Consider the following 63,445-nt stretch of genomic DNA (forward strand, 5'->3'; position numbering starts at 1 on the left):
AAAACTGGACACTTCTTCATGAGCAAGAGAGTGGCACTGAAAGTTCTTGGGCGATACACCCTCCTCCATGATAAAGGTATCTACTGAGCTTGATCCTGAAGTATGAATCTCGGAAAGGGTAACCCTACAAAGCCAGCGTTAAGTGGGACAATAAAAGGCTATGTTGGCAATATAGGGGGAGCAATAGACTGCCTTGATCAAATGTGTTTGAAAGTGGTTAGTCTTTTGGAGAAATGGTCTTTCGTTGAACACAGACTCTTGACTTGGAAGCGCACACACTAGATCAACAGTCATGAGATCAGAATTCTGAACAAATAGAAATAAGAGCAATCTTGAGCATATCTGTTGGTAACTCAAGTCAAAATGTCAAAAATGATGACATGATCTAAGTAAACTGGGTCTCAAAGAAATCCTCAATCAACTCCTTTAAATTTTCTTCGGGTATGACTTCTCGTCTTTCGGGTATGAAAGAGTCAAGAACGATAAACACCCTTGATCTAAATAGGTTTTGATCTCAGCATTAATCATGCACTGATGGGATAGATGGGCAAGACATAACCAATCCATTAATGATCACGGTATGATACAAGAGTACAAAGTGAAGGACGGGAAAACATAGATCAAATGGATAATCAATGGGTCATATGATAGACCATGGCCATAAGAATGACAAAAGTAGGGTCAAGGACCAAATCTAAAATCTGAATGAAAGATGAACACGCAAATAATTTTTATGTACAAAGAATCTCTATAAAAAGGTAAATCCTAACCAATGAATATACAGGTGGAATGTAACCAATGGATTTACAAGTGGAATGTAACCAATGGATCAAAAGATAAACCACGGCAACGAAAGTGACAAAGAAAGAGCCACAGGCTAGGTCCAAATCTGAAAATTGGATTGATATAATTGATTTGAATTAGATAAGGAACCATCATTTAATACGAAAGCCCTAAACTAATAATCAATATAAATAGGTACATATATATATATATACCCTAACCAGGGGCACCAACCCTAGTCTAATTTAGCAGAGTCAAAGAAATCTTGACTCCTGACAGACTGATGAGTGTACTAGGACAGCGTCTGTAGCCACATAAAGTGAGCTACCCTAATCTATAAATAGGATAAGGCCCCTAACTCTAAGCTCCACAAGTGTAAGTAACACATGTTCGTCACTATATGCAAACAAGAGGACAATGCAATATATAGAAGGGGTACCGCTGCGAGGTCCACCTGGCCGGGTGCATAGTTACTTGTACACTGTGACATAGAGTCCAGTGTACGAACTATGTCCGTTTTACACACGAAGTGTCCAGGTGCTGAGTATACTACTGGTGCGGTGGCACTAGAAGGCGGGTATAGCCCTCATGGCTCCTACTCATAGTATCTCGAATAGGTCATCTGATAGTATATCCACAGCAAACCATAGCAGAAAGTAACCACAAAACAGATAATATATGCATGGATGAAAGTGGTGTGTGAACCCTTGTTTTATTTACGCATTTATTTGGCGCCCCTGGATTCTAACCGATTAAATTCCCCTTTATAATGATTTTAGCCCAAAATTCTTCAAAGTTAGTAACAAATGGCATTTTTATAGAGTTAGGCAATGTTCCAAGAAATCCCCAGCAGAGTCGCCAGCCTGTGGACCCCGATCCGGGAGAGAGGTGGGGGACGAGCCCCCAGCGGCCTCTAGGATCATCCACGTGTGAAGGAGAGCTCTACCAATGAACTCTCGAAACGGTTGCCACCCTCATAGCATAGCACGAGTGGCGATATAAAAGAGATACATCTCGATTCAGGAACAAGTCCGGATTCGAAACGTATCTAAACAAACTCAGAGTCGCCATCCACGGTATACGGCCATGGATCCTTTAAACAAAAATATGCTCTGTATACCATGGATAACCAGAAATATATATGGGTTCGTGCCTGATTACGAATGGAGAAGGTCTGAGAGCACCCCCAATTCGTCCGAGTGCAAGCACTTGGTCTCTTATGCCATTTATTATTAACCTCGAAGAGTTTTGGGCAAAAATCATGTGAAATGGGAACAATCCTCAGGAATCGTCTACCTAAGCATGCATTTCCTGAGGATAAAGAAATCAGCATACAAAATGAAATGAAAAATGTGTCACCTAAGCAAAGCTAGGTTGTGAGTGACATGTCTAATGGGTGTCTAAATTCTGATGTGCAAACACATGCAAGCTATAGCTAAAGGTATAGGATCAGTACTAAAAAGTAAGAAAACATATCAAATCATACAATAATTACACAACAAATCCTAAAACTCTAAATTATTAGCCTGAGTCCTCGGATGGTCTGGTATTCATCCAAAGAAGCCTACGTATCCCCGCCTCCACGAGAATCAAGGCAACGTAGTTCTTCGCGCCTATTCTAAGCTAGGATGCCTAAGACACCTAGACCTCTATCCTAGACTCGATCTAAAAGACCGGACTAGTTATTAAAGTTTCTTGTACGATTATTTAACTTTCAGTGAATTGTGGATTTTAGGACACCCTATATGCCCTAACTAAATGCAGATTAGCCCTAGGCTAATGCAGGTGGTTCCTACAACCTATGTGTAACTAGGCTGTATTCCCTAAGGAAAACAAATGGTTGACTAACGCATCCTATTCTAGTCATCAGTCGGCGATGTGGATCGCCAACTGACCCGACGGAGGCGCTCCTATAACTCTAGGACAAACCCCTAACTCTAAAACAAACACAAACAAGCACACAACAAATCAAAGACAAACTCCCTAACTCTAAAACTCTCTATCTAGGACAAACTCTTAACTCTAGGGGAAGATTTTGTTGAAAACAAGGTTTTGAAGAAAAATGGTTAAAACATTTATTTACAAAGTTTGGCTGGACTTGGGATGTAAATCCCAAGCTGCACTACGTACCTCGTGGAAGAGGATCAAGCCAACGTAGTTCGAAAATCGAACTCTCCTAATATGCTATAAAACTAAACACTCCAAATGATTTAAAGGTTTTAATGTTTTTTAAATGTTTTTGATATTTTTAGAGTTTTTCAAATATTTTTGAGTTTCAAATTTATAATGTTTTTGGATTTTAAAGCTTTTCCAATGCTCTGAACCTTTAAATGTTTTCAATCTTAAAGGGAACACCCAAGTAGTACCACAAACTAGGGCAAAGCCCTAAATCAAAAGGGAAAACCCCGAACAAGCAACTAGCGTCTCAAAGAGACGAACCACAACACGTAAAGAACTGTCCCAAGAACAGAGAAAACGAATATAAGATCTCGAACAAGCAAAGCTTTGATAAGACTGAGTTAGTCTCTAATCAAAGGGGAATAATGACAACTCTAAAGAAGAAACTCCTAACTGAAAACACTAAAGAGGAGTGTAAATGAGTCAGGGACTCTTTAATAACACCATGAAAAGATGAATGAGTCAAAGACTCTCCGATAATACTGCTAAGCAAGATAACTGAATCAAAGACTCCTAACTAAGGACAAATGAGTCAAAGATTCTCTAATAATACTGCTAAGCAAGATAACTGAGTCAAAGACTCCCTACTAAGGACAAACGAGTCAGAGACTCTATAATAAAAACCACTAACGAAGACAAATGAGCCAAAGGCTCTCTAATACTACAACTTAAAGAAAGAATGAGTCAAAGACTCTCTAAAAGGAGCTGCTCTAATATAAGGCTGGGTAAGCCTTCTAAAAATGGAAACCCTCTAAATGAGACAAGGCTTGTCTCCAAATAGGGGCTCTATAAATGAGGCAAGGCATGCCCTCTATGGGTACATTATCTATCAAAATCAAGGCAACCTCTCTGAGGGTAGGCTCTAAATGAGGCTTGCCTCCAAAGGAGGATTTCCTAATGAGATAGAAAATGCCTCCTAGTACAGGTTATAGTGTCTAAAGAAATCTAATCAGAAACCCAAAAGACTGTGCTAGTCTATCCAAAGAGAGAGGAAAAAGGATACCAGATAATCTCAAATTTTCAATCAATTATTATAAAAACAAATCAAATATCAGCAAAATATGATCTACAACTAAAGAGTGCACAACCTGTAGCAATCATAAAATGATAAATAACATTAATTAGTCCAGACCAGCCGCTGGATAGCCCAATAAAGCAAAACAATATCAAACACTTCTATGCCCAAACACAAACACCACCCCAATATGGGGATGAAATCAGATGATGCTAAAGTAATCATCTGATATCATAATACACATGATAATATTTCTAATCCCGCCTTGAAATCAGACAGTACTCATGTCGATAATATCGAATAGAGTAGTCATCTGATCTCCTTCTTTCTTAAAACAATTTATTTAAATAAAAGAGAAATAAATATCATAAGCCTCAAGATAGTCTCACCTGAATAATCCATTTATTACCATCTTCTTCGAATCCTAACTCAAAGCTTAGTATGAAAGAGAAGTATTAAATTTCCAACAGATTATAGAAACACATTAAATGATATTTTCAATTTGTACAAATTTTAATACATAACAGGGCATCAACTTGTGCAGATTCAAATGTAAAAAACTGTGAGAGTGAAATATAAGCAGATTTGTGCCAACAGTGGGGCCGAAATGTGAACTTATTTGTACCAAGCAAATGGGTTAAAATATGGACTTATTTGTGCACAACAGAGGACAACATGGTGTGAAGGTTCTCATTATCAAATGTACAGCAAGGTGTGAGGGGCTGCAATTATCAAGGTGGTGAAAGGGCTGCAAAACAGTTGTTCATGGAGATGATCTATGACCATTGAAGACTCAACACTAAATGAAAGATGAGAATCAGTTTTCTCACAACCATTTAAACTAACCATTACACTTTGTGAAGCTTAACAAAGCCCTAGAAAATAACATGGAACATAGCCATAGACTAGTTTTATGAAATAGGTAAGGATGGAAATGAACAGCAAAATGACATGTTACCCAAACCCAACAAGTGCAATATAAGTCAAGGCATTTCGAAAAAGGGCAAGGCTATCATTTCATTTTAAAATATAATTACAATACTCAAAATTCCTTGGTAAGTGAAATGAAGAGAAAGGATAGGTTCAAAGTTAGATCATTTCTGAAATACAATAGGGCTAATACCAGTTCTAAGAAAACATATGATAACAACACTGTCCTGCTTAAAATGATCTAACTTCATCCATTAGCATCATCAAACGAATTATTTCAATTTCCAAAATAAGAAAAAACTCCCCCCCCCCACAATTCAGTTACAGTTTCATAATGACTATAATATCTGGGTGTAACAGAACTTAAAAAAAATCATTAACCAGCCAACAAGAAAAATACTGAATATCTATGAACCAGATGCCATTATCAGTTCATGGATTAGATCACAAAATTTCATTTTCACGATAAGCAATATTTCTATTTAATCAAGACTAAAATCACACTCAATTGCAGATTCTTCACTACAAGCTCTAACAAAATTAATAAAATAAAATAAAAATAAAAAATCTGTAAATCTTAATTATCAGCTTATTGATATACTTTATAAATCATTAAGCACAATCAAACATGAACCAAACACCGTATTTACAAAGGTATAACTGATAAATCACATACCTTAGCTTCTGCAAAATTTAATTGAACAGATCAAATGAGAATTGAATCGAAATATACAGATCGAAATGCAAAAGGCTTGATCTAGCTTGCTTTTGGCAGATCTTCTTTTCTTTTTTTTATAAATTTCTTCCCTTGCCGGAGCTTTAGCGATCCTGCCGGAAAATAGAGATCGGAGAAGAAGAAGAGGAGATTAGGGTTTTGAAAGGAACAAAAGAAAACCGAAAAAACAAAAATCTGTATGAGGAGTGAGCATTAGCACAAAGAAGAAGTATTCGCCGGAGATCAAGCTCGCCAAAAACATGGAATCGGGCCGGAGAAAAAATAAAATTGGATCGGAAGATTAGAGCTTAGAGTTTGGGGAAAATGAAAGAACAAAACTAAATGACGAGATCCGATCAAAATACTTGAAGATCAGCTAGAATTCAAATGATTTGTCTAATATTCCAACCGGATTCCGGTGAAATCTACCGGAGAAGATGATATTTGAAATTACAGAAATAGGGGAAGATGAAGATGAGAAAAATGAATTAAAGATTACAGGAAAGGATCTATACTTAGCTCATTGAAGCTCCGGCGGAGACTTCCCGGAGAAGATGATAAGATCCCGGAGACGATGATCGGAACACACTCTCCTTTTTCTCCTTTCTGGAAATTTTTTTCTGCCGATCCTCTCCTTCTTTTGCTTCAAAATCTTGTACAGATTACAAAATTCGAGCAAAGATTACCGAAATGTAAGATAGATCGAAGATCTTCAAGAGCTGATTTTGGAATCCAAAAGTTTAAGAGTTCAAGCTAGGGTTCCTAGCTTAAATCAAAGTTTCAAAGCTCAGAAGAGAAATCTAGGGTTTTGAAGAAACAATACGAAATTTCAATGGATGAAAGAATAAACTAGAACACTAGTAACTAACAAGAAAAGAAAGAGCAAGGTTTGGCCGAAAGGTCACCGGATTTTGACCGGAAAATGATCGGAGTAGGAAGAAAACTTAGGGTTTCAACTATGAGGATTTGGGGATTTTGCTCTGCTAGGTTTTTCTAAAAAAGAATGAGATCTGAAAAATGAGCTCTCTCTTTCTCTACTTTCCCTAGATCTTTTTTTTTCTTCTTTTAGCTTTCTCAAATTCTTCTTCTCTAAACCCTCTCAGATCTCTCTCTCCCTCTGCTTTTAGAAAATGAGATTCCCTAAAAGCAATTGCAAACTTAAGATTGATCGGAGACGATCAGAGCACGGCAATATCACCGGAGAAGATGATCGGAGGGTTTGGATTTGGCGAGATCTGTTTTCTCTCTCTATTTTCTCTCTCGATCTCAGATCTGTATAAATGAAGAGTGCAGTTGGACAAATTGTGGCTGCGAAATAGATGACCGGAGGAAAGATCGGAGCCGTGCCAGAATGGATGGAAGTTTCGATCGGAGTCGAGAAATGTAGAAGAAAAAGAAAATTCGAATGGCGGTGGGAATACGGCCTGAGCAACAAAGGTTTTGGTCAGAAATCCGAGGGCCCGGATCAAAAAATCCGATCGGAGAAGGGAAACCCAAGCTTTTCTTCTCTCTCTCTGTCTGCGAAATTTCCGGCTGTGAACAGTGTTTTTCTGATTTTTCGGTTTTTTTTCATATATATAGAAAAAAGGCTGTTGATAATGGCACCCCTCTTACGGATAAGGCGCGCGAATTTATAAGCGCACCTCCACCGCTTTGTCCTATTATCAAAGCACAAAAACCGACAATTTGATTTTTGAAAATACACCCCTTTTGCGGATTACTCACCCCCTTACAGGTTTACACTACGATACTTATTTCATCTCGTTCGCTGATCAAACGAGCTCGGATTCCAACGAAATTTTACAGGGACCTAAAGGGGACTCTAACCTAGCTTAGGATGCAATTTGGGATCCTAGCTCGGTAATTGGATGGGGCTTCGCACAAACACAGTGAACTTGGGTCTGGTCAAAATGGGGTGTCTACAATTGCCCATTAACTTTCCTTTTCTAACCAGCCACTCTTCTAATGCAGGAACATTCCCAGACCAACCAGCTCTAATCTTACCCCAAAGGCTTAGATCAGCATTGCAAATAGACTTCAAGGAGATAGAATCCATTTTCAAGGCTACACCCAAAGATATTTTTATCTCATTAGAGCTTCCTCTTAGATTAGATTCAAAATTAGATTCCATGCACTACAACAAAAATGATTTTTAGCAGCGGGCAAGACCGCTGCTTAAAGCAGTATATGTTATGGCAGCGTTTCTCACCGCTGCTATATGGACCGCTTGTGTATGAAACTATTTAGCAGCGGTTATCACCGCTACTGTTTTCAACTCTCAGGAGAATCGGTTCGCCAATATAGCGGCGGTCTAGACCGCTGCTAAATTTGTTACTTTTACTAGCGGTCTAATTAGTAGCGGTCCTAACCGCTGCTCAATATCTAACTATGGAGTTGGTTTAGCAGCATATAGCAGCGGTCTAGACCGCTGCTAACTTTGTTACTTTCACTAGCAGTGTAATGGGAAGCGGTGCGAACCGCTGCTAAATATCTAACCATGGAGTGGGTTTAGCAGCATATAGCAGCGGTTGTAACCGCTGCTAAAGTTGTTACATACAATAGCGGTAGGAGTAGCCGCGGTTCCAACCGTAAGGAGAGGAGTATAGCAGCGGTCATGACCGCCGCTAAAAGTTACAGTTTTTTTTTAAAAAAAAATTATTTTTGCAGCAGATCCCAAAACACGGGAATTACAAATTTGTTTGATACATAACCTGTTTTACAATTAGAACCTGTTATATACACATCACATTTATAAAAACCAAAAACTATATTATTTCAATCGATCAATGTTCACATCAACATTTAAAAAAAATGTGTTTACATCACTGGACTTTTCGCCTTCATTCATTCTTGTTGATTACTATAAAGTCAAATTAGGATACATAGAATCGACACCCAACCAAGACAACACTGTCAAATTTCATTTCCACATGTGATATAGTCTGATGCACTGTATTCAGCCTGAAATTCCTTTTCCCCCATCCTTGGGCAAAGAGTTATTCACAAACAGCATCCCTGCAAGAAACAAACACATTTGCCTAGGAGTACATTTGAATAAGTAGTGGGACACTCGTGCGATGCATGGGGGGACCAATAAAAGAATGCTTTATAACTTCTTCTTTTTAAAGAAAGAAAGCACATTCGTAAGGAGAGGAATTATAGACTGAAGGGAGCCCTTGAAAAAAAGAGGTGAAAGGGCTCCCCCATTGGTTGCACATCACCATCATGTTTGCAAGGGCTCCCTTCAGCTTAGACTTCCTCTCGTAAGGAAGATATAATTCTAAATGTAAAGATTAGAAATTATATTATTCAGAAGGAAAGTAAATTATTCATAAGGAAAAAAGGGGGTTGTAATACAGGAGTGAGAGAGATAATTCATGTCAAATAACACTAAAAAACAATTATTCAGTCGCTTTTGATAATGTACAGCAAAAACCAACAATATAAGCTCTGAGACAAACTTCCAATCATCAATCATTCAATAAAAAAATCAACAAATATTGTTTCTTCTCAAGCTTGGGAAAAAAAGACGATAGTAAGATGAGGGTGCCCATTGGAGGCAAACCGGGGTTATCACGCCCTAACTCTGATACCATTTGTTGGGAATTTAACCAGGTAGAACTCACCCCTAAAAGCTAGCTGTTAGAGGGAGGGTTACCATTCCCTTATAACCCATCCCCATCTATTTCAATTTACCGATGTGGGACTATTTGCTTTTGCGTGGAAACCCAACACATGGTTTATGCCGGACCATCCTATGACTAAATACTCATGTCCCATCTTGTTTTTACTACATAACAGTACTTATTATCCCATACATCCTCACATCTCATTGCTTGTGGCCATTGGCCCTCTCATTCCATCATGTTCACATGGCCATCATACTATAATCCAATAATAACTCACCCCATCCGAGCACTCAACTCTCTCCCTCTCTCTCTCATGGCCTTACACCCTCTCTCATAACTCGACACTATCTATCATAGCCCCTCTCTCTCTCTCTCTCTCTCTCTCTCTCTCTCTCTCTCTCTCTCTCTCTCTCTCTCTCTCTCTCTCTCTCTCTTACCCCAATCCACTCACAAGCCCAACCGCATTCGGTCCTCACACCTCACCTTGAACCCGAACCCCGAATCTAACTCGAAGCAAAACCCGCAACCCGGACCTAAACCGGTGCAAGCCGAGCCCACCCTGGTTCAACTTGGACCTAACCCGAGGCAACTCGCCCCAATCCGACTTAACCCGGTCCAACTCGGACCCCACCCTGTTCAACCCGGGCCCAACTTGGTCCAACCCAAGTCAACCCGTGCCAAACCCGAGTCAGACCAAATCCCGCAACCCGCACCCACACCTTGACCCTCAACCCAACAACACCTCATTTCTAAAAAGCTAGTTACCCAACCCCACTCAATCGAGTTGCACTCACCCCACCCCAACCCCACATCAGCCCCACAGCTCTAACCCGGTGCAACCCGTCCCAACTCGGTTCAACTTCTAACCCGAACCCCAACCCAGTCCAACTAGGACCGAGACTCAACCCCAACCCGATTCAACCCAAACTCGCGCCCAAAGCCACACCAGAAACCTGCACCCCAACCCAAAACCTGCGGCCTACTTGGTCTTGACCCAAGCTGCACCACAACCTGAGTTAATCCCCGAACCACTAATAAGATGAAAACCACAACCTTTAGTTATTCGGTCACACTACCTTCACTCCATGCATCCATACATCCTCACCATCAACACCATATACTAAAGCCATCTCCCACCCATACCCAATCATTCATTCGGCCATCCCAATTAGTCTCATCCTTCATCAAACCAACTACTTACCTAAAAGCTAGCTGTTAGAGGGAGGGTGCCCATTCCCTTATAACCCATCCCCATCTATTTCAATTTACCGCTGCTCCTCGACCTAGCTGCAGCAGCAGCCAGATGTCCCTCCCTCCCATACAACATGAGCATGAGGATGATTGATGTATTTTGTATCCAAAATTAAAATCCAAATACAAATACAAAAACAAGAGGTACCAAACGTGGCCTTATATAAGTTAGTCCTCTATCTGTGACTGATATAAACTTCTAAAAGGAAAATAATACTTCAAAAACTAAACAATAAAAATAGGGAAGTGATATATTCACCCCTTTTTTTTAACTTGGGACAGCCCCTACAGTGTAAAAGAGTAGTCATGAATACACTGAAATCAGATTTAGGACTGTCCCTTGGGTTTTTGTTTGCTCTCTGTATCCGATCACAAATATTTTCAACTCCTATGATATGGATCCTACTAATGTGTCTAAATCCTGTCCGTTTAAGTTCAGATTCGGATGGTCTTTAAGTTCAGATTCGGATGGTCCAGACCGTCTGGGTCCATTGACACTCCTAGGGCTAGCTGAAAATCTGAGTTTATCGGAACCAGTTTCGTGCGTTCTCATCGAAACAGAATCCAACACCACGTAATATTAGCCCACATATACACGCACAGCCAAACTTTGTTTTTGTAGGGAAGCTACAGAACATTGAGAAATTTGACGGCGCCATCCTTGTGATTGGAAAATCAGACTTAAAAGACTGGAATGTGGATGCATTTAATAGAAACATTCTAGTATGTGAAGAGAGAGACATTTTTCAGTAATGCTGACTGATAGAACAGGCCTTATCCAAGCACTGTAAGTTTATCAGCTCTAATGGACTTTCAAAACTGTTACTGGTTTTACAGGTCTAAGAAAAAGCATAGCAATAGGGGATGCATGTTCAAACAATAATAATGTCTCATGGTGAGATGATCCTTAAAGGCATCACTTACTGTGGAAGTTGAAGAATAGCTTGAGCGGATGAGTTACAAAGAGTTAGATGTTAGATTTCAGATAAAAAAATTTAAAAATTACAATGCCCATTGGGTATCAAGTACAGAGATCATAGTCAAACAATGCAGGTTGGTGTTCTGGTTTTAATATGTTGCAAGTTGAAGGATTTATAGAGAAATGCTTTCGGTAAATCGGCACCACATCATCAATCAATTCTTTTACAGGTGTCCTCCTAAATATCTATTATGTAGATCAGGAATGATATTTTCTCTTAACAAATAGTAAGGTACACAAAGTTGAGCACCATGAAAGAGAAATTAATCTTGAAGTCGAAACTTTCCCTTTACATTAGGTTACCTTGGTTAATTAGCCACTTGAAGATATTAAAGCTTTGATATTGAAGATTTAATCTCAATTCTCAACATCCTCAGTCAAATGAATTCAGAAATTGGCAACCAACAATTTCTTAATTCACAGTTTCAAACATCTGCTGCAAGAAACCTCTTGTAAAATTTAAAAGAGCATGACACATAAATTACTCAAAAATGGTAAACATACATTTAAATGAAGGAGACAGCATCAAAAGAACTTGACACGACGTTCACCTTGTACCCAGGCTTCCAATCTGTCATCAGTAACTGTTGGTATCACTTGGTCACTTGAAGTTAAAATATCTGCTCCAGGAAAAAGAGCAAAATAGGGAAGTGGATTCTGTACCAAGGACAAACCAGAACAGGAAATCATGACATGTGAAAGGAAAACCGAAAGGAAAAGGTAACGGTAGAAATAGATGACAATAATGAACCACAAGACCTGCTGTTGTCACAGATTATAGTGGAAATGTGTCCAGATGATATAGCTGTAACACTCAATAAGAAGTTTGAGAAAGAGATGCAAGGCATATTAGTCATTGTGATGCTTCCTGTTAATATGGGACTGTACATTCTATGCATAATCACGTTGTTTTCTTTCCAAATTCCAACCTATAGTGTACAATTACCACCTTCAACCCAGAATTTCCAAAAGGACTCTCCAAATAACGTGTGGACTTATGCAGAATTTAACAAGAAAACAGTAATAAGCAATAAATAGCTAAATACTTAATTTGAGTAAATATCATTGAGTAAAGAAGAACAGAAAAGGCCATTACTAATTGACCATAGGCCATTACTAATAATATCATTAGAAAAAATCATTAGAGCTGGTTGTTTTCCTCACATTTTTCTATGAAATAACTTTTAACTAGAAGAATGGGTTACTAAACCTCGGAAAGTTGGATGTTTTGGAAATTCTTTTTCCAACTGTGGCCAAACATGCTGTAAGAAAAGATCTTCAATGAGAAAGCTATGCAAGTGTACATTACATGTGCCACCTTATGTGACCCTACATGTAGTTCCATGGAAAGTATCTGTGTAATGTATCAAGCTTTTTATACCTTCTCTTTCTGTTTGTACATGGAATCGATCTTCTTCATAAACTCATCTGTCACTTTCTGCAAAAAGATGACAACAAAATTGTTAAAGTTTTAGTGTTGGAAGTACTCTCCTGTGCATAAGGCTGAGGATACAAAATACTTTGGCACATAGGGCTTTAATCAATGAAAGAAAAGGCTAAGCCTAAGAGTAGAAGTTAAAAAAAAAAACAGAAAATCTGCCATGAAAAGCACCCAATAGCTGAGCCACCCTCCACCCACAACCAGTCGCGGCCAAGAAAAATCAAATACAACCACTTTATTCAATAAATCAAATCACTCTTACAAATACAAAGAAGTAAACTTACAGCATATAAGGCTGCACCAGTAACATCTCACTCACCTGCAATGATTTTTAAAGAAAGATCAATAGTTTTGAATTTGATGGAAGAAATCATGCCCTAACTCTAAAATTTGAATTGCCAATCCTAGAAGAAAGCTTCTACATAAAATCTGAATTGTATCTCTTTTTGTATCTCTTTCTTCTACATAAAATCTGAATTGTATCTATGAGGAGAGGACATATCCTTGGAAAAACATTGAACTACTATGGATATGCAATACAAAAAAATGTTGATGGAGATGTGCCAAGAGATTATATACCCAGTTATAATATTTGTTCATGTCAGGCATTGCATCAAATAGTTGGCGGGCTTGATCCTTTGACATCACATAAACGGAAATGAGTGAAATGGGGATGAAGGGATTATGGATTCCATTCCTCAGTTCACAACAGATTAATGCATCTGATGACCTTGCTTCTCATCGCTGCCTACAATAAGGGCTGTAATCAAAACACAACCGCTCCTTGAGGAAAAAATATCCAAACAGAGAAAAAATAAAAAAAGAACAATAAAGAAGTGAGGGGGGAATAACCATCTAGACATTATCTCAATCTAAGGTAAAGTTGGAGACTATTTATAATTGATTTGATAAGTTCCTATAAGCCTCTTCTAAATCATTCAAAATACCCTTGATTTTGACAATATTTACTACCCTTGCCACCCTACTCTTTAAGTAAACAAAAACCCAAAAAGCCATCGAATTTACGAAGAATGCCATCGGGCCCTAAAATCGACAGTTCTCTCACTCCGAATATATTTTCGCCCATGTTTTGCCAAAAATACACCAAGTCTCTTTTTTTTCCTCCCAAATCTTGCCCAAAATCATGTAATCTCAATCATCCAACCTCAAATCTCTTAGATCATTCTAGTTTACTAAACTTCCAAACCCAAATTTGATTTCAAATCAAAGAAATCAACATTCTCTTGCCCTGAATAAACGAATCCCGCTCAAATCCTCATCAAAATCAGAAAAAATCCGAGCATTACCTTATTCTCATACCATTTTGGTTTAAAATCATACCCAAATCTATTTTTTCAATCCTTAATTGATTCTCTACAAACGGCTATTTTTTTCCCCTCTTCTCTATAAATACCCACTTGAGCCTCCCCCCTAACCACAAAAAAATACAAGGCACAAGCCTCACACTACAAGCTCTCAAGCCTTCTCCATTTTCTTGAAGCTTTCAACAATTTTTTCTTTCTCTCTTCTTTCTTTACATTTTCCGTAATTTTCTCTTTATTTCACTGTTTTTCGCCATTTATTACACCGGGGCAGCGACTTTGACGCCGTCTTAACGGCCTTCAAACATCCCAACAAAGAAGCCACCTCGATCTCATTCTCTACTTCAACCCACATACAAGGCATTGGTTCAAACATCATCTCAGCAGAATAGGGAAGGCCTGAACTCTTTACATATATTTGTTTTACTTAACAACATTGTTGCGAGTGGTCATAAAAATTTCTCTGTGCACCATTCGAACTACTCTGTTTGAACTTTCATCTTTGTTAAAACCCCTGTCTACAATTTATTACCTAGATCCAGATTGCATAACTCTTTTAGCACTTTCAAGTTTGTTTATTGACATAAATCTCTAATCTGTGTTATCTTGAAGTTGGATTGTGCAGCTCAAATTATTTGCTTGAAACTTTTATCACAGGCTCATATTGGCTCCATCGTTTGAATGAAGTTCTGACTGTACAAAGAATTTGGTCATTATCTTTCACAATATTAAGTGCTCTAGATTATACTCTGCACGACACTTCAACTTGGTTCAGTTCTAGCTTCACATAGCATTATAAAGCAATCTGTCACATTATTTCATTGTGAAATTGCAACAAAACCTCTCAAGACGGCAGGAAAGCCTTCGTCGCTGCTGCATAGGTAAAGCCATCATAATTTTCTTCTTAAAACTTACATCACGCAACCGAATTCTACGCCTACTAAGACGTCCAAAAGAGACCTCTTCATTGCTATACATTGACTTCTCAACTTGCCAGTCAGATCAAGCACCATAACAGGCTAGTAACTTAATCCGGGAACTTACTCACAATATAATCCAAGCTCTATTCACAAGCCACCCAATTTAAACACTAATCTTGATTAGCACCTTAATTTCTAAAACAAGGCTGATTTAATCCTACTTCCAAAATCAATCACCAGACCCCAATTCAAGCCTTAAGCCCTATTCATTTGCTATATCATACAGTCCTTGTTCAATTATTTCATCAACTATACAAACTATACACTTTCTTATTCGACTGGCTTATATTGTTATCTTCCATTAAATGTATTTCAAAAATCCATTAAAGCTAAAAGCCCAACTACAACCCATAAACTCAAATACTTCAACCAAATTCGAATTTTAACCTCACCTCCCGTTGTTAACCCTAAACTCAAAAAAAAAAAAAATTGCTTTTCTTAAATCTTAGTTGTTTTCAGTTCCAAAGGAACAAATCGTTGATGAGTAGGATTTGGGCATAGTAGCCGTATTTGACCATGTCTTATTGGATCCATATCCTAAGCTCCAAAATTAGTTCGAATCGTGACCCAAACAGAGCCACAAAATCTGAAGTGTCCTATATCAAAATAGTGGGTATCAACTTACTAAAATATCCTTCATAATTTCATTCATTTATGTCTATTCATGAGTGCATTTTAATAAAAATTAAAAACCGTACTCAAAACCACAAACAAAATTTATTTTCATGCTTTTAGTTTGATGATGATTCTCTTCTCTCTATTGAGTTTCTTCCCTCTTCCCTCTTTACAATAAAATGCACATAGAGAAAACCTAGTTGAAACTAATTAACTAACACAATAAAATGAATAGAGAAACTATATTAAGAGAAGCCATTTACCTTAGTCAAACCCAACAAAATACCTCTTTCTTCAAAGGAAATCCAATGGATGAGAAATCCTAATCTTTGTCTGCAAAACAGAAAAAACACAAATAAAAAACCTAGTAATAAAATCCAAATGGGTCTTTGCCCAAGTGGCCGTTTGGATACTCGGATTTTACAAACCCTAAGGGACGTTTTGGATTTATAAGCTAAATCCTCAATTTTATAAACCATGATTGTAAAATCCAAGTTTTAGCTTCTTCTCAAACCCTTGATTCTATAGAACAAACCCAATCTTTGAAAGCCTCTTTTACAAACCCAAATGTTTGAAATAAAAAGAAAGCAAACAGTGAGAGACAAAAAAAGAGAAATAGGGCGAGACGCCGAGACGTACCTATGAAGATCAACAAAAAAGGATGAAACCCTCAAGCTCCCATTCTTATCTTCTCCAAAGCTTCTTCCTCAAATCAGAGAGAGGGGTGTGTATGGGAAATGGGCAAAACCCTAACCCTAAAAAAATCAAAAACCCAAAACACCACTCTAAAAAATCAAAACCCCAAAACACCTTCAAAAAGGGTTAAACCCACTCCAACCCACATCTTCTTTGATCAATATCACAATCACCAAACTCGCCCTCTCCCAAGCCCTACAATTCAGAGAAGCTAACTTCAGCAACCAAAATCAAAGAACAAACCTTAGTTTCACCTCACAGCCCTTCCCAAAAATTCAAAAGATTATGAAAGAAAGAAACAACTCGGAAGCAAATTCAAAACCTCAAAATCTAACATCTCCAAGAAATAAAGCCCTAATATCAGAAAAAGATCATGAACCCACCAAAATCCCTCTCTTAACACACCCTAAAAGGCTCCAATAACACCAAATCTGGCCTCAAAACCCCTGACCGAGATAAGAAAAGAGGGGAAATTACCGACCTTGAATAGAAAACGAGACAAATTAGGGACCGAATGAGAAAAATGGCAATTTCTTGGACCCAAATGAGAAAATTAGGAAAATCACAAACCCAGAAGAGAAGAATAGGAACCCTAGGTGCTGAAATCGAAACCCACATCCAAAAAGAAGAGTAAAGTTCAAAGGAAACCCTAACAGATCTCCAAAGCTTCTTCCCGAAATCAGAGAGAGAAGGGATTGGGGTTTTCTTAGTGAGGATGAAGAAAAAGCATATAAAGGGGCTGGAATGGGATAGCAAGAGAGGAGATTAGGTATTCATTGATGAGGATGAAGGAAGACCAGAGAAAGGCTTGATGAAAATGTTTTGGTATTCTTTGATAACGAAGAAAGAGTAGAAAAAGAAGGCCGGTGAAAATATTCCGCGCAGGAGGGTGAAATGTCGCGCACAAGGGATCGATTAGGGCATTGAAAAAAGACAGCGGTCTTGCTTAACATTTAGAAGCGGTCATGATGGCTGCATATTTTAGTCCGTAAAATGACATTCAGTAGCGGTCTAGACCGCTGCTAAATCCAGTATTAGTGGCAGTTTTAAAGACCGCTGCTTAATGTCCGCTCCTAAAAATCACTTTTGTTGTAGTGATGTGCCACAAAGAACCACCCTCCACAACCCTGCCGCTTCTAATATAGGAAAGTTAAAGTCCAAACTAAACCAAATTTTATTACAGTTCCCACAAACCAACCTTCTCTGGAAATACCTAAATTTACACCGGATACATCTCCAATCCCCCCAACCGCCTTCTATTCTTCTAGTCCTAGCCTTTTCAATCCGTTGAGTTTGTTTGTTTCGCACCATATTCCAATCATTGGTTCCACCCCCAGAGTAACCCAAACCCGCTCATCTTCTACCAAGTGCCCCTCCACCACCAAGCGGTCCCACCACATTACACTTCATATTTTGATGGGATGGGGCTCTTTAATGTTTTTGATCGGGTACGTCTCACCGACTCCTCAAGCCCATGCTCATGAAATTAAAATTTCATTCATATGAGAAATAAGATACTCCTGATTTATCTGGCAATATCTCAGGGTTGATAGTCTATCCATGTAATCCAGCACTCAATATGATGACCTGACAGTTGATCAGAGGGTTCTAAATTGATCCGATGATGTCTCTGAAGTTCTCTGCATACTTGTATCCCTTATCCAAGATTTTCTATGGTGTATGGGAGGGAGTAAAGTCTAGTATTTTTCAAAAGACACAGTGGGGCCCATTTCATAAGCTGATCCAAACCGTTCATTTGTCGGGCCACAACATAAAGGGGTTGTAACACTAAATCGTCTCCATAGGATGACCCTAACCCTCTGATTTGTAGGACTACACAGTATGGAAATCTCTATAAATCGGATGAGCCTTGCTCATCCTATGGAGAAGATTTATGGGGTACAACCTCTTTGCTCCCCCTAGAGCAAATTCCTCACTCCACCCCTGGCCACAAGAGATGTTTTTCCAGCAATCCAAACACGAACTTAGGTAAAACTTCTACAAAAAACCTAATTTAACCGAAGGTTGGAAAATTTAGTTTTAAAGGAAAATATTTTCATGGTTACCAAACATGACCCTAGATTTTGGTTTTGGATTAATAAATCAAAAGCTATTGAAAAAGACAAAATCTGTTGAAAAGTGAGCCTATGTGGCTTATTCATTTATCTGATGTGGCTGCTCTCTCATGCAACAGCCGGCCCCGAAATGCCTTCTGTGATTGTCCCTAGCAAATCCCAAGTATATATTATAGATATATTAGATGTTAGGACCTAATGATTTGGTGTAATTTTAGGCCATATTGGAACCTAAATTTTTTTTCCCGATGGAATATTAACTAACCACTTCTAACCCTCTCCTCATGCTATCTTAACCACTTGATTAAACTAATACTCCAATAAAAACAATTCATGGTTGCGAACATGGCTTTAGGGTGATAGGAGATCGAAAGCAAGTAAACTGTACACATCAATCAAATGTGCGAGAAAGTGTGTATTCATCAAACAAGTGAGTAAAGAAAAATTTTCCATGCCCTAACGGCTATTAAGAAAAGTTGTTAACAATGTCTGGTGCGCCATTATCAAAACATATAGTGTAGATATCATTTATGTTGCCTTGTTTCAATCATCACTCACAAAACCATACATAACATATCGGGTATAAGACACCTTGTCATTAACAAATAAAATGTCATTATCAAAAAATAATACCATTATTAATTTTTTTACATATAGCAAAAGAATCAGTTCCCGCCGGCGGGGCAGAAGGTGATGAGGTAATCGGTGCCGGAGCAAGTGCACGTGCTCGACGCATCATCATAGGCATAGCTATAAGCCCTAGGGCACGCGCTCTTAAACATCTGAGAATATGCCGTCGGAGAACAGGTCGACGGGGACCCACTTTCGCCGGTGCAACAATACTTATCGGTGTTAAACGCGGCACACGCACTCTTACACGCCACCACCTTGCCAGAATCCACTACCTGATGTAAACAACAATTGTAAATCGTATTGTTTCCAATACTAAACTTTCCAAAAGGCTACTGATAATGAATCATTATCAAAATATGGTAGTGCAAATATCGGTATTTGCTCTCATAAGGCATTTCGCGGCATGGCTGTTGCTTGAGAGAGCAGCCACGTCGGATGAATTAAATGAATAAGACAAAAGGTGAGCCTATGTGGCTGCTCTCTCATTCAACAGCTGCGAAATGCCTTCTGTGATGGTCCCTAGCTAATCCCTTGCCGGACACTGGATTTTATTTGACCGTATAGTGCAGTATTTCTCAAAAAGTACTGTACGACATACATGGTAGGAAGATCGAAACCGTCCATCTGATGGGCCACAATAAATATGTTCTACCTAAAAACTCATTTCCATAGGATGATCCTAGCCCTCCTATATGTAGAGGAACTGCATATTTCTATAGATTGGAGGGTTTTGATCATCCTATCTAAATAATTTTTAAGGAACAACATATTGATGCTGTGGCCAATCAAATGGACGGTTTGGATCATCCTATGGTGTAAGCCGTACAATACTTTTTGAATAATACGGGCTCACACTATATAACTCTACCGAACACATTGTTTCCAATAATACCTGAAGCTCCGGTGGACAGCTCAGGTTCAGGTCAGACTGACAACCGGCGAACTGACAGCTGCCGGTTCCACCGGTCGGTTTTACGCCAATGCCGACGTTGTAACCGTCGACGAGGCTGACGTCATAGAAGTCCTGGCCGCCGGCACCGTTGAGGGTGAACTCGGCGAGTGAGACGGGCGGTACTCCCCCACCGGTGCATTTTAGTGGTCCGCAGTCCCCGGTGGTGCACCGGCCGGTGCCGGAGTTGTCAAAGTTGCAGCCGGTGCGGGCCCAGAAGCGCCCCGACCAACCCGGTGGGGCCGAGAAGGATTTGGAGGAGCCAGGTGGCAAGATGAAGCCCCCGTCGGCAAGGTTTGGGCCATTGCCGGTAATAGTCCCCGGCCAAACGTTGAAGCTGCAGCTGTTTTGGAGGGTGAAGACGGTAGCCGAGGCTCTGTTTCCTGCAATAGAAGCAATGGTTAGTGTTGGGGTTGAACAAAACTTGGCTTCGCAAAGCACTAAAATCAAGAGAAAACAAGGGGTGTGGAAATATCAAACAATGGATTTGTAAATATCAGACCATGGAATTGATTTTGCCACACCCCCTGCTATTAGTGTATTTTAGTGCGTTGCGCAGGTGGTTCCTGCGCCAAAACTTTTTCGTTGGGGTTCTACGCAAAAGCAAAATAAGCTCCATATGGGAAACTTAAAAAGAATATGAATGGGGTTATAAGGGAATGTGCACCCTCTCCTTAACAGCTAGCTTTTGAGGGTGACTTCTACCCAGACCCTTACAAATGGTATCAGAGCTCCTTACAAATGGTATCAGAGCTCAGGGCGTAGTAAACCCGATTTGCCTCCGAGGGTAGAAATGATCCCACATTAGAAATGTAAGACGATGTGAATGGGGTTATAAGGGAATGGGCACCCTCCCTCTAATGGCTAGCTTTTAGGGGTGAGTTCTTCCGTTAGATCTCCATACATAACAATCTTAACGGAGGGATAATAATTTGAAAATTCCAGGTTTAACACGAGAATTCCAGCTTACCGACAAAAAAAACAAACAAACAGATAGTTGTTAGATTCACTAGAAAATTTTCCCAAATTTTTTAAATTAACTAAAATGCCCTTAAGTCAAGGGCTTAGATAATTCAATCTTAATAGTGCTTAATAAAGTATGGAGTGCTCTTATCAAAACAAGGGTATGCAGAGGTAATTCCTTTCTACACAGTATGTGGCAAAGAGAAGAAACATGATCAGGTCTGTCGATCTGGCTTCATGTACTCCATTGTTCTAAAGGCATTCATGGGTCACAAGATGGCCAATGAGATCAACGGTTGCGATCATCTAAAATTTAACAAGGGGTGTATTTATCAAAATAGAGGTGTTAAGATGACCAACAATCTGTTTTTTATTAAGAAGAAAAAAAAAAAGGAGAAAACGCAAAAGTGTTTCCAAAATTAAAGGAAGAAACAAGAACGTGACCTCATATTTCAAACCCCTCGTCTTGGTAGTTTCAAGTTTCAACCACTTCCCTCTCTCTATGCAAAAAATAATAATTTCACTGGGTGTTGCAAATTACAATGACATGTACCAAACAAGGGATGGAAATATCAGTTGCCGTAAAAGGAATCAGATTAACCGGTAAAATACTCAGATATTCAGAAGAAAAAGATAGGGTTTGTAGCAAAAAACTGTAATATTTCAACGAGAGAGAGAGAGAGAGAGAGGTGTGTCAAATTCGTTAAAATTGTTCACGAAAAGAGATGGGTATGTGATTAGATAACAAAATGTGCCGGAAAATGGAGATTTAGTGATAATGTAATAATAAGAAGTGTTCAAAAGTGTACCAGATGGCCCTTAAAAAATACTAGTGCATGTAAGATGAGGGAGAGACTACAAAAAAAAGTCGAATTTTGCCGGCGGTTGTTTGGTGGCGGACCATAAAAACTGCTTATATATGTGCAATTACCTGCGAAATTGTAGACCATCACCTGCGGTTTTAATTAAACCACCGCTATTTAACCTTCAAAAACCAATTTTAGTGGGTTTTTTGAGAAAAAGGAGACACATTAATAACGACTTACCCAATAAGAAGAGCGCTAGAAAGAGCGGAACCCACAGCAGAATCTCCATTCCTGTATTGGAAAACAGAGCTTAGAGAGAGAGAGAGAGAGAGAGAGGGTTTACAGGTTCTTAGAAAGCATTTGTATAAATACTGGTGTTCTTCCCTATAATTTACTCTCGGCTACAACTTACAACGAGAAATCAGTGTCTATTTTTTTTTGGAAACATTTTTTGTGACCAAAATGTCCTTCTACGTGAAAGGACGAAAATGGCCTTGTAAGAAGACCTTAATATTATTATTAATACTCATAACGGTCAGTGAAATGTTTTGACTTGTTGGATCCCACCATTTAAACTCATGAGGTGGGGCCTACTAATTTACCTATGTTTTGATGGAGTAGACCTCACAATCTCCACCTAAGCACATGCATTAGGGTGGGCCCCACCATTTTATATCCATTCATAGCATAGGCCAAGATGGTAGTATAGGTAGAAAATGATATTCCCACATCCCATCAAAACAAAAGGTAAAACGGTGGGTCCCACCTGATGAATGGCTTTGAGTTGAGTTAGTGTGAGTTGAGTTAGTAAAAAAAAAAATCTACCATGGGTATTTTTAGGGCTGCAACTCGGGTCGGGCGGGTCGGGTTTTGGAGAACCCAACCCTACCCGAGAAATATCTCGGGTCGGGTCGGGTCGGGTTTTTTTTCGGAAAACCCACGATTCCCAAACCCGGCCCTACCCATGATAAATCTCGGGTCGGTTCGGGTCGGGTCGGGTTTTTTCACGTTGACGCAAATTTTTAAGGAAAATTCTTGTTTGGCAAGGCAACTCAACTCATAGAAGCAGAAATTACACTCACATTACACTTGAATCAAACAATGATGTAATTACACTCACATCACACTTGAATCAAACAATGCTGTACTCAAACAATGTTGTAATTACAATCAAACAATGCTGAATCAAACACTTGAATCAACTCAACTCATAGAAGCAAAAATTACACTCACATACAGTAATAGTGGGTGCGTGGGTTGTCACTTTTAACTTTGGGATAATTACATTTACACCCCCTCTAGTTTCTGACACATCCACTTCCACCCCTATAGTTTAAAACGTGACAAATACACCCCTGTAGTTTCAATTTGTTTAAGGTTTGCCCCCTCAGCTGAAGGTTCGTCCATAGATTGAAAGGTTAGGATGATCCGATGGAGCTGATTTTTTGGGCACACCATATCTATGTCAGGACCCATCAAATGAACGCTTTGGATCATCCAAATAATGTGGGCCCCTACCCGAATCCAAACACTACCATAAAATCATCCAAATAATGTGGGCCCACATTGTTTGGATGATCCAAAGCGTTCATTTGATGGGTCCTGACATAGTTAGGGTGTGCCAAAAAAATCAGCTCCATCAGATCATCCTAACCCTTCAATCTATGGACGAACCTTCAGCTGAGGGGGCCTACCTTAAACAAATTGAAACTACAAGGGTGTATTTGTCACGTTTTAAGCTATAGGGGTAGAAGTGGATGTGTCAGAAACTAGAGGGGGTGTAAATGTAATTATCCCTTTAACTTTTAACTAACAATAGAAAAAAATGTACATACTATAACTTATGTAACTCGGGTCGGGTCGGGTCGGGCCCCTTCAAACCCGGCTCGACCCGAGATTCATGCGGGCTTTTGAATGCTGAACCCGGCTCGACCCGAAACCCATGAAACCTGAACCCGACCCAGGCTATTTTCGGGTCGGGTCGATGCGGGTCGGGTTTTACCCGGCTCAAGTTGCAGCCCTAGGTATTTTGACCACAAATTGATGGCATCACTCAAATTTGATGAATCTATGTGTAAATTTTCAAACTAGAACTCTAGTAGACTCTTTTTCCAAGAGTTTTTATACGGTGTAAGTCCGTATATTCTGTATTTTTCGAAAAAAGTACTATACCACCCACACCATAGGATGATCCAAACCGTCCATTTGATGGGCTACAACGTAACGATCCTAGTTGTTTTAGGCACAACCTATTTACATTGTGGCCCATCAGATGGACGGTTACAAAATAATGGACCATACGGACGTACACCATATAAATTCTCCTTTTCCAAAAAACCCTTTGGTGAACGCGCATGTAAATCAGTATTGGTGGTACCACAGAATTACCGCCCTTATATTTGATCCAGCAGCAGCACCTTAACAAGTGCACTGCTGTTGGTCACGTGCCCGTCGACAACGCACTGACGCGTGGAATCAGTTGGTTGTGAATGATGACGTCACCCACGTCTGGGACGTGACAAACTTCCAACTCCCCCCTTACGTTTCTCGGACTTAATTGTGACCGTTTAAAATCTCACCGATTTATCACTTTTCTCGTCTTTGGAAGAAAACAGAAAAGGGCAATGATAAAATCGCACCCGCTTTATGATAATTCGCACCTAAAAGAGGATATATGTAGGGGTGTAAATGGATATTCGGAAATTCGATTACCGTCCGCATCCGAATCCGTTTAAAGCGAATATTATCCCAATCCGTTTCAAGCAGATATTATCCGAATCCGTTTATGAGATATCTGGCTCTTAGCGGATGCGAATCTGGTAAATGGTATATCCGATCCGTTTAACATTCGAATCCGAGAAGTAAATCCTTTTTTATTTATTATTAATAATATCATTAATATTTATTTTTAGTAATGACACACTATCTTTTGTTTCTATAAGAAAAGTGAATATTCTTTTTAGAAAAAATAAAATAAAAACAAAAATAGCCCAAACCCATTTCATCATATACAAAAAAAAAGGAAAAACTCAAAGACCACTACCAACACTATCATCCATCCCCATTGCCTCCGTCTATCTATTTCTGCCTTTGTTTTAAAAGGAAGAAGAAGATCTCATATATTTTAGGGTTTGAAAGTTAATTTTGTGAAGAGAATGTAGAGGTTTAGTTTTAGGGTTTGAAAAATTCATTCGAATAAGTAGGAGAAAAAAGATAAAGTGCTGCAATAAAATGTTCGAATTTACCGGATAACCGGATATGGATAATATCCGAATTCGAACAATATCTGACGGATACGAATTCAGTAATAAATATTAAATATCCGTCGAATCCGAATCCGAATTCGGATAGTGTATACTGTAATCGAATTCGAATATAGCCATATCCGCTCCGAATTCGATCCGTTTACACCCCTAGATACATGGAACGCTTTTTAAGTCAATTCACGTTTCCAGTGGTGCGAATTATCCTACAGAGGAGCGAATTTTTCATTGTCCTAAAAAAATCTCGTCTTCAATAGAATCCAACAGCAAAGCCATGTTATATTGTGATTGGTGTGGTCCGTGTGGAAATAAATGAGGGAAGTGATATATTCACCCCATGTTCTTCCTAGGCCACCCCGTTATTGTATTTATGACCATTGTTTAAATTTCGGTTTCGGTACCGGTTTCGGACCCCTGAAATTTTGAAAATTCAGCCAAAATTCGGCGAAACAAAGAAAAGAATATTTTATTCAATATTAAATTTCGGCTGAAATTATCAAAATTTCAGTGATTTCGGTCGAAATTTCAGTGAAATATTAGATTAATTCCAAAATTTTGGCCGAAATAAAATGCTGTTTTGGGTTTTCGTGATTTCGGTGTCGGTCTCCACCAAAATCCGAAATTTCGGTTCCAAATTTTGGATTCAGTCGAAATTTAAAACCATGTATAAGACTAGTTTTTAGTTTTTAGTTTTTTACTGCCCAGGGTAAGAAACAGAGGCGAGTATATCATTTCCCGACATTAGCGGCAAAAAAAGCCTGAGTGGGGACCACTAGTTCTATGTTCCAAACAGTGCACATGCTGGGACCCACTTGGATGAGTATGAGCAAGAAATCTACACCGTTCAAATGTTAAAAGGACAATTTAGAAAGGCTACTGGTATTTGCACTACCTTGTTTTGATAATTAAACGAGATTGCCTTGTCTTTTGCTTTTTAATTGGCTGTTGAGAACTTTTTGGGAATTGGAATAGCTTGGTGCAGCTGGTTAAATAATAAAAGACAAGCTGAGTTCGTCTCATTATCAAAACATTGTAGTAAAAAATCACGGAATAACAATCCACAAAGATCTCTACCAATCATCCTATAACCATCTAATTTATGAATTTTTTCCAACCGGAAATCCGCCATTGTTTTTTTTTAATCACCCACTTCAAGCTACAAGCTAAATAAGGACATAAAGGGTCCCATGTTGGCCCCACCCATAGCTGACACAAAATATGAACGGTCTAGATCATCCAACAATTGATGCCATTGCACTTACCAGTTCGACCGGTTTTCTTGCTATTATAAGGTTTGTTATGATATTGTTCACCCAACAGAAGCAATATACACACATAGAGGTAAAAATCACATACACCCAAAAAGCATGTATAACCATATACATGAAAGCTAGGGTTATAACTTATTAGGGTTTGAAAATTTTTTCTACACATCCCACAATCTTTGACCCTCAATTTCACTCCTCCCACACTTCAAGATTTCAATTCCTTCACACCCAATTCGTTTGAGACTTTGAATATCTTTGGAATTCCCTCTTTAGGTTTGATTTTGGTACTTTGGATGGGGCCCACAATATCATGAAAGTGGCACCTATTCATTTGTTTCTATAGGGCCCACATAGAACTGCATGTAAAATCCATATACATGAAAATATGGTGTAAGGACTTTCATAACATGTGACAAGTTTTCAATAATTTCTGGCCATCTCACAACCTTTAACACCCTTGGGATTTTGAATTCTTTCACACTCATTGCAATTGAGCATCTTGAGACCCCTGGTTCTGATGCTTGTTTTTCATGTGGCCCGGTAATCCAATCTTCCCATTTGGGGTGAAGGAGATGGACCCACCAAATTTAATAATAACATAGCAAGTAGGGGTGTAAACGGATCGAATTTGGAGCGGATATGGTTATATCCGAATTCGATTACAGTATACACTACCCGAATTCGAATTCAGATTCGGATTCGGATTCGACGGATATTTAATATCTATTACCGAATTCGTATCCGTCGGATATTGTTCGAATTCGGATATTATCCATATCCGTTTATTCGGTAAATTCGAACATTTTATTGCAGCACTTTATCTTTTTTCTCCTACTTACTCGAATGAATTTTCCAAACCTTAAAACTAGACATCTACATTCTCTTCACAAAATTAACTCTCAAACCCTAAAATATATGAGATCATCTTCTTCCTTCTAAAACAAAGGCAAAGAGAGAGAGGGAGGCGTCGTGTTGGTAGTGGTCTTTGGGTTTTTCCTTTTTTTTTTTTTTTGTATATGATGGAATGAGTTTGGGCTATTTTGATGGAATGGGTTTGGGCTATTTTTGTTTTTATATTTTTTTTCTAAAAAGAATATTCACTTTTCTTATAGAAACAAAAGATAGTGTGTCATTACTAAAAATAAATATTAATGATATTATTAATAATAAATAAAAATGATTTACTTCTCGGATTCGGATGTTAAACGGATCGGATGTACCATTTACCAGATTCGCATCCGCTAAGAGCCGGATATCTCATAAACGGATTCGGATAATATCCGCTTGAAACGGATTCGGATAATATCCGCTTGAAACGGATTCGGATAATATTCGCTTTAAACGGATTCGGATGCAGACGGTAATCGAATTTCTGAGTATCCATTTACACCCCTAATAGCAAGCTTGATTTGATGCATTTTGATCAGGTCCCGCCAATACACCCACCTTGCCCACTGCATTGGGAACCCCAATTTGGGTGATGGAGATGGGTCCACCAAATGTTACATTCTAAGCATGATTGGATGCATTTTAAACTTGGCCCATAAATACACACGCCAGGCCCACGATACCGGGAGCTCCAATTTGGGTGATGGAGATGGGGCACACCAAATGTTACATTGTAATCTTGATTTGATGCTTTTTTTATGGGCCTGCAAAACACACCCACAAGGCCCTTGGGTGATGGAGATGGAGCCCATCAATCTGATGGTGTGGCAGCCATCAATTCACAACTGGGTCCCACTTTTTACTACTCCCAAAAAAGGTTTTAAATTTTGGTTTTGGGGGTAATTTTGGTCCTCACCAAAACCGAAATTTTAGCTGAGATCTCGAAATTTAGGTCAAGGTTTTAAATTTCGGTTTCAGGGGTAATTTTTGTCCTCACCAAAACCGAAATTTTAGCTGAGATCTCGAAATTTAGGTCGAAATTCGGTAGAAGAGCTCGAAATGTAGGTAATTTGGGCGAAAATTACCCAAATTTCGGCCGAAATTTTGTCAAGAAATAAAAAATTAATATTTTATCTAAAATTTCGACCGAAATTTGGTAAATTTCAGTAATTTCGTTTTTGGAACGTTTCGATTCGGTACGACTGAAATCCGAAATTTCTGATTACAGCCGAAATTTAAAACCTTGCTCTCAAGTCAGCAAGCACAAGTGCATAACCACTACACTGACAACATCACAAAAGTGGGCCCACCCCATTTCAAAGTTCAACAACGGTCTTATTAAAGTTGCTGCCATCCCCAACTAATACATTAACACAGTCTTTGGGTGGTTCACATGACGCGTTGCTTTCTTCCTTCTGAAGTTGAGTCGGCACTTTTATAGCTTTGCTTCCTGTTAGGCACGACTTTCCTGAACCATCCCACATAAATCTCCATTCTCCTTAATTAGGTGGCTTCTAACTAACTATTAAATGTTTTGTGGAAGAGCCGGTAACCTAACCTTCTAAGGGAGTGTTTGGATGTAAGGAAAAAAAAGTATAGGGCTTAGCAGGTTTGTAATTTTCCTTGAATACCACTAGTTAGGGGTGGGGCGAGGCCGGATGTTGCATTTTCCCTCCCCGCCTCAAGGAAAATTCCCCATCCCCACCCTGTCCCCGATTCAAGGATGGCGGGGAATCCTTGTCCCTGCCCCACGGGAAAAATCTAATCCCTATCCCTGCCCCCATCCCCGCCTCACACACTACGGGGAAACATGTTATTGGAAAATTCTACTAAAAATACATTTGAAAGATATTAGGCCACGTTTGGATACCAGCAAGATTTAGATTTAGATTTAGTTGATATTTTTAACTGGATCAGATCCTTAGACTTCCAAATCAGCTACAACAGTGCAAAAAATTCTGACTTTAAAATCTTTATTTGGAAATCAATAATTAGAAGCAGCAAACCCAAATTTAATAGTGGAAAATTCAATTTTGTAAAGAGGTTATTGGTTTGGTGCAAAATTGTTGGTAAAGTAGTCAGATCCCAGAGATGACTATCTACAAATGAAAGTTATGAGCGTCTATTTGTTAGACACCATTATAAAAACTCAAAGTGAAGCTCATAATATCTCTTTCCCACTTTGGTTATCTTATTAAAATCAATGAAACATTGTAACAACGTTTAAATTTAAAGTGATGCCATGGTAAAATAAACCACAATACAATCCGCTTTTATTTTGGGTTGGATGAGGGGAGGGGAGGGGAGGGGAGGGGCGGGAGGGATCATTAAACCAAGTTACATAATTAAGCTGAAGGCCAGATAAAGGCTGAGATAGTACTTTCCATGCAGAGTACCAACATATTTCTTTAATTCAAGAGAATAGTAGAGTTGTTAGCTGCTTCCAGTGTACTATTTATAACATAAAAATGCAAAATGATGTCTCTTCTTAAGAGAAGCTTAGGGCCAAACACCATGCTAATCCTCTTTAAGAAACCACAAGTACCTCCTATTTTATTAAATTATCACTAATATATGAGATTCTGAGCCTCCATACTTGATTTATCACAAATATCTGTAGATACCATCAGGTAGCTGGTAGCATATAGCAAGCTTTAACAAGGATGCTTTACTTCCTTGTGACCATCCTAAGTGGGGGGCTATCTAGTATAGAACTAGGTGGACCCAGCCTGGTATGGGAAAGATTTAAAGGACCTAGCCTAATGCATTCCATCAGTATTAGATCTTTTGGAATATGGTTAGGTACCTAAAATTTGGTATCAGAGCAACTACCACACGCGTTCTAGTCACGGAAGGGACAACCTATAGAAAGGACTGCCTAGAAAGGGATATCTGGTAAAAAAGTCGAGACCGAAAGCCATCAAAGTGAAGTTACCACAAAGTGGGCCGATGTGGAAGGGGCGACACGTGGAAAGGGTTGCTTGGAAAAAAGGCCAGAGTGAAAGCCACCACAGAGCGGGCCACCTAGGATGGCGGACGCAGAAGCGTGGTGGAGTGTCACAGTCATAAGTTGGGGCCTGCTTAGGTATGGGACTAGTTGGGACCCAGCCTACTATGGGACAGGTTTAAAGGGCCTAGCCTAACACGGTCCTTCAGTTCTACGGCTTTTGGCGTATTGGTTAGGTACCTAACAAACTTGGGTCTCAAAAATTGTGGTATAATAACACCATGTTAATTTGAGACAATTCACATCGTTGCAAATAAAATTCCTCTACATATATACACCATTATAGGGTATGAACCCATGGTGTTTGCGTGCATGTCGAAACTCTCTGCGTATTAACAATGACTATAATTCCCTAAAATTCAACAACTAGTACCTGAACAAAAATATTTCATGCTAAAATTGGAAATTATTGATAGCCCAATTACAATATCAAATCACTAACTGGACTTCTTGCCACAAAACAAGGCTTTCACAGAGGTTAAAACTGGTGATGGTCGAATGTTGAAATAGGTAGCAGATGTAAGATAAACGCAACTTAAAGCTACATATATCTTGAACCAGACAGATGAGAAAAAGGTAAGAAATGTACATATACTGGTAAAAGCAATTACCGCAGAAAAATTTAGGAGGCCCTTCAACATAGAAAGTTCTCCTTCTGCGCGCCGGTGAGGAAAATAACCTTGGTCAGCGAAATCCGACAACAACTTATCCTTGAGCCGGAATGTTTCCATCAACCAAGCAGCAGACTCAATTTCGGATGTTGGTATTGCATTGAGCAAGATACGTCGAATGTGAATGTGGACTTCAGACGGGTCCACTCCAAAGACGTTATCCATGAAATGTGGGCAGCGATGCTTATACCCTATAGTTACATCATAAACTGCAGGAAATTCAGAAAAAAAGGAGCCATGTCAGATAATAAATGGACCCGTCAAAAGGCAAAGCCAATTAACGGAAGTAAAAATCAAATGGCGGTTTGGTACTGTTAATAATATAAATAGCCCTCTCTCATTTGCAACATTAGACGTTAATCAGCTAAAAGACAGATATAAAGTGCAGGGTTGCTTTGTTTTATTGGGTGTCCCTCATCTCCAATTTAAAATATGTGCAAACAATGCTTGAATTATGGGGAGCTTTTCTTCTTATATTTTGTATCTATTTATTTATTTCTTGTAAATAGCAATTTAGAGAAAGAGAATAGTATTAGTATTACACAAGGAGCAAAACTTGTCGTGTTCTGATCTTTTCCCTTTGATAAACAACAATTTGCTAAAAGTAAAAGGTTATAATAGTTAAAGTATTTGCCCAATACATAAAAACAGTCAAAATCTTCCTTTAACTTAACGCTTGATGCCCTTAAACTCGTTCTTCCCTATCACTCAATGAACCACTAATTTCTTAATCCCTAGTACCAAATCATTCAAGATTCTTTCATTCTCCAACAATAAAGCAAAGAAAATTAACTTTCACTGAATTCATATCCCTTAGGCTAAAAGATCCACCCATCTATTCTTAAAAAGAAAAGCATAGAATCAAAGCTCAAGTAATTTTGAAGCCATACACTCTGAGAGTCAAATTAGATAGTTTAACTTGCATCAACATCAGAATTTAAATGGCACCACTTTGAGCTTTCACTTGGAACGTGTAAGAAGCATTCCGAAATAGGACTTGAAATGCTCAGTTCATTGTAAGCTCATTTATTAGTACTCCTTTCATGCAGAATACAAGAATAAAGCCAATGACTCCAAACATCCATTATAAAAAACACATCCTTGAATGGAAGAGTACTCCATATATCCAAAATATTTCCACATAATGTTTGCACTTCCACAGGGAACAAATTTAAAATTCGCTCTAAAAAAGGACTTGACATACGATCATTGTTGTGCTCATCTAGAAATGCTCTTCCATGTGATATACTGAAAAAGTTATTCATATTTGCAAAGAAACGAAAATGAAAATGCACAAGTATGATATGTAGAAATCATAAACTAAGCTCTTGCTAAAGAAAATGAAGCATGGGAGTTTAGAGCAAACCTAGGGTGGTTCTCGGATCATTTTCTGGAAACTTTGGAGCATAGAAATGCTTTCTAGTTCAGTTTTATGGCAGTATACATTCCCAAATCAAAATAGACAGTATAATAATCAAATGGCAGCTAGAATTTTCATATAGGAACTGTGCCAACACTAAATTCTAATCAAAGAAAGATAATCAGCTAATCAATCAAAGCAAACAGATCTCAATGTATGTCTATCAAACAGATCAGATCTACTAAAATTATGGGTAACTATGGCCCAAAAACTATCTAGCAAGATATAGGAACTGTGAGGTTGATAGGTTCAGGGTACGATGAAGGAAAACAAGATGGCACACAAAACCAAAATCGAAACCGAAATTTATAACCTTGACCCAAAGAGGGGAGTCGATTGGGAGACAGAGAGGGGGGAGAGGAGAGGAGAGAGAGAGAAGGCTGACCATGTAGTTCTCTTTCACATTTTTCTAAGATTGGGACTTTGATGGGGGTTCATGGATATTTATATAGGCGGGAGGCTTAGGACATAAGTACTTGCCATGAGTTTGGCCAATTGGATATAAAAGTCATAGGTATTAGCCAGTAGAGAGTAAGGTAAGTGGGCTAGGACAAAAGTCCATAAAAGGTGGGTTTTAAAATGATGAGTGGGACATGGAAAATGGGTATGGTGGGACACATGCTAGGTGGACATCTCCCACTGTTCCACATCTGTACTAAATAAAATGTTAATAAATCAAAAACCTAAAAGATTAATAACACATGTCCAATAATCCAATAAAAATTAAATCTAATGGCTAAGATGATGGCTGGATCAGATTCAGTTCTCCCACGTGAGAAGAACTCGACTCCGTTGAAGTCTATCATATGCTGAAATACATCTTCGCGATGTCGTAGCTGCACCACATCCATCCACGACCAGTAGATCAGACAAACCCTCGGCAATGAACTTTGACATCTCTAGCGACATCTATGGCACATCTTCGTCGTTCGAATGTCCATACATAAGCTCCAGATGGTAAGGAAGCGATGAAGGTAATCTTTATCAAATCTCCACAGCATTGACGGTGAACATCTCCAATCAAGAATAGGTCGCATCACAGAAATATCATCACTAGGCCCCTCATAACGTAGAATTGATCTTCCTGAAACTGAAACTGATCAGCAGCCACCTCGTACCTCTCACTACTTACTCATATTCTTTCTAACACATCTTATTGTACTTGATGTGTTGAACGAAGTCGTAAGCCACAACACTAATTTTCCAAAAAAAAAAAAAAACAAGCCACAACACTACGTCTCCTAGGGCAGGGTAAAGGGGTACGATCTGGGCGAGGCATGGAAGGCCCACAAGTTATATCAAGAGAATAGGTAATGGAACTATGGCAAGAGAACTCTGTCTGGGATAGAGTTAAGTCCCATTGATGAGGTCTTTGCCAACTAAACATATCAACAAATTCCCTAGGGTGCAATTGACCACGTCATGTTATCCATAAATCTAAGAATGATAAGAACTACTGAACTGAAGTGTAGTCCCCATTTTGCTCCATAAAGTTCTCCAGAAATGACTCAAGAATGTCCTAGATACACAAATTTGCATGAAATGAGATATCTCAGAAACCTTGAAAACAATGGAAAAGATGGACTTGACCCTACTGACGATCCTTATCAAAGATTTAATTATGAACTCTAATCTACTAACGAGCTTACTCATCGTTGCCCCTGAAGAGGAGCGTTTTCCCTTTTAGTCATAGTCCAGACATGTGGGATCAATGTGATGGACAACCTTACAGACTCTAGAAACAATTGAGACTCTTAGCACGAAACTAAGATGTCACTAGAACTATGCAAACTGATACTTAACTCACCTAGGAAGATTCCTACGACCTAAAGACAACACTAGAGACTAAATCTGTACCTAAAAATGTCCTAATTGACAGAAACGACTAAACTAGACTCTGTAAGGATTCTATCTAACACCTGGTGTGTGCTAGATAAACAATCTAAGACCAACAACTAAGGAAAACTCTATCAAGAATTTTATCGAACACTTGGACGGATAAAAGTTATGAAACCCTACAGGGAACTGAGCTCTGAGTTCCAATACCGATTGGTACGAAATCAATAAGGGCAGACAACTGGATATATAAGTTTGATTCCAATTTGGTGCAAGCCTAGGGTTCGTGGGTGATTTCCTAGGAACTTTGGAGCTTAGTAATAGTTTATAGTTCATTTTTAAAGCAACATACATTCACAAATCAAAAACGACAGCTAGAATTTTCATAAAAATTCAGAGCTTTCAAAAAAATTCATCGACCGAAATCAACTCTGTTAAAAGTATAAAAGATAAGTAACGCCTTTCTCCAACAGCTTAAGCTTTTGGAGAAGTTGGTAAGTTAACATTGTATCAGACCTAAAGGTCTCGAGTTCTAAAGGTCTCGAGTTATCAAACTTGTCCAAGTAAAGTACCAACAATAAATTCTAATCAAAGAAAAAAATCAGCTAATCAATCAAATAACACAGATTTCAATATATGTCTATCAAACAAATCAAATCTACAAAAATAATGTCTAACTATTGCCCAAAAGGTATCTAGCAAGATACATGAATAATGGGGTTGGGAAGTTCAGGGCAAGCTGCAGGGGAAAATCAGCTAATCAATTAGGGTTAAGGTTGAGGAAAAATTCCAAGGGAGATATGAGCAGCATAACAAGAAAAAGAAATAATGGATCTATACCTGGGATGGCGTATTGGGCCTCGATCGTCATCCTACTATAGGTGGTCTCCAAGAGAGGGAAATAGAATAGCTAAAGTACAGAGGGAAGGGACTGATCTCAGCTAACATAAAGACAGAAAGAAAGAGAAGAATATGGAATCAAGAACAAGAAATAAGGGATTTTAAAAGGATGAGTGGGCCATGGAAAATGAGCATGGTGGGCCATATGTTGAGGTGGGATCAGAACACCAAGGAATCTGTTGGAAAGAGATAGGCATGCAGCCAAGGAAAACGCCAATTCTAAAAACGACAGCCATCCGAGATCCTAGAATCGACCGTCGGTTGTTCCTCATGAGGGCTCTCTCTGCCCTGCCATTCCCCTGATTCTCAGAGATTATTCAGAAGCAACATAAATATGAGAGAGTGAGTGAGAGAATTTCCCCAAGAGAGAGAGAGAGAGAGTTTTTTTTATGGAAATAAAATGGACGTTTTGATCAAGAATAAAAACTCTTCCTTTCTATTTCAGGCAAAAATTGAGGTTATAGGGAAGAGATCTTGAAAAAATATTATACGCATCAGAGATCTCAAAAAAAAACATAAAATGGATGCTTAGGCACAAAGTTATGCCTTTTGAAAGGTTAGGATATTTAGACTTGAATTGGCTGTTTTCTCCGCATGAATTTTGTGGGAAGAAGGATGTTAACATGCTGTACGGCTCAATTTTGTGGGAAGAAGGAGAGATTGAAGACGATGTTAACCATAGAATAAGAGCAGGTTGGTTGAATTGGAAGCTTGTCTCAGGAGTTCTGTGCGACAGTAAAATCCCTACCAAGTTGAAGGGAAAGTTCTATAAGACAGTTGTGAGGCCAGCCATGCTGTACGGCTCAAAATGTTGGGCCACCAAGAAGCAGCATGTGCATAAGATGACTGTAGCGGAGATGCAAATGCTTAAATGGATGTGCGGCCACACAAGGTTAGATAGAATTAAAAATGAAGACATTCGTAAAAAGGTGGGGGTGGCACCAATTGAGGAGAAGATGAGAGAGCACCGCTTAAGATGGTTTGGACATATCCAACGTAGGCCTTTAGATGCTCCGGTGAGAAGAGGCGACTCGTGCCAAATTGATGTAGTAAAAACGTAGGGGCAGATCGAAAACAACTTGGGTAGAAACAGTGAGGAAAGACTAGATAGCTAGGAACATAACAGGGAACATGACCTTGGATAGGATAGAGTGGAAGAAAATGATCCATGTAGAAGAACCCAACTAGAGCTAGGATTAGAGCCGGATAGATTCCTTTCACATTCTTCATGATTTTTTTCTAAAGGATTCATTTAGCCGACCCCAACTAGTTTGGGACAAAGGCTTTGTTGAGTTGAATTTCGTAGGAAGAAGTTATCAATACTTACACGGAATACAGCCACAGACAGATACCCTTCGAGACATTTAGTCCCACCCTCATTTAGTATCCAATTTTTTTTTATGTAATACTAGATGCACATGATAGATCTATGAGTTGGGCTTTCAATATGAAAATCACTATTGGTGTATTACTATTCACAACTTAGATAAGGTTACACTATCTTAGTGGAATCATCCTTTAGAGTTTCGAGAATTTTAATGAGTTCTCAACATTTTAAGCTGTATTTTAACAAGTCAATGAAATCACTCAAATGCTACCTTTTTATGCCAATGTTTCACACCTTTATTCCAATAGTAACTTCTGGATTTATAGGTAGAAAGAATGAGGCAGCATCACCTTTAGATGGAGTGGAAATATTCCCAACCCAAATGTGATACATTGTCAACAATAGACTAACATATTTAAGATGAAAAAGACAACCTGCATCAAGGGAGCTCCTAAGAGATTCCATGCAGGCATAGAAACCCTTTGTTTTTGGAAGAAGCACATAATGCAGTATGGGCAACCCGTTCTCAGCTGCAAATTTTTTACTCCGTACGCATTTCTCATCACTGCACATAAAAACAACAACAAAAGAACTGAGCAAATTTTATTTTTTTTGTTGATAATGTTATACAATCTAAAGATAAAGATAAGATAGCCAAGTCAGCTATCACCTAATTATCAGGATTTGTAAAACTGTGTAACAGTTTATCTTTGCTTATCCAGTTGGTAACCAAAAGGTCTCTCTCTTATCATTATAAATCTATGTATACAACAATGATCTCCTATCATGTTGACAGAGAGATCAATATTCATTTGCAAACATTACATGGTATCAGAGCCATCGGTCACTCACTTCTTTTGGTTTGTTCTTTTTTTTTTCAAGATCCTCTTTGCTCTTCCTTGCTATCATGGCATCAGTTTCGTCCACCACTTCATCCACTATTGATATTGTCCCTCTGTCCACCACTCCACCCACAATTGAAACTGTCACGACATCCACCTTTCAGTCTTTTACCTCTGTTCCTAATGTATATCATGCCATTTCAATGAAGTTGGATCACACCAACTACCCACTTTGGCGATCTCAATTCATACCTCTGCTTCGTGCATACGATCTTTTTGGCTTTGTCACGGGTGACATTCCATGTCCAGTGCCGTATCTTCCACGTGACAAGCCTGATGCACCACAAATACCAAATCCCAAATTCTAGGCCTGGCAGCGACATGATCAACTCATTCTTAGTTGGCTGATCTCGTCGCTCACCGAGGTCCCCTCGCTCAGGTGGTTGGTCTCCCCACCTCAATGGCCATCTGGAATGCACTCGAACGGATGTTTGCGTCATCCTCTTGTGCTTGGGTTATGCAGCTCTTCCTACAGTTACAAACTTTAAAGAAAGGTTCCCTCTCGATATATGATTATCTACAAAAGGCCAAGTCGATTGTGGATGCCCTTGCCTCCATGGGTCAGCCCATCTTAGAGTCTGACCTCGTTCTTTCTATCCTTTTTGGTTTAGGAGCCTCCTATGACAGCTGTCACTAATGTTACAAACCGATCTGATGATCTTTCATTGGGACATCTGCATGGCTTACTCTATAGACATGAGGTTAGGTTGGAGCTTCAAGCTCTCTCTCTCTCTCTACATGACACTATTGTTCCATCAGAGGCTAATGTGGCTTCAAAGGCTCCCTCCTCCGCCAATGGTCATCAACAAGTGCGCCCGAATCGTTTTCGCAATGGACGTGGACGTGGTCAAAATCAGTCCACTCAACACTCATCTACTTTCAACCACTCTGGATCTCCACCTCCATATGGGTCGCAAAACAATATAGGTCAGGCCATTTTTCAGCTGTGAGGCTGTGTGGGTCACTCTGCACTCACTTGTTATCGCAACAATCAGACTTTTCATGGAGAACCTTCGCAGTAATACTCTGCCCTATATGCAGGCCAGTCATCCACCACTGGTCCACCACTGATCCGGGATGGTACATTGACTCGGGCTCCGCAAATCATTTGACTCCAGATCTGCACAACCTTCAATCAGTCTCCGAATATCAAGGCCTTGAGAAAATTCGAGTGGGTAATGGTCAAGGTTTGCAAATTCAACATATCGGTCCATCCTTGCTTTCTAATTCTTCTATGAATTTCTCTCTCCAATATTCTTCATGTTGCCTCGATAATTCAGTGTCTGTTGAATTTAGTTCTTCTGCTTGTTTGGTCAAGGACCTTTAAATGGGGATCATACTACTCCACGCACCGATTAGCGGAGGCCTCTACTACCTTCCAGTTTCTGTGTCGTCGTCCAATGATCCTACCATGTGCCTTGGTTGGTGAACGCACGTCTGCGGGTAATTGGCATCGGCGAATGGGCCATCCGTCCTCTCGCATCGTCCATCATCTCCTTCACAAATTGCGGCTTCCTGCATCGCCCAATAAGCAGAAGTCAGTATATTCATCTTTCCAACTTGGCAAGAGCCATCGACTCCTTTTTTTGTCTTGTGGTCATCAATCTGATTCACAATTGTATTTAGTTTTCGCAGATGTTTGGGATCCAACACCGGTTGAATCAAATAATGGTTTTAAGCATTATGTTGACTTTATTGATGATTATAGTAAATTCACTTGGATTTTTCCTATTCATCTTAAATCTGATGTCTATGATGTTTTTGTTCAATTTAAACGTCATGTTGAAAATATTTTTATAGTAAAATTAAGTTCCTTCATACCGATGGAGGCGGCGAATTCCGGTGTCTCCTTCCTTTGTTGAATGCCTCTGGAATAGGACACCATATCTCTCGCCCACACACTCACGAACAAAACGGGTCATCTGAACGTAAACATAGGCATATCGTTGACATGGGTCTCTCTTCTAGCCCATGCCTCTGCTCCTCTAACGTACTGGGACGATGCTTTTCAAACTGCTGTTTATCTTATTAAACGACTTCCCTTGTCTCACTTTAAACAAAGCCCTATTGAGCTACTTTTTAATCGCAAACCTGATTATCTTTTTCTTAGAGTGTTTGGTTGCGATTGTTACCCTTGCATACGTCCCTACAATCGCCACAAGCTTCAATTCCGTTCGGTAATGTGAGTGTTTCTTGGTTATAGCCAAAATCATCATGGTTATCATTGTCTTCACCTTCCTTCCGGTCGGATTTATATTTCTCAGCATGTTGTGTTTGATGAACATAATTTCCCATTTGCCAATCACGCTCCTGCAACGGCACATTCCATCTCCATATCATGTTCATCTCTCTATCCCTTGGGGAAGTTCCGCCTAGGCCACCACTCGGACAACCCCCCTCCACAGGCCCCCTACCCAATCCTTCCACTGTGCCCACATATGTTCATGAGAATGATGTTTTCCCTATGGCCGATCACACCTCTCCCATCCCTTCCCCTTCTTTAGCCACTCCCATTGACCTTGTTGTTGATCTTGGTCCGCTTCCCACTACAACTATGCAAACCACAACTAATACCCACCCAATGATCACTCGGTCTAAAGATGGGACGGGACCCGAAAGGCCAAAGCTTTTTTGTCAATGCATCATCGCCTGGCACATGTCGCAGAATCTGACTCTATCACAGAACGTACTTGTTTTTCAAAGGCCTCTAAGCTCATTGCATGGCGCGCGGCCATGGCTGATGAGGTTAACGCTCTTATAAAAATGGCACTTGGGAGCTCGTACCACGCCCATCTCATAAAAATGTTGTCAGCTGCAAAAGGGTGTTGAGCCCTGTGGTGAAACCCACCGTTATTCATCTGATTTTATCACTTGCTTTGACCTATGGGTGGTCTCTTCGGCAACTCGATGTGCACAATGCATTCCTCCATGGGAACCTCACAGAAGAGCTCTATATGTCTCAAGTCAACCACCAGGATTTGTGGACCCGCAGGTACTGTTGCATGTGTGTAGCTTTTGAAAGGCAATATATGGTCTCCGACAAGCACCATGGGTTTCAAAAGGCAATATATGGTCTCATCTTTATTCATTTTTAAGCAGCCTAGTATCACTATTCTTTTACTCGTATATGTCGACTATATAATTATAACTGGCAATAATAAGGTCGCTATTTCTCATCTTTTGGATAGCTTATGACATGAGTTGGCCATTAAGGACTTGGGTCATCCACGCTTCTTTCTAGGCATCGAATTACAGCCAACTTCTGATGGATTATTTCTCTCTGAAAGAAAATATGTTGCCGACTTATTACGTCGTACAAATATGGATGGTGCAAAACCGTGTAGCACCCCAATGGCTTCATCTCTGTCCCTTTCACGTTTTTCTGGCAATGCTCTCTCTGATGCCACAGAATACAGAAGTCCTCTTGGTGCTTTACAATATTTATCTCTGACTCGACCAGATATTTCATTTGCTGTTAACAAAGTATGTCAATTCCTTCACCGTCCGACTACTGAGAATTGGGCAGCTGTCAAGCGTATTCTACGTTATCTGAAGGGTATGACTGCGTATGGCCTTTTACTTCATCCTCTTCCTTGATTACTGTTCGTTCATTTCCGATGCCGACTGGGCCGGCTGCCCTGATGATAGAAAACCAACAAGTGGCAATTGTGCATTCCCTTGGTCCTAATCTCATTTCTTGGAGCTCAAGCAAACAACCCACGGTTGCGTGCTCTACAACCAAAAGTGAATACAAGGGACTTGCTAATGCCGCCTCTGAAGTTATGTGGCTACGCTAACTTCTTTCGGCACTAGGCCTTCGTCTTCATCAGCCACCCATGCTGCATTGCGATAACATTGGAGCTATCTATCTAACTGTCAATCCTGTGTTTCATGCTCGAACAAAGCATGTGGAGGTTGATTACCATTTTGTCCAGGACAAAGTTGCACGTCAGGAACTTACTGTCTGCTTTATTCCTAGTGTTGATCAACTCGCGGACACTCTCACGAAACCTTTGAGCTCAATTCGATTTCGACTTTTACAAGACAAGCTCACAGTCGGTTCCCATCCGTTACACTTGCAGGGGAGTGTTATCCAATCTAAAGATAAAGATAAGATAGCTTAGTCAGCTACCAACTAATTAGCAAAATTTGTAAAACCGTGTCACAGTTTATCCTTTTTGTATCACTTATCCTTTTTTTAATTCTTTGGAGAGATCTTTGCTTATCCATTTGGTAACCAAAAGATACATGTAAATCTATATATACAACAACGATCTCCTATCATGTTGACAGAGAGATCAATATTCATTTGCAAACATTACAAATCAATATAGTCAGGAAGAGACAGAAAACAAAGCAATAAAAGAGATCTTGACCTTAGGGCCCAAAATCTATGTCTACTCTCAAAATAAAATCTTGAAGTTTTTCAAGTTAAAAGACATTTATGCAAGACATATGAACAGAACTTGAACGCTAAGGACAAGCAGGACAATTTTTTGACTGAAAAAATGAGAAATTATATGATGGGTGGCCGTACAAACCCTTATTTGTTCAAAAAGTACGGTACGGCACATTCCATAGGATGATCCAAACGGTGCAATTGTTGGGCCACAACGTAAATAGGTTGTGCTCCAAAATTCATTTCCATAGGATGATCCTAACCCTCCGATCTATTGAAATTTCCATAATGTTCAGTCCCTCTATAGATCATATGGTTAGCATCATCATATGGAGATGATTTTTGGGGCACATCTTATTTACATTGTGGCCCAACAAATTGACGGTTTGGATCATCCTGTGGAGCGGTCCATATCGTACATTTTGAAAAATATGGGTTTGTACGGCCACCTATCATAATTTCTCCTGAAAAATCAATCAACTCTAGAAGCAAAAGTATCTAACGTACACCGACACAGTAGAAGATGAGGAAATTGTGTAATTACGTAAAATCAGTGCCTTCAGGAAAAACAGCAAGCCATAGGGGATCTTGAGGATCCATGAATGTTGAAAGCATTTGGCACATATGTGGCTCATCAACCTCCCACCTCCTCTCCACAGAAATGAACTCCAGAATGTGAAAGGCCCAGCCAAAGATAGGTAACTTCATCAAACTGCCCTTTAGCATGTACTTAATATAGCCCAAGCGGCCTTTCCGAAGTGCTAGGTCCCACAAGTACATCCAGTCAACCTCAGTTCTATGATTGGCAACAAGCACTACTCTTTCCCTTTCCGGAACAGTCTCTCCATAAAAAACCACTTCAGTTTTGTTTATCTTCTCAAACAAAAAAGGCCATAAAGCTAACCAAGTACCAAATAGGAAACATGTTGCTTTCCTACTATAATGAATGCTGAAAAATCGCAACATGACAGTTGTCACAGGGGCACAGTAGACTGTACTCATAAAAGCTGTTGAAAGGAATACTATTAAACATAATAGACCCCTTAAAATCCTAGCAAGTGTCAAAGGGCGGTGACTTAGTCTGCCATCTGAATGAAGGTGCCTGCCAACATTCATTTGCTCCTCGGATTTTTGTGAAGTCATTTGTAAAGTCAGCCAAGTCACTTGGGGTAGTAAGTCTGTTTTTAAGTGTGGTCACTCTTGGAATTTAGTCTTGAGAGGGAGATTTCAAAGCCTTGGAGTCCTTAGTTGCAGCCTACCAATGGATCCACTAAAAAAAAATTAGATGGTGCGGTACCATATTGCTGATAAAAACTTGGATATAGTTAACAGCACACAAATAGAAATTCAAAAACCCAACATTATACAGATAAGTTGACCTGCACATGATGTGTGAGAGATTTAATAATGCCATATTCTACATGAGAAAAACTAAAACAGAATAGAGAATGAGATACCTAGGATAAAGTAAACAAGCTCCTTAAATCAGTAGAGGAACAAAACGTCTAACTAAACTAACAGAAGTTACAGTTGATCATAGAAAAATGAAATTACATTACAGGAATGGATATAAGAGACTGTATGCAACTTGCAAAAATCAGCAACATGCAAACTCTCCAGGATACTATTACTTTAAGGTTTTCTGGTAATTTCATATCACTACAACCACCTTAACTAAAATACAGTTGTTTCATGCCTGCTTAGTTTAAGGTTTTCTGGTAATTTCATATCACTATTACCATCTTAACTAAAATACAGTTGTTTCATGCCTGCATTTTAGTATACTATTGAGAAAGACCAAGCAGCAGTCAACACTTAGCATAGGGACATTTTTTTTCAAATATAATTGTCAAGAAAGATAAATATAGGTTTTTGTATATATATCATAACCTTTACTTATATATTTGAAGTCCTTACAGTCAATTAAAATTAGGTTTCAAATAGGATTCCATTACTACTCATAAATGACAAAAAGCCGCAGTTTGATTAAAACGCCAACACGGTACAAATTAATGGAAAAAACATAAAGTTCACATGATTATGAAAGGAGGCTAGTGTGTAAGAAAATTATGTGATACGGGTACAAAAAATGACATAAATTTCCCTTTAGGGTTTTTTTTTGTGTTTTATTAATATAATATAGGTACATCTCTCTTCACTAATAAAAAGTTTCAGCGTTGAGATCATAGCTTCATCCTCAAACTTGAATACAGGAGTTGTTTCATATTAACAATAGATCCACTGGCCTCTACATTATCCACAGTCGTTAATATAACATGGAGGTAGAAAAATTGAGATAGTCATATCCTCAAGCAAGGGAGGTGCTCAGATATTGACAGGAGTTCCTAAACCGTTGTAATTCGCAAGTGTTAACGCAAAGCATGGAGGTTGAAAAAATGGAATAACACGTATGCCATTAAAGCTCCATTCAGCAAATGGACTGTAGGCCCAATACCATCAGGAATTGTGGCAAAGAGGATAAGGCCTGACGCTAGAATTATCATTTTTTTTTACAAATTAGGATAGCCCAAATGCTCATTAGGATATATCGAAGTACATGAAAAACTAGGATAGCCTAGATCCCACATTGAGCTTGATCATAGATATGACGAACGAAGATAGCTCTGATGCCATTATGATCGTAATCGTCGACAAATTGGGATATCCAAGATACTACATTAAGCTTGATCAGAGTATATGAAAAATAAAGATATTCTTTATTGTAATTGTTAAGACATTGGGATAGCCCATGTTAAAGTATAAAAGATAAATAACGCCTTTCTCCAACAACTTAAACTTTTGAAGAATTCGGTAAGTTAACATGGTATCAGAGCCAAAGGTCTCAAGTTCAAACCTCCCGAATAACAAGAATCCACATGCGATGGTCGGCCCAAAGTGGGACCACATGTGCCACGTGTTTGCCAAGTGGGCCACACGTGCGGGGGAGTGTTAAAGTATAAAAGATAAATAACGCCTTTCTCCAACAGCTTAAGCTTTTGGAGAAGTTGGTAAGTTAACCTGGTATCAGAGCCAAAAGGTCTCGAGTTCAAACCTCTCGGATAGCAAAAAATCCACATGTGGTAGTCGGCCCAAAGTGGGACCACATGAGCCACTTTGAGGCTGATCAGAATATAAGAAAAACGAAGATAGCACTGATGCCATTTTGATCGTACTCATGACCAACTAGGTAGCCTAGGTGCCACATTAAGTTGGATCGGAGTAAAAGACAAAAGAAGATAGCTTTGATGCCATTATATTCATACTCGTCGACAAACAAGGATAGCCCACTTGCCACAATGAGCTTGATCGAAATATATGAAAAACGGGGATAACTTTGATGTGGAATTCTTCATAGATATGGTGATAAAATAAGGCCTCTATCCGAAGACTGAGGTTGACCATACATCTTCATCCTTTTGATCGCCCATTTTGGACGGACGATGGTGGCAAAGGCTTGTGTTGAGAAATTTCATCCGATTAGGATGGGTGCTGCATGATGCCCATGCAACTTGGTGCAAAAGGGCCTGCACGAATAAAAGCCCATATAAATGTGTTCTTCAGGCCTAATGCAAGCTAGGGATGGTTTGAACCTAGCGTAAAAAGTGAAGGACCTTTATTCTCCCTTTAATGGATGGAATATGGATGAAATTCTCATATTTCTGCCAGCAGGATGGAAAATTCTAAGAAGTGTGAAGCTTTATTTTTTGTCTTCCCCAGACAAATTGTCCTGGTGTGACAGAATGTCAGGTCAGTTCTCTACTAGTTCGGCTTGGCATTGCTGTAGGACCACTTGTCCTATAGTAGGCTGGGCAACGAGCATCTAGCACTCTCCGTCGCTCAAAGTTGGATGTTTTTGTGGAGGTTTTTCAACAATGCAGTTGGGGTAGCCGTCAGAATTTAGGATCTGAACATACATTTGGCCTCTAAATGTGTGTTTTGCAAGTATGGGAAGTGTGAATCATTCAACCACTTGTTCCTCAACATTGACCTTGCTAGATTAGTGTGGGATTTTATTTTTATTTTTTTTGCAAAAATATGGGGACTGCAGCTCCTTCCTTTCCGGCCAGCTCGAAGTCGTGTAATGTCCTGGACGAGTCTAAAAGTGAAAATAAATAGCCAAGTCGGAGAACTGAACCGGATCTTCTTGTGTTTGATTGTGTGGGAAATATGGTAAGAGCGTTGCGCGAGAAAGATAGAAGGAAAGATAAATGGCCATCAGAGGGAAAATCAGACAATAGAGGGCATGGGAGGTGTAGTGATCTCTCCTGGTAAGATCAAGGAGGCTAGCATGGCTGGCAGGCTAGCTCTCGAAATCCTGAAAATCGACTTGTGGGAGAATTGCAAAAAAGAGAGATGGATAGGCTGGGACAAACCAAAGAAGGATGCAAAACTAAACATCGACAGAGCATCAAGGGGGAATCCGGAGATTCGAGGGGAGGTGGAGTTATAAGACATTTGACAGGGAAAGTATTAATGGCTTTCCCCTTTTCTATGAGGTTTCCTCAAAACCTGGTCCTGGTTGCTGAATTGAGGGCGCTTCTAGACGGGCTCCGTCTCTGCAAAGCTGGGAACATTCTGAACCCACCAGTTGAATCAGATAGTAACCTCACGAAAAAGGGTAGTCATCCTTGGTCCATTTTCTACTTTTGGCCAGAAATACTAGCCCTTCAGTGTGTGGTCACCAATTCAGGGAAGGGAAAAGTGTGGCAGATACTCTAGCCAACGAAGCGTGCAATTCTAAAACAAATCAGGTATTCTTTTCTTGGAAAGATTTGCTCAAAGAAGCTTTTTTTTTTTTTTTTTTTTTGGGGCCGGGGGGGGGGAGGGGGGTGTTGCCAAATGTGACCCTTTGGGCCTCCCCTCCCTCCACTTAACAAAATGAGGTGTATGCAGCCTCTGGGCATTGGAGGCGTGAAGGTAGTTCTTCCCTCTGCAAAGGAGGGCTTGTATGTTGATGATGGTTGATCTGTTTATGGGTATTTTGGTTTTGCTGTCCAGGCCTTGCAGTGTGCCTGGTTTGCTCTGTCAGAAAGCAGAGGAAGTCTGTCCATAGCAGGTGTAGTTGATGTCGTGAAGTATGTTCGTGGTTCTCAGCCAGCTAGGGAGCGGCATTATGATCTCCTTGGTGTTTCTCGGATAGCATCTCCCCTTTGTTGTTTAGGATGAGAGTTCTCTTTTCCAGTGGTAATATCCATCCTCTGTTTAAGCCCAACAAACCTATCGGTTGGAGCGGGCCAATCCATGGGCTGTCTGGCTTACTATTCAGCTAGCAGATAATTGGGCTCCCATGTATTTTCTTCCGGGCAGGGCTATGGGGTATGCAGAGGCTTGAACAACAAGAGAAGATTGGGTGTGGCTCCCTTAAGTAGCTCGAGGAGATTCTTTCCTACACCTCTTGGATGACAAGAAAAGTTCTCATCTTGGGGAGAGAGAGTTCAAGTTCTTTGGCTTCTGAGTATAATCTCATTCATGGTGTCATGGGTTATTTAGCAGATGGGGAACCACAAAGTGTTCAAGTATAAAGCTTCATCGATTGGGAATCATCCTTGAAACTAAAAGCTCGATTTCTCTTGGATACTAGACTAGTTTTGGGGAGTCATGGTGCAAGATATAATAGAGGCCAAAGGAGAAGAAAAACCCAAAGTTGATTCCCTCTTCGTCTTTGATCAGCAAGCTCAATTGAAATGGTCCCTTTTTGGGACATCAGGGACCGAAGGGGTAGTGTAATCATAAATTATATACGCGTGATTGTCAAATCCTTCCCGAGTCTGGATGCTTGGGAATAAAATGAAGCCAAGGAGTGCACTCTTTGTACCGATCTTCAGCTGCTCCAAGAATGTGACTTATCTAGTGTCATATCTCTGGCACTTAATTTAAAACCAGGATGTTGGCCGTAAGTCCATGTTGTGGACAGCTTTTGAAATGTTTGTAGAAGAATGAACATTCCTTTCACTAGTGTATTTATAGAGGCCAACCATGAAGCAGTAGCATCGGCTAAGGAGGGTTCATATAGCGTGATGTTTTAGCCATGGGGAAAGCTCTGCCATTTCGGAGTTGAAGTATTATTATTATCTTTCAGGAAAAAAATGATCAGCTTAAACCTAACAAAAAGTTATTAACTTAAATAGATAAATAGGAAAATGGATACATAAATAAAATAATTTATAGTTATCAAGTAAGGATAAAGTTTTCCACACAAAAAATTACAATATATGATAGTAACTTAAAAAAGACATTTAAGTTTAAATAAAAATCACCTTCCATAAATTAAAACTATAACAGAAAAATGTATTTACACATTTTCCAACTTCATCACCTGTAAACAAATCTCAAACGAATTGATAGGCTTCAGTAACGAAATTTGATTTTGTCCGAAGTGTTGCAATAGAAAGCCGAAATTTGATATGTGTGTGTACTATGTATCATGTGATATTAAAACTAGAGAAATAAGTATCATGTGAAACCAAACAAACATTAACACACTGTAGGACTAGAGAGGAACTAATACCTAAAACTTGTCAACAACTCATGTTAACTAATTCACGCATACCCAAGCTAATTTCCCAAGATAAACCAATATACTTCTGTTCTTCATTTTCAAGATGTGGGGATTTTTGGTTTTGGGTCCTATGAAAGCAATCAATTTTAGACAAAGGGTGTTCTTAAATTCAGAAATTCGAGTGGGTAAAGAAGCACATATCTTCTTAGATTTATTTATTTTTTAGTTATTTGAAAATTTTCAACAAAACCCAGATATATTTTCTTATACTAAAGTGGGTTATTTGATTTCAAAAAATGTTCAATGAAAATAAATAATCAAAAGCTGTATGCCATTTGTTTTCCTTTGCCTTTGAGTCCTAACTATTAAAACAACCCATTTCTTCAATGAAAGAATCCTTATGGAATTTTAGGTTAAATTAAAAAACAGAAACAAAAAGGACAAAATTTGGGTTAAATTAATAACCTTCTTCTTTAGAGTGTGCCCTATTTGATTCAGAGGTTTTCCAAAAACCCAAAAACCTCCCAAATTCCTTTTATAGTGTTCTTTGCGAGGTTTTCCAAAAACCCAAAAACCTCCCAAATTCCTTTTATAGTGTTCTTTGCTGCTAACATAAGGATTGTTTGAAAATAACCCATAATCGATTCTTCACTTTCATGGTCTAAAATCTAAATAGAAAAGAAATAAATAAGACTGGGAATAAAAAACGTACCACAAACAGTGGGCTGTTGTTGTTTGATGATGAATTGGATATTAGAATTCAGTGAGAGAGAATATAAGCTTTTATATAATAATTGGTATCCGTTTAGAAAATTATATTTCATTACAACTAAAGACATGTTGGCTTTTAATAATGATATCTTTTTTCATGTAGGGCTCAATCAAACCCTCTGAACACACAACGGTCTAAGTTTTTTTCTGGAAGAAAACATGAAAAGGGTAAAACAAGCCTCTCTATCATAAAAACACATTTATATGGGCTTTTATTCATGCACTATGTGGGCCCTTTTGCACCAAGTTGCATGAGCATCATGCAGCACCCGTCCTAATCGGATGAAATTTCTCAACACAAGGCTTTGCCACCACCGACCGTCCAAAATGGGCGATCAAAATGACGAAGATGTTTGGTCAACCTCAGTCTTCAGATGGAGGCCTTATTGTATCACCATATATATGAAGAATTCCACATCAAAATTATCCCTGTTTGCCATATATATTGATCGAGCTCATTTTGGCATCTGGGTAATCCTTGTTTGTCGACGAGTATGAATACAATGGCATCAAAGCTATCTGCTTTTGTCGTATACTCCGATCCAACTTGATGTGGCGCATAGGCTATCTAGTTGGTCATGAGTACAATCAAAATGGCATCAGCTATCTTCATTTTTCTTATATTCTGATAGCCTCAATGCGGCATGTGGGCTATCCCAATTTTTCAACAATTACAATAAAGAATATCACTATTTTTCATATACTCTAATCAAGCTCAATGTAGAATCTTGGATATCCCAATTTGTCGACGATTACCTCTACTTTTGTTAGGGTCGATGAGCGTGAAGGCTTAAGGAAAGGGCAATCGCTCAGCCGCTGCTTGAGACTGTGTCCAATGGTTTCTTTCTATTAAAGTTTACAAACCATGATGACTGCACTCAAGCGTCGGAAGCAAATCTCAACTATGGAGGACGATCGCTCGTCCCCCCGTAAATGGTACCCTGGCATGCCCTTGGAAAAGCTTCCTCTCGCCTCCATTCCCATCTGGATTCGGCTTCCAGGCCTCCCTTTGGAGTATTGGACAGCATCTGCTTTAAGTAAAATTGGCAGTGGAGCTGGAAAAGCACTTTATACGGAGAAGCAGACCACAGAAGAAAGCAGATTAAGCTATGCCCGGATGAGCTAATTTTATTGATAACCAAAGTACCCTTATCTAACTAGATGAGCTTTTTATGGGCCTATTGGTATTAAGTACTAATGAAACTGAAGTCTGGGCAATTCTGCAAGGTATGAGGATTATGGAGAGGGAGAGAGTCTTGTTTGCTTCCGTTGTACAATCTGCAAAAAAAAAAAACAACTAGAAAACCCATAAAACCTATAAAAAGATTGAGAAGGAGTGACAGAACCCAGAAAAAACAATTTAGATAGAAGGAGAAGTGTGAACCCAGAAACCCAAGAAACGATTTAGAGAGAGAGATTCTTAGAAGGAGTGAGTGAACTCACAAAAAAATGATTTCAACAAAAAAAGTCGACGAGAGAGAGAGAGAGAGGGAGAGAGGGAGAGAGAGTGAGATCTACTTTAATGCACATTGCAGGTTTAGAATGATTGAGGTGGAATCTATGCAGCAAGTCGTGAGTGAGAAATACCTTGCAAAACTGACGGCGAAACTGGACGGAAGGAGGAAGACGACGAGGAGTTGTTGGGCTAGGGTTTCTTATTTTTTGTTGCGATGATGTGGGGGCATCGAGTTTTGTGAGTTGTGAGTCGCGATATAGGAATCTGAACTGATTTTTGGCACTTTCCGCGCTTCTCGAGCAGAAAGTTGAGAGAGTAGATTTTTAGGCTCCATGGAAAATGGGATGTTTTCCATTTCCTTTCCACACCAAGTATTGCAAGAGGACACACCCTCAAATATGATTCGATGGCTGGATGAGAACAACCCTCATCTCTGGAGATTTGATGACACGATCGATGAGATTTTAGATCAATTGGAGGGCCACCCGACTCGTTTTTAGCATGTGTGCCGGTTGGCAAACGAAGAGGCAGATCATCTTGCTCTTGGACGAGTCCACAGGCAGTCACTGGAGATTTTCGATTACCTCCCTCCTTGACTCATTATTATTGATGTTTTGTTTTCCTTTGCTATGTATCTTGCTTGCCCGACCATCTCGGTTGCGGTCCTTGCTTTCGTTTCAATAATATATTTCACCATTTAAAAAAAAAAGAGGTAATGCATGGGAGTTCTTTTGCTAGTGTGTGGATGATTTCCTCTCTAGAAGTAGGGTGGGCAATTAAACCCGTGAAAAAAGGGGATTCGCGCCGAACAGGGCGGGTATTCCCCGATCTAAGCCGGGATGGGGACAGGGCGGGGATGGGGATTGCTTTGGCCCCGCCCCGTAACATGTGTTATCTGTACTAAGGATGTTCGCACGAGTGCTATTACAATAATGGACTGTGCCCACTGCTTTTGCAATGACTGTAAGCATTCTCCTTCTCTTTACTGTATCTTCTACCGTTGCTATTATTTTTAAATTATGAGCAGAAATCCCTGATCTTCTATTTTTTGTCTCTTATGTTGGACAAACTAAGGCTGTATTTTCTCTTCTTCTTCTTTTTTTTATCGGTAAGTTGGGGTTAGGCGGACCCCTACCAGATATTGAATAAAGAAAGATGATACAATACAAGGAAGAAGACGATGCCCTCAAACCTTTGAACAATGGCTAAGGAAGGGGTAGAACAAACAAGGACATGATGGCCTTGAAATCAAAACTTAAAACATGCACAACAAGAAAGAAAACACAAGAACTCTAGAGCCGGGCCCCATTTTAGCCCCTAGTGATCGAAGACTTCTTTCATCTTCTGGCTAAATTTTCGTGCTCTCATGCTCTTCCTCAACTTCTCAACCTTTGGAGGTTTAGAAGTCCTTTGATGGGGGATTTCATTTTCTTCTGTTGGGGGCGATCTTCTTCACCATCTTCTTGTTTCTTCTCTTCTTCATTCTCAGCTTCTTCATCATAAATCTGATTTTCTGTATCATCGTTCCTTGCCTCATCGAGGTCCTCTGCATCATAGGGAAGATTTTGGGCCTTCGAAAGGATTGCATCATCAGCCAATGGTTCTACTGCATCTAGAGTTTCTCCCCTCACTTCTGGATCACCCATGATAGAGGTAGGGAATTCCTCAGTTTCGACATTTTCTTCTTCGTTCAAGGCAGCAAAATTGTTCTGAAGAAGAGGAGGATTTGATTTGCTCATAACTGGAACTTCTTGGTTAGCATATTGGGCTTTCTCTGAAGCATGAGAGGTATTTACTGGATTGATTTGGGGTATTTGAATTGTTTGAGCTGAGTTTTGGACGGGCCTCCATTCTTGTCTGGGCTTTGGCACCATCTGATGCTCTCTCTTGGGGCAGGCTTCTGGTGTATGACTAAAGTTTTTACAAGTAGTACAAGCCATGGGTTTCCAGTCATACTCTACTTGTTGGTTGTGAACACCAAATGGGGAGTGGATTGGGATGAAATCTTGGAATGGGGACCCTACCTCCACTTCCACACAAAGTCTAGCAAAATTAAGTCTCATGAACTCAGCTGTTTGAGAGTCCATGTAGAGGAGTTACCAATGAAACTAGCAATCTTGCTAATTCCATCAGTGCTCCAGAATTCAAGCGGCAATCCAGGGAGTCGGATCCATATCGGGACCGAAGTTAGTTTCAATTTTTCAAGCGGCATGCCAGGCTTCCATTTCTTCATAATGAGAGGCCTCCCCCCATAGGAGTGGTCACAAGATTCCAAAACTTTGTCACTATCCTCAGCACAAGTGAATTTAAACAGATAGAATCCATCATTTAGAGTAAAGATCTGCATTTTGTCTTTGAGGTTCCATTTTCTGGTCAGGTTTTCTCTAAGATTTAGGAAGTATGGCCTTTGCCCAATGAAGTATCCGATCAGGGTGTTTTGCCATTTTTTCGAGATCTCAGAGATTTCTTCAGTTCTGAATTGGATCTTCCTTCCCCCTCCCCCCTTCATTTAAGGTGGGATCTACGAAATGCAGATTTGAAGACCCAGTCTTCTTTTTGCTACCAAATAGAGCTCTCCATGGATTCAGTTCAGGTTCATCCTCCTGATGGTTTGGTTGTGCATCTGGATTCTCAAGGTGGTTTATGCCTCTGAGGTTAGTATGGGGATAAGAAGGGCTTTTGGGCGGTGTGTCTCCTTTGCTTCTACCTGTGGAAGGTCCAGTCTCCGTACTCCACGAGGTTAGCACTCCAGGAAGTGTTTTCTTTTAGTTTGGATTTGAAATCTGAGTAGTGGTGGATACCCGCTCAAGATTTGCAAGGCTCAGATTTTGAGGTTGAGTTGGTGTCAAGGTGGCAAACGGGCCGTGCCGGGCCAGCATGGCATGACCAAATGAGGCCCGGATAGGCCCGCGGGCTGGGCACGGCACGGCCCGATAGGTTCATGGGCCGTGCCGAAATCCTCGAGGCTAGGCTAGGCACGGCCCGCGAAACACCGTGCCGTGCTGGCCCGAGTTTTTTTTTTTTTTTGAATTAAAACATTTCTCGGATCCCCACGGATTTCCGAGAATTTTTTTTTGAAACAGAACATTTCTCGGAACTCTGTGGGATCCGACGGAGTTCCGAGAAATTTTTTTTTGAAATAGAACATTTCTCGGAACCCGTGGGGATCCCACGGAGTTCTGAAAAATGTACTGTTTAAAATTAAAAAAACTTTTTTTTTTCAAATTTTGTGAACAATTTTCTTGGTCCCCTTTTGTCAATTTTTGTTTACAATTTTCTTGGTCCCTCTTTTGTCAATTTCATTTACAATAGTAATTTAGAAACAAAGATCGATTGTGCCAGGAATATTTACCTAAAAACCCGGGCGGCACTTTTAAATTTTATTAATATCAAATATTATAACAAGAAAAGAGGAGTTGAGGAGGACATAGAACCTTGCCTCTAACCCTTTAAAGGAAAGAAAAGAGAAAAAATAAATACAACTTTGAAATTACAATAACTTCTAAATTAAAAGTTTTCAGCAATCTTCAGATGATGAGCTTGAGCCTTCCAGTCCTTATATCCTAGCATTTGCATTAAGCCAGTCCTTTAAGCACACACATACCTCTAATATTTTTTATGATATTTTGGTTCTTTTGTCTTCTAAAACCGTGTTACTTGCACTAAAAGCGAACTCCGATGCTACTGTAGACACCAAGGGGGTTAGTAGATCACGTGCCATGACGGATAGCACTGGATATGTTTTCTCATTTGCTTTCCACCAAGGTAAAATTTCAAAAGTTTTCCATTCTTCGGGATTGATATAATGTTCATTTTCCAAATACAATGATAACTCTTTGCAAGATGCTTCACCAACACTACTAGGTTTTGCTCTTTTTAGGCTTATTAAAGTAAAAATTGGATTATTTTTAGTCCCCGAGCTCGTAGAAGAATTGAGTCTTCTTTGTCCATGTTCTACCTTATATATATGATACATAGACCTTAATAATGATTTAATTTCATTTATACTATTACTTGAATCTTCATGATCATTACCGAGGTTGTTACTGCACTCTTCTAACAAGACTTCTAAACCTTGTAACTTAAACCTAGGGTCCGTTACTATAGTGAATGAATATTAAAGTGGGATTTCATTAAAATATTTTTTAAATTTTGCCTTCATGACTTCAATTATTTGTTCATGTCTTTCAGTTCTATTTTTAAAAAAAGTAAGCGTGATGTTATATAAGTTACTCATAATTATGTTTGAGGTTGGTTTGTAAACAGCAGAAAAAACATTAGTTGCAGTATAAAAAACTTCAAGAAAACTCAAGAAAGCCTCACAAGTGTTTCAATCTGGGAGACCTACAATGTAAATGAGAGGTTGAGGTATATTTTCATTACCAAATGATTGAATTAAATTTTTATATGGGAGGCAATGTGCAACATTAAATAAGTTGAATTTCACCTATGTCTAACATCTAATTTGAATTTAGAAAATTCTTTTCAATAGGTGTTGCATAATTTTGCAAATTCTTGTCTTCTAGACATTGAAGAATTGATAAATGTAATATAAGTTTTAATATTTTCTATTTGTGGGTCAATAAAAGCTAAACCATCTTGCACAGCCAAATTTAAAATATGGCATGCACATCTACTATGAAAAAGTTTTCCACTTAAAATAGGTTTCAATTCAATTTTTAATAACTCTACCGCGGAAGTATTATTACTAGCATTATCTAGAGTTATAAAAAAAAAATTGTAATATTATATTCACGAGCAGTATTTAAAATATGTGTTGATATAACATTTCCAGTATGTGGGTAATCAATAAGACTAAAGCTAATAATTCTTTTTTCTAAAAGCCAATTAGAATTGATATAGTGTGCGGTTACACAAATATATGAATAATCCTTTTTGGTACTGTAGACACCCCATTTTGACAAGGCCCTAAAGTCCCCGAAATTGAATATCCAATAAAATTCCCAAATTTCGAGTCCCAAGATGTCCCGAAATTAATCTCCGCAAATTCCTGAGGGACTGGGCCCAAATGAGAAGAGGGTTTGAGTCTTGGAGCATCTTATTGTGCATATTCCTGGGTACAAATTCCCCAGGAGGTTGTTAGTATTCTCGGGGATACCCCTGCAAAATTTCATTGCAATCGGGAGAGAAATGTAGAATAAGACGGGCGAAGTGGGTGCAGTAATCAAAGTTGGGTTGTGATAGGGTGAATTATCAAAGCATGGTTGTGTGGATATCACCCTCCCTTTTCCAAAAAAGACAAGATATTTTTGTTGGTAAAATGGTGATTTGTCATCTCTAGAAGGGCAATTTTGGAATTTTGATAATACTTAGGGTGTAAGCAATCCTTAGGGACCCTTGGATCAAATCAAAGAGTCAGGATCGTTTGAAGAGAAGAAAATTTCTACCCTTGTTTTTCAATCAGCCCCGCCTGTTCACCAAATAAATAACCAAAAACGCATTAGGGAGGGCTGTCCAAGTAAAGAAGAGTGGGGACAAATTCGCCATTTCTCTTTAAATAAGCCGTCAGGCTAGGGTTTTAAGAAAAAAAAGAAAAAAAAGAGAGCTCATTGATTTTTCGAAAGAAAAAAAAAACAGAGAGAGGGAGGAGCCGCTGCCGACCATCGCCTCCATTCCACCATTTTCTCCGGCCAAAACACCTCCCTCGCCGTCGGCAAGCCTCCATCCACACCACATTCATCTCCATCTCTGCCACCTCCCCTCAAAACCCATTTTTCGTTTTCCATCAAAACCACCCAAACCCATTTTTAAAAAAGAAAAAAACCATTCTCACCTTCTTCTCATTTCCCTCCACCATAACCCATTTTAACCACCACTATCCCCTTCCCCCAACCGCCACCTCAGCCGTCATCTCTACCATTTTCCCCCAAAACCCACTTCGAAAATCCTCCTCCACAGCCACTCTCCACCGCCACCAGCCACCCTCTACCATTTTTTTTAAAACCCATCTCCATTAAAATCACCCATCATCATCTGCCACTCCCAAGCTGCCGCCCGTACCGCCACCTCCGGCTGAACCCTCATCACCAGTTTCTTCTCCTCTGTTTTCTTCCCATCTCAACCATCATCTCTGCCCAAACCCATTTCGGTTTTTACCCAAAACCCATTTATAAGACCCAAATCCCCCTCCATTTGCAAAAATCAGAGAGAGAGAGAAAGAGAGAGAGAGGGAGAGGGAGAATATACATAGAAAGAAGAAGAGAAGGTTCGGCTTGGGTTTCCAAACCCGTGGAAAAAAAAAGGAAAATTGACCCCATCTTGAGCAACACACTCAGTGATCCTTGATGCCTGTTAACAATGGAGGGAAGAGGGTGATGAGGTTAGTATGAATACCAAAACAAAGGGTAGTGTCTGTACCGATGTCTTTAGGCTTGTGATGTTGGCTTTATGAATTTGAATGGCCATACAAACTCAACTCGTCTCCTTCAGCTTGCCTCATTATCAGAGCTTGGTTTTATGAATGTCAGTACCTCTCTTCATAGGGATAGTACCATGCCTTATAGATTTCACTTGCACCTTGAGGAGTTCATTTAGAGGGTATTGAACTAGGATTTGTCCATTTGATTTGATTTTGATTTCAATCGATTCTCTCAATGTCTATATCTGGTGTCTTTGAATGATGTGTGTAATAATGATAGATTTCATCTTCAGCTTAGTTGACATGTAACCTCGTTATTTCTATGTCTCTTCTTTAGGACTTCTTACTACGCATGTCTGCATAGTATAAGAGTGGGTCTCGGGTTCCTAAATTCATTTTTTCGGAGGCTCAGTTTGTGGCTTCGACATTTATGAAGACAAAAGGGGACTATAATGAAGCCGCTTGGAGCGCTTCCTCATCTTATTCCCTTCTTCCTTCTTTAGGTTTCGGGCCGATACTCTGGTTTCTTTTCTTAGGATTTTCTCCTACTTTTGGAATCTTCGCTAGATTTTAGGACTAGCATCAGTGTATGATCCTTTCATCATTCTTCAAAAGCTCCGTCTTCTTAAATTTAGGCTATAACGGAATGTATCTTGAGCCACCCCCTTCCCTTCCTGCCTTAGAGTTTTCGCAGGTTAAGGGATTTCTTCCTCTTTAGAGTCTGTCCTAGAGAGTTTAGGAGTCTGTCTTACCATCCTAGGGTTTGGGAGTCTGTCCTACCCTTGTAAAATTTCAGATTTTGTCCTATCCCTTCATAAGGTTTAGGATTCAGTCCTTCCGTCTTTCAGAGTCAGTCTTCAGCATAGGAGTCAGTCCTTCAGTCTTTCAGGAGTCTGTCCTATCATCATAGGGGTTAGGATTCTATCCATCCTCTCATCAAGTCACGTGATTTTTTTATCCGCTCTTGCAAGGTATAGGATGCTGTCAAACCCTTGCAGAGTCGTGATTCTGTTCATTTCCCCCCACAAAGTATAGGATGCTGTCAAACCTTTGCGGGATCTCAGGAGTCTGTCCTACCCTTATGATGATAGGACTCTGTCCTCTTGTGTCAAAAATTCAAAAAGCACTTCCAAAACATCTGAAAAAACCAAAAATGTCAAAAATCTTGAGTCATTAAGAGTGTAGTTAGGAAAATTTGGTCCGAACTACGGATGGCTTAATCCCTAGCTGAGTGATACGTAGGCAGCTCAGGCGTGCAGCTGGCATCCTGAGTTCAGTCACAATTTCCACAATTTCCACAACTTCATAACTTTCACAATTTCAAAAACTTCCAAAGCTTCAAGACCTTTCAAGCCTTCTCAAATACAAAAATTCTTCAAAATAACCTTGCAAACCATTTTTCAAAAGATCTTCCCATAGAGTTAGGAGTCTGTCCTAGGCGTTTGGGGTGTCTTAGAGTTAGGAGTATGTCCTGATTTTGTGGATTTGTCATGTCTGGTCGTGTGAGTGTCCCTAGAGTTAGGAGGGCTGAAGTCGTGGTCGGTTAGACACTTAGTCGAGCCGATGACTAGACTAGAATGCGCTTAGATAGCCCATGGTTTTCCTTAGGACACGCAGCCTAGTCACACTTAGGGTGTAGGTCCACTTGCATTAGTTAGGGCACATAGGGAGTCCTAAAAATTACCATTCACTCGAACTTAAGTAATGGCGCAAGAAGCTTTAAAAACTAGTCAGGTCTAGTTGATCGAGTCTAGGATAGCGGTCATAGAAGGTTAGGCATTGTAGTTTAGCATAGGTCGCCGAACTACGTTGGCTCTGATTCTTCCCGAGGCCGGGATACGTAGTGCAGCTAGGATGGATGGCCATCTTGGTCCGAGTCAAGTATCGCATTAGAGACTAGGGTTTGTCATATTGTATGTTTTGCTGTGTTTTCTTACTTTCTTGTACATATCCTATACCTTTAGCTGTAGCATGCATGTGTTTGTCCACCAGAACATAGACACCAATTAGGCATGACACTCATAACCTAGCTATTCTTAGGTGGCATGTCTTTCGTTTTTTTTTTTTGTGTATGCTTCTTATTCATCTCCAAGACATGCATGATTAGCTAGACGTTATCTCGGGGATATTTGTTCCCATTTCGCATGATTTTCGCCCAAAACTCTTCAAAGTTAATAATAAATGGCATAAGAGACCAGGTGCTTGCACTTGGGTGAATTGGGGGCGCATAACCCCTTCCCCATTCGTCATCAGGCACGGACCTTTTGTATCTCTGGTTATCTGTTGCGACAGAGCACAGCATGGGATCCAGGGCCTACTTCCTTGGATGGCGACTCTTTCTTTGTTCAAGGTGCGTCTCGAATCCGGGCTAGTCCCCGAATCGAGAGGTATCTCACTTTACATCGCCGCTCATGCTGTGAGGGGCACTCTTTCGAGAGTTCCTTGGTGGAGCTCTCCTTCACGTGGATGATCCTGAGACTCGTCCGAGGGGCACGCCCCCCCCCCCCCCCCCCCCCCGCCTCTCTCGGATCGGGGTCCACAGGTACTCCAAATATCGGAAGTAAGTGCAATTTTCCTATTAAATCCTTCAAAATATGAAATCAGTTGTTGTTTACGTTCATTAAAAAGTTTACAACTGTCTAATTTTAGAGTGTTTCTAGGTACCATTTTAAAAGCAGGATTTAAAGCTTGTTTAGCATATTTTTCAAAACGTTTATCTTCTCTAAAAACAAATGGTTGTTCGGAGTGTATAACGTATGCGGCTAGTTCTCTTCTATTATTATCATGAGAGTAGGAAAATGTTCCTATTGAACTAGACGTGCGACTTAGTTGAGTTTGCTTCGAATCTAACGGGCCATGCTTTTTACCACAAGCGTCGGCATGCCTTTTTAAGTGGCACGTTCCACTCAAACATTACAACCTAAGATCCCTTTTACAATGTTTACAAATTGCCCTAACTTCTACTTTCCCATCGGGACGTCTTATCTCTTCACGAGTGAAGGTAGACCAAACAGTTGAAGTTCTACCCCTTTTAACTTTAGAGCGAGAAGGAGCTTGGCTCCCACTAGTACTAAGGTTGGGTTCATTTTGAACTTCAAATTAAACCTCGTCTTCACTCCACTGACCTCCAAAACAAGCTTCCATTAACTCATCATTGCCCATGACTTGGTTGCTGTCATGGCCAATGTTGGGGTAGAAAACTTCTTCCGAATCGGCCGTTAAGAGAGGTTTAAAAAAAATTAATGAAAGGAGAATTATAATTAAATATTTAAATGGGTACCAACCTCAACCTGTTTGAGCAAAATCTCGCCCTCTGGTTGATTGCCAATCGCCGCCCTCGTATTAATCGCCAATCGCCGCCCTCTTGATGAATAGTTAGTGCTACTAAGTACAGAGAGAAGTAGATTGGAGAGAGATAGGGAGACGTTGATTGGGAGAGAGAGGGTGAACTTGATCAGGGAGAGCGAGAACTTGATTAGAGAGAGTGAAGTTAATTGGAGAGTTTAGATAATAGAAAGAGAGTGAGCTTTGGTGAGAAATGAAGGGGGTGGCAAGTTGTATTTATAGGATTGAGTGGGTTATTTTTTTACTTCCCAAAATACCCCAAAAAAAGAGTTGTTGGGGGGGTTAATTCGGTAAAAGACATGAAATGACTTAAATATCCACAAAAAAGAGTTGTTGGGGAGGGTATTTAGGGAATGTAAAAAATTTAAACAATGAAAATCGGGGGGGGGGTTAATTTGGTAAGTGAGCTTTGGTGAGAAATGAAGGGGGTGGAAAGTTGTAGTTATAGGATTGAGTGGGTTATTTTTTTACTTCCCAAAATACCCCAAAAAAAAGTTGTTGGGGGGGTTAATTCGGTAAAAGACATGAAATGACTTAAATATCCATAAAAAAGAGTTGTTGGGGAGGGTATTTAGGAAATGTAAAAGATTTAAACAATGAAAATCCCAAAATAGCCCCCAAAAAAGAGTTGTTGGGGGGGTATTTTTAAGATTTTATGAAATATCTTTTTTGGACGAAAATTCCCCACAAACTAGCCGTTTTAAACAACTTTTGGGGGGTATATTGATTATCTTGAAGCAGCAGTAGGCAAAGCAGAAAAATAATATCAGTTAATTTATTGAGATTTGTAGTCTCTAAGGGAATGTTTGGCAGCTACGAAAAAATGTTCCATGGAATATTTGTGCCACCAGCTATGATAGATGGGCTGGTGAGGAAGAGGGTTGATAAGGTCAATGTGAGGGGAGCATGAAAAGCCACAATATTCACTGGTATATGTCTATGAGTTGAGTCTTAGTTTCTGTCTCATAATAACTTTTTTGTCAGGGAACCATTTTCAACCAACTAAAATCTGACAAGGAAACCAGAGATCAGCTGGTTAGTTGGTTTTCCTTAACTTGTCTGGATATCTACATTTGTAGGCCGGGTTTTTTTTGTTCCTGGGAGTTATGTGGGAGAAAAAAAATACCCTGGGAGATAGGTGGGAAAAAAAAGTTAAGGTTGCATTCATATGTAAAGTTAAGGTTGGAAATTAGTGTTCCCGCCGAATCTTTTCATCACACGCCACAAAACAAGTAATGCCTGGTTCCAGATGACTTGTTTACCTAAGTATTAACTTTAATTATTTGATCTTTAAAATCATGTTGAACAATCAATTAAGTTTAGGAGTTCACAAATTGACTTAGATCTCACCTCTGAATTCAAAAGATAATATTAAACACTTCCAAAACATTCCGTCCATTCGAGTTAAGGTCAAGCTGATCTATAAATGTGACAATTGAGATTGATCACAACCGGTCGTGGGGTTCAAGATCAAATTTGTTCACTTGAATATTTAGGACTTTCTGATCTAAAAAAATACTTCACTATAACTTTTAATCTTAAAAACTCTTACTCTAAAAGACAAACAATATTCCACGAGAACATGTGAATCTTTAAAAATAAATACAGAGCAACTTTCAAGTTTCTAATAAGATGAGAATAAGAGCAAAGCTTAGAGAGCGCGCTCTAACCCTTCTTTGGAAATGCTTATTCATTGCAGAAAATGAAAAAAAAAACGGAGAATGGAGTTTGGCAATCCGACCCGTTCCAATCATTTCTCCCATTTCCGACTTAAGTAGTGGATTTGTGCTTTTTGGAGCAAAGCGGAGTCACATTGCACTATTCTGTTATTTCTATTTGGACTTCTCTAGACAAGCGAAATGAGAAGTGTTGAAGAACGCAACCTTAGATAATACATTCGAAAGACGATAAAAGAAAAATTAGAAGTACAGTTATCACGCCACTGGATTGATTAGGACACACTAAGATCAGTTGGAGAATCACTCATCTAAGGCATGCACAAAAGGCAAAGTAATCTTCACTCATCTTAGGCATGCGCAAAAGGCAAAGTAATCTTTATTCATAAGTATAACATTATGCAGTCGATGACAATATGGCTGTTACAATATATAGACCTTCTCACTTGATTCTAGAGACATCAAAGAACTCACAAATAAGACCTTTATCTCAGTACTCTAAACTCTGGAAAGTTTCCACAAAACTAAAAAATGTGAGTGACTAATGATATTAATAGGGCAGTGTGAATAATGTTTCGTGAATTGTGATGCGTGAATCATGACACATGAATAATAACCCTAATTAAACACTATCCCACCACAATTGCATTAAAATTAAAATCCCAAAAGACAATTACACCACTACTAAAAAAAAAACTATAGCACTTTCGATATGCCCCATCATCATACTTAGCCTCTTTTTCTATTTTTGTGGAGGATGGTCTCCATTAGATTGTTGTGATCATTTGGCTTGGGAAAAGGGAGGTTACTAACCACATTACTGTTCATGTCACAAGTTTCCAAGCAAATGAAAAAACCTGCTGTTTTTAGAATTTTCAGGGTTTCCCTCATTTTTGCTTATTTTGCACTGCAGGGGTATTTTGGTCATTCCCGATGTGTCTCGTTTGACCCCCGAGTTATATTTGAGAAATCTTGAGTGATTTTACAAATTTTGAAAAAGCTGCTATTTTTAGAATTTCTCAGGGTTTTCCCTAGTCTCGCCAAATTCTAGCACATCAGGGTAATTTGGTCTTTTCCTGTGTAATTCTTTTGATCCCCGAAATATGTCTGAGAGATTATGAATGATTTCCTGAATTTTGGAAAACCTGCTAAATTTAGAATTTCTCAGGAGTTTCGCTTAATTTGGAAATTCTAAGTGTTGAGGGCATTTTGGGTATTTTCAGGGGATACCAAATGATCATGTTTAATATTGCTCACCAAAATGACCCAATTTTAAAAGTTTCTATTTTTAAAGTTTGACCACAAAGACTTTCCATTTTTAATTTTTTCCCTTTATGGGTGAATCAATCTGAGGGTATTTTGGTCGCATTTGGATGTCTAACAGTCAAATAGAAGCATTTTGGTCCGAAAAGTTATTTTCCAAAAAAGATGGTCCGATCATGTGTGAGGGATGCACCATAAATGTCAAATGGGTTGGG

General features: G+C 39.4%; 2 protein-coding genes and 1 long non-coding RNA gene across 6 annotated transcripts; all 3 read right to left on the bottom strand.

Moving 5' to 3' along the window:
- Positions 1 to 8,369: 8,369 nt before the first annotated feature.
- On the bottom strand, positions 8,370 to 13,796 carry LOC143857504 (uncharacterized). 2 transcript variants are annotated; one of them, XR_013238676.1, is made up of 5 exons: positions 13,501 to 13,796; positions 13,206 to 13,240; positions 12,862 to 12,918; positions 11,985 to 12,137; positions 8,370 to 8,636 (listed from the first exon to the last, which is right to left on the bottom strand). It is a non-coding gene; the product is annotated as an uncharacterized LOC143857504 (long non-coding RNA). The 2 variants fall into 2 exon arrangements; XR_013238675.1 differs by having other exon boundaries at positions 12,032 to 12,137; positions 13,501 to 13,795.
- A 5,313-nt stretch (positions 13,797 to 19,109) lies between these two features.
- Positions 19,110 to 22,360, bottom strand: LOC143857502 (pathogenesis-related protein 5-like). Its single transcript, XM_077367933.1, has 3 exons — positions 22,201 to 22,360; positions 20,135 to 20,574; positions 19,110 to 19,514 (listed from the first exon to the last, which is right to left on the bottom strand). The coding sequence occupies exons 1-3, from the start codon at positions 22,247 to 22,249 to the stop codon at positions 19,275 to 19,277; spliced, it is 729 nt and encodes a 242-aa protein (XP_077224048.1). The 5' UTR covers positions 22,250 to 22,360; the 3' UTR covers positions 19,110 to 19,274.
- Positions 22,361 to 30,760: 8,400 nt separating this feature from the next.
- Positions 30,761 to 50,925, bottom strand: LOC143857519 (putative 1-acyl-sn-glycerol-3-phosphate acyltransferase 5). 3 transcript variants are annotated; one of them, XM_077367959.1, is made up of 5 exons: positions 50,699 to 50,925; positions 49,868 to 50,389; positions 42,386 to 43,096; positions 36,975 to 37,105; positions 30,761 to 31,266 (listed from the first exon to the last, which is right to left on the bottom strand). In XM_077367959.1, the coding sequence occupies exons 3-5, from the start codon at positions 42,982 to 42,984 to the stop codon at positions 30,824 to 30,826; spliced, it is 1,173 nt and encodes a 390-aa protein (XP_077224074.1). In that variant the 5' UTR covers positions 42,985 to 43,096; positions 49,868 to 50,389; positions 50,699 to 50,925; the 3' UTR covers positions 30,761 to 30,823. The 3 variants fall into 3 exon arrangements, with proteins under 3 accessions (XP_077224074.1, XP_077224073.1, XP_077224072.1); XM_077367958.1 differs by lacking the exon at positions 49,868 to 50,389 and having other exon boundaries at positions 42,386 to 43,111; XM_077367957.1 differs by lacking the exon at positions 49,868 to 50,389 and having other exon boundaries at positions 50,699 to 50,924.
- Positions 50,926 to 63,445: the final 12,520 nt, after the last annotated feature.

This window comes from Tasmannia lanceolata, unplaced genomic scaffold (assembly GCF_043159265.1).
Source record: "Tasmannia lanceolata isolate RefF3 unplaced genomic scaffold, GAP_Taslan_0.1 ptg000025l, whole genome shotgun sequence".
NCBI classification, from domain to species: Eukaryota; Viridiplantae; Streptophyta; class Magnoliopsida; order Canellales; family Winteraceae; genus Tasmannia; species Tasmannia lanceolata.

Coding starts and splice junctions, on each gene's coding strand:
- LOC143857502 (XM_077367933.1), bottom strand. CDS start 22,249: ATGGAGATTCTGCTGTGGGTTCCGCTCTTTCTAGCGCTCTTCTTATTG. Junction 20,575..22,200: donor TCTAGCGCTCTTCTTATTGG/GTAAGTCGTTAT, acceptor CTTCTATTGCAG/GAAACAGAGCCTCGGCTACC. Junction 19,515..20,134: donor GCTGTCCACCGGAGCTTCAG/GTATTATTGGAA, acceptor TGTTTACATCAG/GTAGTGGATTCTGGCAAGGT.
- LOC143857519 (XM_077367958.1), bottom strand. CDS start 42,984: ATGACTTCACAAAAATCCGAGGAGCAAATGAATGTTGGCAGGCACCTT. Junction 37,106..42,385: donor CCTGAAGGCACTGATTTTAC/GTAATTACACAA, acceptor TTTTATGTGCAG/TGATGAGAAATGCGTACGGA. Junction 31,267..36,974: donor TAGGAGCTCCCTTGATGCAG/GTTGTCTTTTTC, acceptor AATTTCCTGCAG/TTTATGATGTAACTATAGGG.